Source organism: Strix aluco, chromosome 1 (assembly GCF_031877795.1).
Source record: "Strix aluco isolate bStrAlu1 chromosome 1, bStrAlu1.hap1, whole genome shotgun sequence".
NCBI classification, from domain to species: domain Eukaryota; kingdom Metazoa; phylum Chordata; class Aves; order Strigiformes; family Strigidae; genus Strix; species Strix aluco.
The window spans coordinates 163,170,630-163,242,718 of record NC_133931.1 but is presented as its reverse complement, the minus strand read 5'-3'; the positions used below and the strand labels follow the sequence as shown (position 1 = coordinate 163,242,718).

Genomic DNA, 72,089 nt, shown 5'->3' with positions numbered 1-72,089 from the left:
CTTTTATGTCCAGTTCTGGTGATTCTTTCATTCAAAAATTTGAAAGTAACGCCTTGTGTGAAGAGCAAGTCATTGAAGGTGATGATCTGTGTGTGATTAACCAGGTTGGAGTGTTAGTGTGTTGGTGCATTAGTTCTTCTACATAAGGTCAAGCCAAGCTTTTCAACGTGGCCATCAATATCTATGGGGGAAAAAAGCTGTTTCCGAGCAGCACCACAGGAGTGGCTTGTGGTGGTGATACTGGAATGCCCAACTAATCTTTGTTTCTCTAATGATTTCACAGACTAAGTGTCTTCCAAGTAAACCATTTAGAATTACAACACTGAGTTTAAAATCAGCAGGAGACATTTCCCTCCCCAGATTACAGTGATCCTCACTGACAACTCACTGCAGCATTTCTATTACAAATGTGTGCCAGACTAATATTGTAACCTTCTGGTCAAGCATAGAGGATCCTGTCAGGCATGTTACACAGAATTAATAGTTATTTCTACTTGGTGGGTACCCTGGAGATGTAAAACCATCAAAACAGCAAAAGAGAGTAATGTCTTATGTTAATATTATAGAGTAAGACCAGTTGTTCCCCCAGAGTCTATATCCCAACCGCACTAGCGGAGTCTTATCTTTAATCCAAAAGTCAGTGCAGTCACCTCTTCATTTGAAGAAATAATCCCTTTGAATACCATTTGTCTCTTCTGCCCTTTTCTCATCTAAAAGCAGGATGTCAAGTTTCCTTGTCTTGGAGAGATGGTGACCCCACAGAGAGGGAGTCATCACACGCTAAGATAGGAAGGGTGAACTTTCCTCCAAAGTTCCCTTCCTCTTCCTACTAACTTCAAGAGGGATCTTACAAGATTAATTTAGACTGGATGCCAAAGTGCTAACATTAGATAGAATTAATCCCATTCTTCATGCCCATATCCACACACCTGCGGAAGAAATATAAAAATGAGCATCCCTCAGAAGCACTGAGAGGGTTGCTTAATTTAAGGCAGTGTGCTGTTCTCAATGGCAAAACTCTCACTGATTTCAGTGGAAACAGGAGCAATCCATGAAGTGTTTTTAGCACAGTGGATGCTAAATGTGATGCAGGTTAAAAATGCCTTGGAGGCAATTTGGTCACAGTGTTAACCTACAGCAAAACAGGTTAGATTAGATGTTAGGGAAAAAAACTTTCAGAGGGCAAGGCAGGTGGACAGCTGTGCTTAAGAGCCTACCTAAGCAATCAGGAATGATTTAAATGCCTATGATTCTGTTTCCAAATAAGAACTTGATTTTTACAATTCTGTAGCAGTTTTGATACCCTCTCCTCTTTGTTTTTGGGGGATTCATCTAGGAATTTATCATTGCAGAATATGTGCAGGCATAGAAGGTGTGAGGGGTTTCCAAGTTTCAGTAGCACAAGCTGTCAGATGTTATGAAGGTATAATAACTTTTGGGCTGCAGCTACATTGTGGGTGCACATTTCCAAACATCATCTTATCACTGATTTTATACTCCAGGCTCTTAATTAGTCTGCTTTCCTTTTCTCTAAAGCCATTTCTTCTTTCTCACTCATTTTCATCTCCCATTTCTCTCATCTATATTGCCTGAGCTTCTCTCCCATTTTGTATTTTGGACCCTTTGGGCATCTAGGCTCAACTCAAAGGACCACTGCTACAGGCTGACAATCAACTAATCTTTATGAGCTATTATGTGAATGAAAGGTTGCAGGAATGAGGGGCTTTACCCAAACATTTTCAAGTGCTATTGAAATATTTCTCAGTGGAAAAATCCTAATTTGATACTAATGAGCTAATTTTTTTTTTCTTATGAGAAGGCCACCGTGACTAGGTTGTATATGACAAAAAGGGAAAAAAAGACTGGCATATGCAGTTCTGTGTGTGTGTGTGCATCTCCTGTGGTGATGTGTCAGTAGAGCAGCTCCTCCTATTTTCACTAGTTGTTAGCCAAGCTTCACTCTTAATGGATCTAGGACTTGAGATAAGTTGGCAAATTATTTCAAGAGTGTTGATGGAGCTTGTCCTTCAAAGAAAAATAAAATCGCTCCTGAAAGTATGGAAAAATACTTTGAAATAATGAGTCTAAAATGGCCTTGATTGATTATTTAATTAATAAAGCAAATTCTGTAAATAAAGGCCTTGACTGTGGAGGTCTCCTACACCTACAACATTGAAGTACATACTCTAAAGAACTCTGCACTACCTCATCTTCCTGTACACCCTAAATATTGGTAATGGTTTCTGGCTCATCTTTCAGTCATTCCCATACATGGCCACAGCTATATACTCGTAAGTGTGGTCATCAACCCAAATTTTGTCATGTACAAATACAAAGAAACACTCCAGTGCTTCCACTGTGAACACCTTTTCTTCCTGTTCTCATCCGGATCTCCCATCTCTCCGTAACATAGGAGTAACCTTCCACTAGGACAATTCCTGTCCCTATCACAGCTACAGTAACCACTTACACTCAGTCAGAAATCCAAACTCATCTCCACCAGCCACTATAAGCAGCCCATCCCTCTTCCTCTGCCCATAATCACAGGTTATGTGTCTGCCTCATGCCTGATCATGAACTTTTGAGCTCTCCAGACATCTACATTTGAATATGTGACACACAATGATCTGCTGGATGCCTGAAATTTAGGGGGAAAAAAAAAAAAAAAAAACTTTCCTGATGAATATGTCTAAAAAAACAAAAAAAGGAGGTAAGGTTGGAGTGAGCCTGAAGTCTAGGTATCATTTTATTAAAATGCTATTAAAGATGCAGACATTTCTTTCAAAAGACTGAAAATAGACCTTGAAGCCAATGATTAACAGAAGAGCAAAAACCCTGTTAAAGCCAGAAAATTGACTGTACAGTACAATCAAGTTTCTTTGTGAAGTTCTAAATGCTTTCTTAGAAAAATCCCTATAAATTAGTGACTCTACAAGAAAATCTAAAGGAAGGTGAACTCTTGGCATAGCTTCCAATCACAGTTTGCACATATAGTTCATAACAGTTAATGACATTTTTCTTCTCTTCAATTTCACATAAAAAGATAAAAAGGAAAACTGTGAGAATTTGTCTATAGCATGATGACTGTGGTCAATATCTTGCTATTTGCTCTGTCAATGCCATCAAAATATTGTTTAATAATTTAGAAGCAACCATGTAATTTTCTTCCCCAGTAGTAGCAAATTAGGCACTTACTAAATAATTGACAAAAATACTTAATTCTAGGGATGTCTTGAGAACATACTATTAGCTGACAGTTTTTAAAACTTTTCCTTTGCATTAGTGATTATATTTTTAAATTATTTTCATGCTAGTTCATACCAGTGTAGGAAACTGCACAGCTTGATACTTCAACCTTCTCATTTTCAATAAGTAACCACCTTCTCTCACAAAAATAGAGGGGGAATCATGCAGAGGATTCATGAAATAGTAGATATATGGGGGGAAGAATTCACATAGGCAGGGGTATACACTTTTAGGCTCCATATCATAATGTATTAAGTTTACATGCCTATTTCTGTGCAGATATTGCAAAAATTAGAATTTCAAGGAGATACATCAACAGTTCAAAAGAACTATGAATAAAATTTTACAAACAACTTTAAAACTGTCTTTTTCAATAACACAGCAAACTGTACTCTTAAAATCTTTATAAGAAAAGCAGGCCTATAGTTTTATGCAGTTGCCTTCTTCAGACAGAGAAACGGAAATACTGATATCAAAATGCTTTAAAAACACCTGTAACCTGGAAATGCAAGTTCCACATTCTCACAAAACCAAAGGAGGAATTCCATCGTGAAGCGATGTCTGATGATGAAGTGACAGTTGTACATGTGGGATTCTTCTTTCAAGAAGGCAAAATATAACATTTAGCTGAATTCAGCTGTGCCCCACCCACAACACTGAGGGATAACCACCTCCTTTGTTTGAGGATTATTTTGGGTGGCTGTGCATTCTGAGCAAACAGAGCCAGGGGAATTGTACGCCACTGTCTGCTTGCACCAGAGGTGTTTCTAGGCATTTCAGAGAAAAGACTTGTATAGGTGAGCTAGGCAGAGTTGCTCAGCAGCAGAAGGCTCAGCAGTTATGTTGGAAGAATGTTTGATATTTTGCCTTCACTTATGTTTGCAAAAACCTCTAGGAATAGAACTGGAGTGGATCCTATGAGCACTTTAACCAAGATGTCTCTGATTTAACTGATGATTTCCAGTAAGTCTACATTTTTTTCTCCAGGGAAAAAGATGCTGCTGAAGTATGTATTATATGGGCTCCAAGAACTGCCAAGGTGAGCAGCTCCAGTGCTGGCATGACCCACAGCAGCAGTGCTTCAGCATGGCACACAGGGGCTTTCCCGAACCAGGGGAACCTCAGGGGAGCCAAGATTGCCACCAGGAGCCCACAGCTCATGCCACAGTGGCTGACAGGACCTGGGCAGGGCCAGCAGCAATGGCAGTCAAGCCCCCCACACGTATAAGAGAAGCCCTTAGGGAGCACTAGCGACCAGGGCATGGCATGGCAATTTGTGCAGCAGTTCGCAGGGCAGGGTGTGCAGGAAGGGCGCTGAGGCTCTGCCAGCTCAATCAGGGAGCAATGGTACCCATGGGGCAGAAAGCCACAGCCTCTCTAAGCTAACATGCTGACTTAAGGGACAGGGGGCAATGGCGACAAGTTCCTGCCCGGCGCAGCAGACACCTCGTCTCTGTGACCGTCCCACCTCCCTGGCTGCCCCTGCACAACGGGTACCAGGCTCTGCGAGTGGAACCAAGCCATGACGAGGACCGTGGTTCCTCTGGCTTGCAGGTGCCATCCAGGTTAAGTTGTCCTGTGCCCTGCACCAAAACTGCTTCCATAAAGAAAAAAAGATGGGTCATTGTCACAGGAGACTCCCTTCCGAAGCAAACAGAAGGCCCAATATGCAGACCTGACCCACTTTTTAGGGAAGTCTGCTGCCTCCCTGGGGCCCAGGTTAAAGATGTGAAGACAAAGCTTCCTACCCTGGTACGGCCCTCAGATTATTACCCATTATTGATTTTTCAGGTAGGCAGCAATGATGTTGCAACAAGAAGTCCAAGGGCAATCAGGAGAGACTTCAGGGCCTTGGGACGACTGGTTAAGGGATCAGGAGCACAAGTAGTGTTCTCCTCTATCCTTTCAGTTGCAGGGAATGACGAGGGAAGAAACAAGAAGAGTCAGCAGATCAATACCTGGCTCCAAGCCCCGTGACATGGGCAGAATTTTGGACTTTTTGGTCATGGGTCGGTTTACACACCACCAGGCCTGCTGGCAACACACGGGGTACCCCTGTCACAAAGGGGGAAAAGGATCTTTGCACAGACATTAGCAGGGCTCACTGAAAGAGCTTTAACTAGATTTGAAGGGGAAAGGGATAAAACCAGGCTCGCTAGAGATAAGCCTGCGGGTGGCACACCAATGATTGAGCAATGGGGTGCTAGCGAGGTCCTTTGGTCTGCCATCTCAGTGGAGGTAGGGGATGGAGATCCACACAGCAGCACAGACACGAGGGTTATTGATGTGTTAGAAACCACGGAAGCACCTGAGAATGGTCACGTAGGAATGGGGGCTTCTCCTCTCAAAAAGGTTGCAGGATCAATAGCCCAACTGAAGAGCATCTACACCAATGCACGCAGCATGGGCAACAAACAGGAGCAGCTGGAAGCCATTGTGCAGCAGGAAAACCATGACATAGACACAGTTGCCATCATGGAAACATGGTGGGATGATTGGCCCCACTGGAGTGCTGCAATGGATGGCTATAAACTCTTCAGAAGGGATGGGCAAGGAAGGAGAGACGCTGGGCTAGCCCTGTATGTTAGGGAGCCTTTTGACTGTCTAGAGCTTAATGATGGTGACAAAGGGGTTGAGTATTTATGGGTGAGAATTAGAGGGAAGGCCAACAAGGCCAATATTATGGTGGGAGTCTCTTATAGACCACCCAACCAGAATGAAGAGACAGACAAAATATTCTATAAGCAGCTGGGAGAAGTCCGACAATCACTAGCCCTTGTTCTCATGGGGGACTTCAACTCACCAGATGTCTGCTGGAAATACAACACAGCAGAGAGGAAACAGTCTAGGAGGTTCCTGGAGTGTGTGGAAGATAACTTCCTGACACAGCTGGTGAGGGAGCCAACTAGGGAAGCCACCCCACTGGACCTGTTTGTGAACAGAGAAGGACTTGTGGGCGATGTGATGGTTGGAGGCCATCTTGGGCACAGCGGTCACAAAATGATAGATTTTTTGATTCTTGGGGAAGTAAGGACCGGGGTCAGCAGAACTGCTACCTTGGACTTCCTGAGGGCAGACTTTGGCCTGATTAGGAGACTGATTGACAGAGTCCCTTGGGAGGCAGTCCTGGAAGGTTGGACATTCTTCAAGAAGGAAATCTTAAAGGCACAGGAGCACGCTGTCCCCATGTGCCAAAAGATGAGCTGGTGGGGAAGAAGACCGGCCCAGCTGAACAGAGAGTTTTGGCTGGAACTTGGGGAAAAAAAGAGAGTTTATGACCCTTGGAAGAACGGGCAGGCAACTCAGGAGGATTACAAAGATGTTATGAGGTTATACAGGCAGAAAATCAGATGGGCCAAAGCCCAGCTAGAACTTAATCTCACTACTGCTGTAAAAGACAATAACAAATGTTTCTAAAAATGCATTAGCAACAAAAGGAAGGCTAAGGAGAATCTCCATCTGTTATTGGATGTGGGAAGAAATATAGTGACAAAGAATGAGGAAAGGGCTGAGGTACTTAATGCCTTCTTTGCCTCAGGCTTTAATAGTAAGGCCAGTTTTCTCGGAGTACCCAGCCCCCTGAGCTGGAAGACAAGGACAGGGAGCAGAATGAAGCCCCCATAATCCAAGGGGAAAGGGTTAGTGACCTGCTACGCCACTTAGACACACACAAGTCTATGGGGATGGATGGGATCCACCCAAAGGTACTGAGGGAGCTGGTGGAAGTGCTCACCAAGCCACTTTCCATCATTTACCAGCAGTCCTGGCTTACTGGGGAGTTCCCAGTTGACTGGAAGTTAGTAAGCGTGCCGCTCATCTGCAAGAAGGGCCGGAAGGAGGATCTGGGGAACTACAGGCCTGTCAGTCTGACCTCAGTGCCAGGGAAGGTTATGGAGTAGATCATCTTGAGTGTCATCACACAGCACCTACAGGGCAACCAGATGATCAGGCCCGGTCAGCATGGGTTTATGAAAGGCAGGTCCTGCTTGACTATCCTGATCTCCTTCTGTGACAAGGTGACCTGCTTAGTGGATGAGGGAAAGGCTGTGGATGTTGTTTACCTGGACTTTAGGAAAGCCTTTGACACCATTTCCCACAGCATCCTCCTGGAGAAACTGGCTGCTCATGACTTGGATGGGGCATGGCGTGTTCCCCAGGGCTCAGCATTTGCGCTGGTTCTGTTTAGTATCTTTATCGATGATCTGGATGAGGGGATCAAATGCACCCTCACTAGATTTGCAGTTGGGTGGGAGTGTTGATCTGCTTGAGGGTAGAGAGACTCTACAGAGGGATCTGGACAGGCTGGATCAATGGGGCAAGGCCAATTGTATGAGCTTCAACAAGGCTCAGTGATGGGCCCTGCACCTGGGTCACAACAACCCCACACAACACTACAGGCTTGGGGCAGAGTGGCTGGAAAGCTGCCTGGCAGAAAGGGACCTGGGGGTGTTGGTTGACAGCCAACTAAATATGAGCCATCAGTGTGCCCAGGTGACCAGGATGGCCAATAGCAGCCTGGCTTGTGTCAGAAATAGTGTGGCCAGCAGGGACAGGGAAGTGACTGTCCCCCTGTACTCAGCACTGGTGAGGCTGCACCTTGAATATTGTGTTCAGTTTTGGGTCCCTCACTACAAGAAAGACATTCAGGTGCTGGAGCGTATCCAAAGAAGAGCAGTGAAGCTGGTGAAGGGTCTAGAGCACTAATTATTTGTCTTAGTGATTATTTCTAAGCAATCTCTGAAAACAACTGGTTATCTACTCTGCAGACACTAACAAGGAATTCAAAGAATTAGCACTTGCTCAGAGGGTGACAGAGAAAGGAACAGAGCAAGAAGTCAGTTCCTTCCTTGTCTCAGTTTCATCAGATTTTTTTTTCCAGTGTAACTCAGTTGATTTTAATTCCACAGTAATGAAATTACTTTTCTACCCATGTCACAGAGCTCAGAGTCCTGCCCCACATACTGTATGAAACCCATGTAACCTATGAGGCCGGCCCTGTTGTTGAAAGCTCAGAGATTTGTATTTCTTCTGTTCACAGCTTTAGCTGTTCTGACCAGCTGTCACAAAAGTGAAGGTGTGTGTTAGCTGTTACTTCATTTTTTTAAAAGAAAGAAATTCCCTATGCTTAAAAACGTTAGTATCTAAGTGGTACAAATTACAAGCCTTGCCATTCACACCTTACTGAGGTAATGAAGTGGAACAGGGGTAAGTTGCCATCTGCTGCTGTTTGGCTGTAGACAGTTTTCTGCAACACTAAGTTAACTGGTCAGCAGCACATCTGTTTTTCCTGTGATCTGTGATGCCTGTAATTGCCCACTGCAAAAATATAAAAGCATTATTTTAAGACAAAAATTGAGAATTTGCAGCAGATTGTCGGAGGCAGTGAAAGTCAGCAGGGCGTCTCTGAGATGGCAGTTTCCAGAGCTTTCTACCTCTGGCTGGTATCTTGGAGGAATTGAGTGTCCACGTTTCAATAAGACATTGTGGTCTCTGCCTGGAGAAAGAAAATCTGTAGTGATTCTACAGGTTCACAAGGAATACGACAGAATCAATATGGCTATGTTTTTGTTTTTCAAATAGGCTAATTAAAGTGCTAACATTTGTCACAGCAGAGTTCAGCTTTAATAGATCACTAATAGCAGCTCATTATCATAAAACGCTTTCAGAAATTAGTCAGAAGTATTACTAAGATTTAGAAATCTAAACAGAAGTAATTTTTCATCTGCTTTTAAGACTTTTTTTTTAAGAAAAGCCTCTACCTCATCAATAAGGCATGTTTTCATCCAAAAGGTTCAAAAGCCGTCCTTGCTGCAGATCTGTCAAAAATCCTGTGGTTATAATAGGGAATCCAATTTGATTTGGGACTGGGTTTGGGGGGGTGTTTGCTTTTGCTTGTTTCGCCAGTATGGGTCCTGGGGTATAAAAAAAAGGTATAAAAATGAGAGTTTTAAAGTAGTGGATTCACAGGGTTTTATGAGATTCCCCTGGAGGGGAGGTATTACCTTTCATACTTATGGAGTTTTTGTTCTAAAGATAAGAAATGAGCTTTCTTTTTAAAGACAAAATATATTTCCAAGAATCTCAGGCAATGCCCTGATTTGAGCAGCTAAAGCTGAATCCACCCAGAAAATTCATCCACATTAACAATACAACTTTGCCCTTGTCATCTACATATGTTATGCATCCACCTTTAGCAACAAAAAAGCTGGACAAGAGCTGAGAATGAATGATTCCAGTATGACTGTGTTCTTAAAGAAAACATCATATGATAAATAAAATACTTGGTCTTAGCCACTGCAAAAAGTATCTGTTATATTACACAGCTGTCTGTGACTAACCTACCTCTCTCAGACAAAGATATAGGCAATATTTGTCTTATTCACTATAACAACTGAGAACCAAGTAAGTTTAAAAACAGAAATAACTATAACCATTCCCTTAGATGTGTTTCTTGTAGGAAAGAAACATGGGTAGCATATAGATTTGACTTTTATGTGTATGCATGAGAATTGCTAAGGGAAGTTAAACTGAAGAGATTAAACCATAGTCATTTTTATGTCTGGTTTAGAGCAGTTTTCACAGGATAGGTCCAGCTAAAGTGTAAATTTTGTGTCTCATACTTATAACTGGTGGAAATCACAAGTGACAAATCATTGTCAGTCTGGGAAGCAGTGGATCTGCAAGGAGGCCTTGCTCGGGACACTGGGTTGAATAAGGAGACAAAGCATGTGCTAAATAACAATTGTCTCAGTCAAATAAATCATTTAAGAAGCTAGTAAAACCCTTTAAAAGGCTTTAAATGAAAATGCCAGTGAAAAGACATTTTTTTAAAAAATAGGTTTCTTTTGGCTTTTTAGAACAATAGCATAACTTTGGAAGGAGGTCATCTAATTCAGCCACCCTGCACACCCTCAAAGCAGGGACGGCTTCAAACTTTAAGTAGTGAAGTGCACAGCTAGTTGGTGAAATTTTTAAAAGTACATACATTTTAGGCAATCATTTTTGTCTGCAATTTATTATTACACTGTCTTGTAATGACTCTTTTTGTCTCCATCCTCCTGACTTCAGTAGTAAAAAGAAGAATAAAGTGGAAAAGGAAAATCTAAGGCTGTTGTCATTATGGTAACTGTGAAATGTCACTTTTATGATTCTAGCACATATTTTCTATATCATAACCATGTCTAGGTTTTTTTGTTTTTCTCTGACTTTCTCTGTCCCGAGGTTTCCTGGATAACTGAGCTAGTGGTGGTTTCAGCTGTTAAAATGCATAGGCTGCGGGTCCAATTATATTGACTGTCTTGTCACTCCTTGTTTCCCCCACCACATTCATTCTTTCACCTCCAAAAATGAAAAGAAACGAGGTAGAAAAATTAAGCCTCTAACCTTTTGGAAATATAAGCATGCAGCCTGCTAACTGCAGTGAAGTTATTTCAGAACAGAAGGCTGGAAGCTCTCAGAAGTTCTTCTTGTGAATAGATTCAGGGAGAGATGAGACCAGTGGTAAAGCCACTGAGAGGGATGTAGCAGACAGTGAGGGACACCTTACAAATATGGTGGCAATAGCTACAGGAAATCAGGAGAGGCCGGAAAGGAAACAGATTATGAGAGGGGAGAGATCAGTATGGCCAAAAGCAGCCAGAAGATTAAAGAGGAAAAAATAGAGAAGAAGTTCTGGGATTTGCCCATGAGGAAGACTTGGGTGACATTTAGCAAGAGCAAACTCCTATCAAATGCTGGGTTCACAATTAAAAAGACATAGATCTGGAAAGCAGGAAACGTATCAAGAAGTTACATGAGCAGCTAAAGAGGAAGGGTTGTCTGAACAAGGCTCGTAAAAGCACTGTATATACTTAGGAAGGTAAAAACATGCATTTGCGAGATAGTTGCTAGCCCAGAGTTGGTAGCTGTCTTATTTTCCAGATCTAGTCTCTATGGCTCAGTGAAAGAATAGCTACCAGGACAGGAATTGGATAGGAAACACTAGTTATGGCAGATGCTAAATGACAAGGAAACAAAAAACTTCTGAGGATCATTTAAAACATGTATGCAGAACATACACTGTATCATATATTTTGCAAATGAGCTTGCATGAATACCACAGCTGAATTTGTGTTTGGCCATGAAAAGGAGAAATAGCACACCTGATTTCCAGCAGACAATGGTAGCGTTAGAAACCATAGAGAGTACATCATCTCATTACAATATAAATCTTTGCCCCCCACCCACTGATGCTCCTTGTTCCAGTAATCATTTCTAGTGAAATTCCAAGGAGAACAACTAATAGAGTCACAGCAGTACACCTGCATTATAACAGGAGGGGACTGTGATTACCAGAGGAGAATTTAAACAACTCAGGATTAAGTGATGCCCTAGCTGTTCTAGTCCACACAAAGACCTCAATGGACTTAGGCAATTCTGGTTTCAAAATCGCCCACCACCCACAGAATTTTTGCAGTTCTCTGTGTAAAATAATGCACTACTGGCTCATGAAAAACAGGAAAATGACTGGTACTGTCCCAATTAGAGGGTCTCACTGTCAGTTTTGCCGTCCACTGATACTCAGAATGACAGGGATATCAACATGACCTCCATCGAACTATCATACTGTGTATCTGGGCAGATTAAGCAGTAATAAGCAACACACTGGCTAGCATGAGGTAGGGTTTGTTCTGCCTGTGCATTGGAGTATCGGAAAGTTGCATCCGTTCAATCAATACTTGTTTTTTGCAGAATACATTGATGGGGGAAGTTGCAAGGGTCATTTTTATAGATGTAATACGTAGGGGTAGAAGGGTCTATGCTTGCTACTCTAAATGCCCTGTTACCTACAGTTAAAGTTGAACTACTATCGCTGTATATAAATGGATGTTTCCACCTCTTCTCGTGAATGTAAACACTGGCTATCTCAGTAAGCTACAACTAAAAATTCCCATTTTCACCTCTCACCAAAACAGACTCATTGGAATAGAAGATGATGAGTAGACTAATGTACCTGACAACATTCTTAGTACACTTCCCACAAGATGTGGTGAAATTTTTGTGAAAAACAGAAAAATAAAACTATATTGCAGATATTCTTTTGAACTAAAACACTATCACTTCTAATGTGAGGTAAAATTCTCATATTTATACTCTTGGCTGATTCTATACTTCAACTTTATCTTTGAGTTCTTGAGTGTATATTCATGGAAAGACCATGACCTAATGCTGATCAACATATATAAAAATTGATTCATGTCTACTGTAACTCTAGGGCAGTTGATGGCCTACGTCCATTTGTGGTGTAACTACAGTGACATCAGTACAGATATTTCCAGGATCAGTCTCGCCTTGTTTCGATACAAAGCCTGGGGAAATGTGGAAGAGCGTTATTAGAGGAATTCATCACTTATCAATGTTTCCTGGCCACACCACAGAAGTTAGCACTTGCACTTTTTAATTTCTTTAGACAATCAGGAAGTTCAGCTACCATGTAAATGTTCTAAAACTCAGAGCTGGAGGGCAAAGAGGTTTGTTTTAGGGGCAGTATGCAGAACTTTAAATTTGTTGTAGATAGAGGAGAGTTGTTTGAAAATGCATCAATAATGCAATGAGCAGAACATGGCAATGAGAAGTAGAATTCAGAACAGTAAGACAATACAAGTATACCTTTATTTTCCTTTTAAATTTGATATTGAAATTAATGTACAGCATAATATGTAAATTCTCATCATGTCTAACAAGATATACAGCTGTGTCATGCAAATTTTCCTACCAAGTTCTTATCATGAGTAAGGCAGAACTGGATTTCTGATTGCTCATTTGGTAGCCATGAAAGGCCTTGACAGATTCCACTTCCTTCTGATGCAGTTTTCTGTCAGTACAAAGAAAACTGAAAAAGAAAACAAAAGCCGACTGATCCTTGGCCATGGCTTGTGGGGATTCAGAAGGAGTCCCTGCAAGAAAATGGACGTGTGAGCAATCCTGTGTATGAGCAAGGATGTGACGAGGGACTGACCCTAGAAGAATGAGGAAGAACCCAGGAAGGTAAACAACTTCAGGGTGTTGGTCTTGGCAGAAAAGAAGTTTGTAGAATGTCGATGTGGCAGTCCTCATCCAACCAGAAGAGAGCCTAAGGAGCATGTGCAAAGCTACCTGTCAAATCAGAAAGAATTGTACCATGTGATTGTATCTTGTGATTCTCACCTTCATTATAAAAGGCTTGTCCACCATATTAAAGTAGGCATTGCTTAATCACTGTGTGATGGTTTGCATGCGTTTATCTCCTGCACCACTCTTCTGCAATGCCTGATAATTTCTCCATACATGTAAGACTTTCCAACTCAATGGCTTTACAGTTTCTACCATGTCAAGAGAAAAGACTTATCAGAATGCTGTCTATACCCTGGCAATTTCTCCCTCCCCAGTAGCCTATCAAGAGCTACTGAAAGACCATGAAGCATTTCTGTACTGAGCTAGGAACAACATATGTATATAGAGGTGCTATGGCTTTCCAAATTCTCCGATCTTTCTGTCAGGCTGTCAGATGAAAGGGGATTTGAAAGCATGCACATTTAAACCCTTTTCAAAACATATTTACTATTATTACTGAACTCTTTGAGCTTTCCTGCCATTCCCACAATTGAACATTGTAATTCCTTAAGCAAAACTGACTGCCTTCAGCAGAGATTTGGACACAAAGACAATCAGAAACTAAAATAATACCAGTGGTTTCTCCAGATCAGCCTCCTCCCAGATGATCAAAGGAAATTATTATGTGGTAAACATAGTAGGCAAGCCACCATGCAAGCAGAGACTATTTGGCAGCTCAGGACTGAACTGTATGTTTATGGTTTAAAACGGAGGTTGACAAAAACCATCTTGGAGCTGGTCTCTACCCATTTTTCTACCCTTTCTTCCTCTACTGTTTCTGTTTATAAAGTTACATGATAGCAATACACATCCTGAATGTGCTTTAGTCTGCCTCCAACATGATGACAACTGAGAGCGCTTCTCTGATTAGCAAACTGGGTCAGGAGGGCACTCACGTGGCTGGTCCGTGCTGAAAGTCATAATCTCATTTTGCAGGACCTATTTCTGAGCTGCTGGTGACTTCATTTTTCCAAGCCCTTATTAGGGCTTTATGTGTATCTTGCAGATTAGAGGCAATTCTCTCTCATAATTGAGCACTTCAAGGAATCTTTGTATCTTCTTATTTATCTGTCAGAACTACATTAGTGATACCTTCAGCTTTATTGTCATCCACATGTATATCTCTTCCAGGTATGTTACTTCTATCATACAGGATTTAAGTTTTCTTTGGTTTAGTTCTGGTTCTCTGCATAGTTGCTCTGTGCCCCCAGCCATGCTCAGCTAGCAGTTCTTCCCAGATCAAAATATCATTCCATTAAACCTTCATGCCTTCCATCCCATCAAAATATTGATGAATTTCCCCATAAAACACCCTGGGAGCTGAATACATGCCAGTTCCACTTGCTGTTTTTACCGGGCTGAAACTTTGAGCTCTGCATGACTTTCAGCCTCAGGTGGCTCATAGTGGTTTGGATTTTCTTATGTCTTCAAGTTCAGAGCACTGACCATCCTCCATAGTATTACTGTGGACTGGTTGATTTTCTTTGCCTGGTGAACTCAAAATGTTTCATGAGGGTTTAATTCTGATTTTTTCTGTAGTAGCCCCCAGAATTTTTTGATTCTGCTCACAGACTCACCTCCTGCTGGGAACACATCTAGCCCTTAAAAATTGGTCTTCAACCTCAGTTCTGTCACAGACTGTTCTCTAGTTTCACCTTCAGTTTGCATTTTTCACTGTTTGTAGTTGTGTGGTGCCATACTCTTCAAATTGCCTTATAACAGTCCTAGCATTACTTTCCTCTAGAAATAGGGCAACCTTCTAACTGATTTCCTCCATTGCTGGTATCCTGATACAGATGCTTGCAAGCACTGCATGACATGCTATTTAAAACTTCCTGTGAGTTTTCCAAATCTCCAGAGAGTTTTGGCTCCAATGGAGCTTTTAGCTTCTCCATTCTTTCACTCCAGCTCTTCTCTTGTTCCATTTTAGAGACCAGGAGGTGATCAGCAATCATTCAGAGCTTAGCATTCCCACCGGAGTTCTGCTTTATTTGATTGTTTTTGCCAGCTGCTTTGTGCGCAGTCAGAGGGAGCAAAGCAGCAAGGATTCTTGCCATATGCCAGGAAGGAACGTACAACTGCTGGCATGAAGGACGAGGTGACTAAAGTGACTGGGAGCTCTGAAACAAAGCAAGTAGGGAATGGCAGCTCCCAGTGGGTGATGGAGAGTGTAGATGATCAGCCCCTAGCTCTGACACATGCCCTTAAATCAGTAAAGCATGCAGCCCTTGGTGCCTGTTGTTTCATGTACATCAGCTCATTTCTTAGATGAAGAACACATGCTTTGGAGCTCATGCTGTTGTTAATCACAAACGAGCCAGGCATCCAGCTGCTATCATCAGGGCTCTGGGGGGCCCTAATAACCCTGACTGGTCTCACCTGGAGGCTCCCCACACCCTCTGGCCATTGGCCCAGGAGCCCTGTTTCAGCCCAGCCCAGCACACCCACTTCTTGCCTAGGTTGGGTCACAGGAGTGCCCATCTCTACTCTTGAGTCTGACCTTGTTTCTTGGATGCGTGTTAGAGGTAACAAGTCTCCAGTCCTGCCTCCTAGATGGACCTGGGACCCACAGTGCAGCCTTGTTTCCAGCCCTGTCTCTGGCCTGACCCTCGACATGGCCTATTTCCTCACCATGTCAGAGGTCAGATGGACCCTATTTCAAACCTCCAGCTCTGCTCACCCAGCTTGGGCCCTGTGGGTTGGTACCCCATCAGTGAGGGACTGGTCTGCTCTGGGCTCACCTGTCATGGTGTAGCCCTGCTCACACTGCTTCTTAACAGCTACAACCTCTTCTCTCCCCACAAAGAAGAGCAACCTTACACCATGGCAGCTCCTGGTAAAAGACAGACATAAGTTGTACAGGTAAGTTAATGCAAGGAGTTTGATCTCCTGTTATGTGACCTTTACTTACCCTGGATCTATGCAGGGGCCGTAAAATACAAATTTTCAACTGTCCTTTTTTGACAAAAAGAATTATACTTGCCATGTTAGATGACCCAGAGTCAGACTGGCTGGTCTGTACTTTCCCAACCTTATATCAGATGGGGAATATGGACAGAACACGTTCAGCTCAAGCACTTCCCAGCTGACATATGTTGAGCTGAGACAGAACAAGATTAAAACTAGCAGAGGGTATAGCCAAGGGAATCAGGAAAGCAGGAGAAGTTCTGTGACAACTTTCTCAAATGCAAAACTTCAGTCTGAAGTCCCCAGGGAAAGACTGTCAAATCTCACTGCACAAGCACAGAAAGGAAGGGAAGAAAGCAAGCTGCTGTCCTTAATGTAATAGTATCTGGAGAAGCCATACAACAACTGAGAATAGTTGAGAGGAAAGGCACATAATATGCAACAAGTTTTTCTAAATGTAGTTGGGAATGATGTTGCAGTATACAGACTTCACATATAATAGAGTTCTAAATGAGGCTCCTGCTGGGATGGGTGTTTGCCCAGCAGGGAGAACTCACAAGCAGTTAAACAGCCATGCGAGAAAGGAAGAAAATCACACTTCCCATTTCAAATATTATATCTGAACATTCAGTTACAGAGCTAACAGAAATAACAGCACAGATAGTAGCAGTAGAATCCTGCATTTAAACACATAATTTTCTGCTAATAGGGGTCTACAAGTAAGTTTCCTCTGACATGTAATTAAAGGCAGTCAGCCAGATAGGCTGCTATTCCAGTTAAGAAATTTTACATGAGGTTTACTCCGAAGCCATGTGAAACATTTCAATGAATGCCAAAGGAATTCATAAAATTTTCCAGTATGTTTCTGATGTAGCAATGTATTTGACTCATTACCTATAATATTGTTACATCAAAATAGGACACAGGAATTTCTATCTCATGATAAAGCCTGTTAATAATTCTCTAAAGGATTTGTTGATTCAGACCTTCATCATGAGCAACAAAACTTGTGAGGAAGGAGTGATATTGGTAGTTTTTATTTGTGAGCTTTCCCTCTGTGTTTGTTCTCAAATTGAAAAGTATGTGTTATTCAAACTTCTGTTTTCTCTCTAAATTAATTCTCATCTGGAAGCAATTTTTAATTCAGAGTTTCTAAAATACACATTTACATTTCTATGAGTGATTTTGTTTAAAAACAGAATTATAAAGAGTTCTGTCCTTGAGCAAAAACAGTGAAAAGGTTTTTGTACTTCTATCTGTGTTGAAAAAGTAAAAAAACCCAAAAAACCAAAACTGAAACAAAATACAAAACTAACAAACAAACAAAAAAAGCCAACAAAAAAACCCCACTAAAACACCCTGTGAATTACTTTTCCTGATGTCTACAGATATTAAAATAACTGTCATCTATTAATACTGGGTCTGTGTTTTATAGTTTTTCCCCTACAGGGAAATAACTGGAAGATAAAGCAGTATAACTGTTGTACTAACTGAATGCATCAGTTATGAAACTTAAACCCAAGTTTTCATGGCTTTCCTTGTCACTTCCTATGTCAAGTTTGCTATAGGATCTACTGGGTGCTCATAACAAAACAGGAAAACTAAACTGACTTTTATTCATTAAAAGTTACCGTGAAATGGCATTAGCGTATTGCATGGTTTCTCCCCCTCCTTCTTGTCTTTGTAAAGATTCCCATCCTAATGCTTTGGGTGTAGATACACCAATTTTGGTATAAGCTATTTTTATACATGTCTACGTGGCATTAGATCTTTAATAGCAGTTACTGAAATCTGTGTTTCTTCTTACTGAGGTTTTTCTACGTTGTAGTCCACAGAAGCAATCTGTGCAAAAGGCACAAGCCTCTTAAAATGTAACACGACATTATTCCACCCCCATGTAAAGGTTGAGGGCTAGTTTCATTCCATGGGAACTTGGTGAGGAGCTTGACACAGGCTCCTCTGAGGAGCTAGTTAAAACTTTATTTTTTATGTGGTGGCACAAATTAAAAATCAAACTTTTTTGTTGTTTTGTGAAACTGAGTGAAGTGTTAAAACTACATTTTGTATTACACTGGGTGCCTGAAGAGACAGCAGATAAGCACTGGGCTAATAGTGGTGAAACTGAAAAATTTTTTATGATGGCTTCGTTATTCTCCTATCTGCCATGGATATAAACAGAAAGAGAATGCAAGAGTTGGGGCAGGGGACGTGGAAATAAAAATTCCCGTTTATTCTTCATCGGAGTTCAAGGCAAGAATCCTCTACTACTTGTTCACTTCTTCAACTTTAAATTTCCTAAGTAGAGTTCAAGTGATTTTTTGGGGTTTTTGCAGGCAAAATTCCCCTTGAGACCGAGGTTCCTACCAGCTCTAGAATATCTCCCAGATGAAGTTTTAACAGAAGGCCAAAAGCAGGGAACAAAGGGGCCTTCTCTGAATTGGGCTGACCTTGTTTCAATGTTTTTCTCAGATATTAAATAGCCACATAAATTACTGGTAAAAAGCAGCTTAATATTTATTTTTGTTTTTGCGTGCAACCATCCTAGTCATGGTATCTGCATAATCTCTAATTATAGACCTCTCTTACACAGATAAGAGGAAAAACTCAGCATGTTCTCCTCACTCTTCACTGACAACTGTGTAGAGTTGGAGTCAGGAGAGTGCTTAATCCCAAGTCTTACAGCACCACCTGCTGTTCACTGCTGTGGTTGTCTACCTTTTAAACATCTGTACAGGAACTAGTTAAAAATATGTAAACAAAAAAAAATAAATTCTCCTTGGGAAAGATGGCAAAAGTCCATACCCAAGTCCATACTTGTATGAACAGGAGTCTGCATTATTGAGAGGCTGGAGCGCAGAAAGTATTACACTTGCAATAACCCAGGGTTTTATTCCCTTGGCCAGTCTGCCAGCCATGGCTTTGGGAAACATAAAGCACTGTGTAAACAGAAATTCTTCTCCCTGAGCTGAAGGAACAGTAGCACCTGCTCAGCTCTCTGCCTCTGCGCTATTGCGAGGTAAATTCAGTCTGGGGTCTTTCTGTCCATAAAGAAGAAGTATTCAGTGAGATAAGTGTGAGCCTAAGTAGAAATCTTGAGATGGGTTCTACTTGCTGCGGCTGACTGTCCTGATGACCTGGACAAAAATCTTTGTTTGTCTTAATTCCCTTCTCTGTAAAATGTAAACTAGGCAGTGCCTAATCAATGTTTTCACTGGGTTAGGACTTGGAAGATCTGCGGTTCCTTGTTCTGTCATTCACCAGCTGGTTAATTCTGGGCACTATCTGGTTCCCCAGTTTCCCTGCCTGTAAGACATGGCCAACAGTTCCTAGTTTGCTAAGAATAATGCAGCCATGTATTAGTCCTTTGCTAACTCTCTGGAAGACATGAGAGTATATGTCAAAAAGACTGAGATCCTCAGGTAGTCAGGTTCTGGAGAAATCTACCTGCCTTTGATAGAAGAATCTATAGAGTTGGACACATTTCAGCTTTGTCACTGCAGAGAGCCCTTCCTATAACCGGGATACATGAAAGGCCTCAGACTCCATTATGCTCAGTGGCAGTCAAGGACAATAGACCCACGAGATGGGTGAGAAAGATCTGACTTAGTGAACACAGTTATATGTCACTATAGAGTTTCTGTGAAAAATGTTAAATGCAATGGTTCTTATAACATAATGAGTTCACGTATGTACTTCAGTGAATTTTCTGTTTTTAAAAGATAAATGCAGGCTAGATTTAAAGAAACAAATGTTATTTTTCTGCTTACATAGGTTTTCTTTGCACCATGTTACATGGATAGTTCTATTCCATTAGCTTTCATTTCTTCATGGCATATCGATGAGACCTTCCCATTAGTATCCCCTGCTCAGTGTTTTATATAAAGAAGTTTTGTATTTTCTGCTGCTGTTATGCCACTAACTAGTGGTTAAACTACAAACTGAAATATTCTTGCTGGATCCTGCAAGTTAGTATCAAAAAGCCTTAATGTTTTCAGTCTGTAGGTGTTACCTGATGTCAGCACTCTATAGTCAATGCTCTTGAACACTAAATATTTTATACAGAACCAAAGTGATTATGTGATCCATTTCCTTATGATGTCAGCAGTCTCACTATTAACTGCAGAAAAGGCTGCTGGAAGGGTCTTTATGTAACACAGAAACTGTGAGGTCACTGTCAATGTACCGTATACTTTCATGCCATGACCGCGATGAAGGTCGGGTAAATTGTGGCAGAGCAATATGCTGCATTACCAATTTGAGGAGGTGAGACCAAGACACAGTTGACCTAAGCAACCAAACATCAGGCCTCTGTGGGGTATTAGTACAAAGAAAAGAAAACAATGATGGAATCAAGCATCTTAGTTATCTTGGCAATCTTCTGTATTTCTGAAGCAGTGTTCTGCTTCCCTAAACACTGAAGGAGTCAAACAAGACTATTTCTGTAGTCATGGCTTCTTTAGTCAAAGGGAATTCACCTGAAAAGCTTCCTCACATTGTTTTTTCTTAGGGCCAGCTTACCACATCCTATTGCTGGGTTGTTTTGGGTTTTTTTTCCTGATCCTTTAAATTCTCACATTAATACTGCAGTCACAACCACCCAAATACAGTTACGCATATTTTTTCTTGAGTCTCTAAGTCTTGTACAGCACACTTGCATTGTCAAAGCTTAGCTCTCTATCATTGTCCCGAGTCCTCATTTCTTGATTATCATTAGTGCACTTGCATTATGTCGTTGCAACATAGTGCTGTCATTGCTTCAGATCTGTTGAAGAGGTGGGAAAAAAGGAAAACTTTTTTTTTTTTAAATTATCTTATGGCCACTATATTGGGTCTCAGCTCAGACACTATATATTGTGCCCCTTGAGCAATGCGGGTTCAGGCCACTCTCCCCTGCATGGCTGATGGGCCAGGGATAGCCTCCTGAGGCCTGTGCCCTCGGCAGTGCAAAGCTGCAGAGTTGGAGGTCCCTCTAGGCTACACAGATGAGCCTCATTTAGATCCTGTGGAGTGGTAGAACTCCTGCCATTTTGGTGACCTGCAACCAGAGGGCAGCCATTGCCTCAATATTAATCCAAGTCCATTTTGGTGGGATTTAACCCTTCATTTCTTGCAGCTTTAGAGGCTCCTGTGTCCATGGCCCTATTACTATTTTGTCAGTCATTAAGATGATCTTTGTTTCCTAAATGACAGCAGAAGACTTTTGATTCTCTCCTTCCATCTGTGCACATAAGAGGACACAAAAGAGGCATGATTCTCCTCCTCCACAAAATCATTCTCTACAGAGAATCACTCTTCAGTCATTTCCCCACTCTTAATACAGCACTTGCCTTTAGACAGTTCGGCACCTGATCCCCAGCAGTACAGGATGCAATTTCATATTCCACACAGCTCTCTTCCGCTCTGCATGCACATACGTAGCACACACACACAGCTCACTGATGTTTTCACATCAGGAGTCTTCTCTCCTTTCAGCAGTAATGAGTCCAACCAAATTCCTCGATACAAATAACACAAGGTACTCCTTTCCCCTTCACGAATTTCAACTAGTGAGTTGTTGCTTTGAACTTGAATAAACCAGTAGGAAAAACAGAGCCCTACACCACCATACTTAAAACAGGCGTGTCCTTTTGCACCTAAAGCAACCGAACTTTATTAGGAAGCTGTCAGATATAGACAGACAGATTCAGGAGATTACAGCCGCATAGGTCAGCGGGAGAGAGCAGCAGCAATAAAGAAGACAGATGATCCGCGGTACTCCCGATTGTTGCAACTGTGGCACAAGTGCTTCTACTGTATCTGGAGAGAGTAATGTCTTTGTCCTGGAGGTATTGACTGAATGTGGAGTTACACCACCCTAGACAATGCACTGTGGGGCATAAGTGGGGACAAATGTGCTCCCTAAAGTCTCTCTAACATACAGTGCTTCCTTATCCTTTGTGGTGCAGCAAGAATCTTTTTGCTGCTATAACCCTACATGTAAAAAAAAGTGTTATAGCCAACATTATGCAGTCACTTACTGCTAAGATTGACCTCTTTCATGCTCGGTTAGAACATTTTTGCTATCCCAAGAGTTCTGAGACACACACACTGAAATCAAAGACTATTGCAGGAAACTTCGCCTTTAATAATGATCTTCCTTCCTTTTTTCTGCTCCCCTAACATGAGAGAAGTGACATTTTTCCTTAATAAGAAGGATTGGAAGGGCTGAACCAAACCAGTCCCCAGCACCATAGCATGCTGCTGCTGCTGCTGTTTCAGTGGAAGCTTTGTCTCATTGACAGCTGCTGTCACTAGCATCAATAATTTAAAGTCACAGACACTGTGAAGTTGTAAATAATTTAAAAAATATAATTCATGTCCGTTGTTATTGCTGCAGCTCAGTCAGGATACAAACTTTTTTATACTTGTATTTATACTAAGGAGCATACACAGTAGCCAGCCTGCAGCAGCTCCTTCAAAACAGCTCTTATTATTTTTATTGAGTTAACATTTCAATATTATGTTCTTGAGAGCTCTGGCATACTGTAGCACATTGGAACAGCAGATTCTGAAATTCTTTCTGTTAAAAGGTTCCCTAGAAGAATGGGAGCATCATTAAGTCATAGAAAACCCTTAAATAAATAATAATTTGACAAAAAAACAGATTTCTCGCTGCTTGCCAGAGTGTTATACAAAAATATATTGAGTCAAAGTATGATTGAGATGTCCTGCACCCAAAAATTGTTCCTCTAAGAAACATTACAACAAACCAAAACTAAAAAAAAAAAAAAAAAAAAAGAAACTCTTATTCTAAAGTTACCTGGGACTTAAAAGAGCTCTACAGGATTTTTTCCCTCTTCATAGATTAAAAAATAATGCTGGTTGCAAAGAAACCTTGTAAAGTTTTCCATAAGGAAAACTTTCTGACGAGGACCCTTTCCAATAACTTCAGGTTTCTTTCCTGATATGAAGCATTCACAAATCAGATGCTAATTAGTTATCGGAGTTTAAAAGCTATGGGTCTAGGTAAGTCTCCCAAGTGACAGGTGCCTCTGAGCCACAGACATTCCAGTATTATTGAGATATATTGAGGGACTACTTCTTGTTTTGTAAAAGGAAACATCAAGAATCAGTGCAGCTGTTGCTCATGAGAATATTCCTGTCACCAATGTAATTTACATGCATTCATATTTTTTGCGTATACGGGTAAGGTTGCTTTACTGAGTAAGGCTGTTGAACTCAGTTACTGATGGGTTGTTTTTTCTGATGAAGAGCATGGAAGTCTTCTGATATGGGCCTCTTATAGGGCTCAGGAAAGGTTTTTCTTGTTTACTTTTTTTTGTTTATTGTTTTCGTTTTCCTTTGATAAAAGGAAGAAAAAGTTGTGAATTTTTCTAAATGTTGATGCTGTTGCTTTAATAGGCTATCGGGGGTGGGGGGAAAGGGGGGAACTTTGTCTTTGGCAGGAAGTCTTTGTTGCCTCTCTTTTCAGTTGCAACAGTAAGTTTCAGAGCCTGCAAAAGAAAAAGTGGCTTGTGTGCTGACTAAATTTAAAAAAGGTAAACTAAAATAGCTGCATGGGGACAAGAAATCCCTAGATACAGAAAGGAAGAAAAAAAAAAATCTAGGTTTCTAAAGATTCAGTCTTTATTTTCTATAAACTTTTTCCAAACTCTCTTCATTCCACTTGTTTTCCCAGCCACCTATGTAGAAAGCTTTCCCTTTTCACCAGTAACACCTCAATCCTAAAGAAGGTTTGCCGTAGAGTCTACCTAGTGGGATCAGATTAGATGATGGGGGATGGTTTTATTCATCTCGATATAATTTATTGGGTTTGTTAATTTTTTTTTAAACAATTCGTGTTCTTGGATGCTTTTACTGCAATTTAATCCATTGCATGGCCTACTCTAACTAGGCTGTTGTAACTCATGCAGAATTCAGCTATACTTTTAAGTACAGAAACATCCAATAAGATTCACATCATCCAAACTTCCAGCTTATTTTTTTATGCGTTTAGACTTCCCTGAAGTAACTGGAAATCTTCCTAGTTATTTCATTGTATGAGATGAGGTTTTTTTGTTTGGTTTATGTGAGCAAATGCAGGTTTATCTCTGAGCTAATAGTCTTGACCACTTTTAGAGTTAATGGAGGAAAAAGGACACTTCCAGGCAACAATTAGCTGTGTCAAAAATTCTGCCTTTAAATTGTCTATTTCTACCCAATAGCTATAAGGGAAGCCAATTATTCAGATGTGTAAATATCTGTACAGAGGAAACATAAAGTTGTGTGAAGTGAGTCATACTGTGTCCCTGTCATTCTGAAAGACACAACGATCTTCCAAGGGACAGACCAAAAAACATGCTTTACATGCAGCCTTCAAACATAGACAGAGCACAGTACGATTTCTAGTGTCACTCACACTTCTAGTTTAGCTGGAGTGAAACTTTGCATAACAAAGTCAAACACACTTCTACAGCAGATGGACAGGCAGGACCCCTTCATTCAGCCAGTACTAGTCTGATTAGTATGAAAAATAAAGCTCTCTACAAATCTCAGACTTCTGTATATCAGAATAATTAGACAACTTTATGGGTACAGCCAGAACTGACCCCAGATCTTTAAAACTTTATGCTAGTATGCTTTCCATTGGGAACTGCGGGTAGTGTCCTCATGTCTTGCCCTTTTAGAATTAAAAGAGCTGATTCTGAGCACCTCTTACTCCCTTTGTCTTGAACAGCAATTCAAGCATGGCGCCAGCTGCAAGATACAAAATAAGTTTCAGGCACCACTTTCTTACCAGACTATCAACCAACAGGCTGAAATAAGAGACCACAAGGCAATACTCCCCCCAGCTTCTTCTAATAGCACATAATGTCTGGCAGACATACGCTAGTATCTGAGAGTGGGGTGTCTTAGAAAACGGACAAAACTATCGTCATCTAGCACATGTCACTCTGCGTGTAACAGCTGACTAAGAGTTAACAGTCTGGAGTAAATGCAGGGTGGAGTGTTTCACTGTGTAGTGTGATCAGCAATGAGATTGTTATAGAGCATGAACTTCAAAGCTTCATTTAGAAGCTTATTAAATATTTGGATCAGAACAGAAATATCCAGGTATTGAAAATGGATTTGAAAAGCTACTGGAAACACCCATTAGTGCTCCCAAATGCAGCCTGTAGCTCCTTATAGCTATGGAAATCCTAAATCCTTTATTCCAGGTAGTAGGGGTAAATAATAATGTTGAGCTGAAGAAGCCATACAGCTCCAAGAACAACTGAGTGTGATCTCCAGTTGCATCCTAAAATTCTTGCACAAGATTGTATCATTATCTGGAAATACATGACTAAATTAATACATAGATCCACATGTCACAGAAATGTCAAGGTCTAGGGTCCTCAATATATATTTGATGAGTCATTCTTATTCAGAATCACTAAAGCCTGGTTTCATGCTGCAATAATTAGAAATCCTTAGGTTAGATCTTTCTATAAATGAACATCTACAACAATAAGCATGGAAACCTTTTCCTGAGTTATCTAGTAAACTGGAAGAGGGGTTCATGGTTCTAACCAAGGATTCTATTTTTACCACCTTGGGTCCTACATCATAAATCAGATATTTTTCGAATGACGTCAGAGAATTTCTCCTCACCTTTGAGAAGAAGGGTCAAGACAGAAAGTTACCAATTCTAATTAATCAATTCTATTCTAACTAATCCAATTCTAACTAATCAATTCAAATCAATCCAATTCTAATTACAATAAATTGTAATCCTTCTTGCACTGCACATTTATGTAGAGGATATAGAATTTTCTTTTTCTAGTCCCATTTTTCAGGTAGTTATTAAAGGGAAAGCTTTAAACTGACATTCCCAAAACTGTTCCTAAATGTTCAGTCTTTTACATGTTTTACAGATGTCCAAGGCTCCAACACCTCTGTCCTTGAACTGGAATTCCCACTGAAACTTCCACTGGAGAAAATTATGCTCTTTCCACAAACTGTAGTAGCTGAGCGCTGGCCAAGCAGAATAGCTGTTGTACTCTGTTTACAAAGTTGTTTGCATAGCAATGTTAGATTAAATAACATTTATGTAAGCAGTCTATTAATGTTATCAGATCCTACTATATCTTATTGTTAACGTGAAACTGGCCTAGTTGTACCCCATGTGACTTTGTATATTTACCTGGGATGTCATGTTAGGAGTTCATTGTTAGCTTCCACTGCAGCTGGAGAGAACTTGACAGCTTGGGTAGACCAGTGTTCTCCTGGCGATGCTTGAACATCCCATCGATTATACAGTGTGACAAGGTTTTTAATTTAGGTGTTCAGGAAAGGGCTTGAAGTTAGCCTGGGTAAATTTAAGCTTTGGTGTCCTTAACTGCGTAGTAGACAACAAAGTATGAGAATTGGTACTTGATACTACTAGGTTCCTTAGATGTTTCCCTAGTATTCACTGCAGCTTCATCCTGTGGTCTTATTACATTTACAGCCCATCACTCTACTCCCTCAATGGCAGAGGAACATGTTGCTCTTTCAACCTTTTCCATCACTTCTCTGAGTCTTATCTGAGTTAGAGTGATGTTAAGAAGAAGCAAGAATGAGAGGGAGAACAGACAAAGAGTGGGATCAAGACAGGCAAGTTCAGATTTGGAGGCCTCAGGATAAGACTTTTGGGAGAAATGTTTGTTAGCTGAGAAACCTGAGAATTTCACCTTTGGAGGTAGAGAATGTGCAATGAAATCCTTTATATTATATGCTTGTCTATACACTAGAGTAGTTTCTACACTTCCAAAGCTTCAGTAACAGTGCTTACTTACCAAGAGCACTGCTTTTCAAAAAGTTATTTCATGTAAGTAGACTAATATTCATCTATTTCATCCATATTCTGACTATGACACCTACAGGCCAGAGAAGACCTGTGCAAAAGAGTGAAGATTATTTTTAGGAGAAAAAAAAATTTCTTGTCCACTCCATCACAAGAAAAGATATTTATGATACGCCATATATGACTCATGTTACTGAGCTAACAGTACTGAATTCACATGCTTTTTTTTCTTTTAATTGAAAGCGGAGCAAACAACTGCTTTCCTAAATCTCTCCAAGGATATCTTTAACAGCGTAGCTGTAGATTAGTGAGAAAGAACTTTACAAAAGGATTGTGTAATTCCTGAAAAGTCTATTCACTCTGAATAGCTACATTGTTCCATATAAGAACGCACAGATATTAAAATATAGTGCTTTTTACCAATGGCTATTGAATAATTACTGCCTGAAGAGAATTGTGACAGTTTTTATCTTCCTCAAATTGAAAGAGGTCAGGAAAAAAGGAGTGCTTGCAACAGGGCAAGGGATGCTGTAATTTCTGTTTGTCACTGGGTCCCACGAAAACAATGAATTTGAGTAGCCTTGGGCTGGTGAGACATAGTGACCAACCCAGCTGTGATTACAGCTTCTGTCGTGACTCTATGAAATGAAAACTTGTTCAGGAGAACTTGAACACATGGGGAGGAAGGAAAGGTGTCAATACAGAATCGAGAAATAGAAAAGGCATGGCAAAATTTTTATCTGCTGAAGGCCAGATACATCTTTCCAGAAATGTCACCAGTCTTCTTTTCCTGTGAGCTCCTTAAACATGTCACATTACTGGGGTGTACTTTGATAATACAGTACATGTAAAAGCTAGAATAGAAAAGATCGAATTAATACCAACCCCTATCTGCTTTTCAGCTCTTAATAATGTACAGTATAGACATACAGAATCACAGAATCATCTAGGTTGGAAAAGACCTTGAAGATCCTCCAGTCCAACCATTAACCTCACACTGACCGTTCTCAACTCCACCAGATCCCTCAGCGCTGGGTCAACCCGACTCTGAAACCCCTCCAGGGATGGGGACTACCCCCCTGCCCTGGGCAGCCCATTCCAATGCCCAACAACCCCTTCTGGAAAGAAATATACCACAGTCTTAATCAGCCATCAGAGCTGCTGTCCATAGTTCAGATACACCAACACTTTTGCTCTTCTTGCGTGTGGCAAAATATCTGGTGTCTGTTTTCGGGGTTTCCAAATCTTCCAATCTTTGCTTGCTTTGCCCCCCGCTTCTTCCTTTCATAGAATGGTTTCTGATTCTTCCTAGGTACCCCTGAGTACTTCCCAAAGGGAAGAACCATATCTTGGGTGAGAAAATAGGAAGTTTACATTAACCTACTCTGTGAAAGAAGTGGAGAGTCCAGACAAAGCTCTATTTATTTTAGTGAAAGACTTCTAACCATGATTGCCATTAATATTGCCATTACCAACATTCTTGAATATCTTTCACTACCAACTCCATCTACCATCTCCTATGGTCACTCTGCATTTAATTCAGTTTACCAGAAAACAGTTTTCCTCCCATAGTCTATACCAAGCAATTGGTACCACTACCTCCTATTCTTCAGTGTTAAAGTTTTAACGAAGTGCTGTGATGTAACTAATTCTTGTTTGCATTGTCTCTTTTTGGTTCCAAACTCAATTTATTTTAGTTTTCTTTCAGCATCATGTCTCAAGAGTTACTGATTCACAGTTGAAGAAAAATAATTCAGCTTCATAACAAAATAGAAGGACTTCTGGAGTTAGTATTCTTGCCTCCTGGGTTTATCTAAGGCTATTCTTTGTTTTTATTTTCACTATATATATTTATGGATGTGTATTAGTTATAATTTCATTTGACTTTACATGAAGTGCATATCTAATTATTAGTTGAATTTTGCAAGATTAACAGACCCAGGAGTTTTTCATGCCAGTTTCTACATCTGTACATGGAAGGATTATCATGGTATCTCATAGCAAGATGTCCTTTTGACGGACATTTGTCAGAAGTTTTTCTGGTATCTACTGTGGGAAAAATCTTCCTTGAGGATGTGTGACCTAACTCCTGTTCATAAAGCTTCAGCTGTTAAAGACTGAAAAGACTATTCCATTATCTGAAATGATGAAGGATTTCTTATGGGTTCCAAAATCTTTGTGTGCCTTTCCTATTCCAGGAGGGGATAAGGGGGTGCAAGATCAATATTGCCCAGACAAACATTACCATAGATGTCAGTGTCCCTCCCTGGAAATCAGGGGCCAAGGTTTCTTTCTCATACAAGAAGCCAACTTGTAACATTGATCTCTGCAACACTCAACAGTGAGGACTGAACCTCAGCCCAGTGGATCTAACCCAAACCAGTCTACTATTCTGAGGAGGAGGGATTCAAAGGGTTAGGCAGACATTGCTTCTTATACTGCTCCTATATTACACTTATAATACAATGTTAGGCACTCTGGGTTCTCTGCATAAATGTCTCAAGCAATGAGATTTTAATGGCTTGTTTAGAAGAAAGGAAGTCTTGCTACTAAAAAAGTTCTTTAGAAAGTGACTGACTTTTTTCCTAACTCTAAATCCCCAAATTCAAGACTAGGAACACAGCAAGATACACATTTTGGTTGAAGATCTTATCCCTAGAAGCAAAATCCAGATCAGTTCAGGCTTTTCTCAAACTATTATTTGTAACATAATCTGCTTTCTTTACCCTTAGCAATCACTTGTCTTCTGTGATGTTTAATATTGCTCAATTTCTTCTTTCACTTATAGAGCATCTTCATCATACAGACACTCAAATCTGAGATTAAAAAAAAAATTTCCTAAGAAATACTATGACAAATAAAGACCATCTGGTAGGCATAAACATAAATGAGATGCAAACCAAAAATCTCAATAAACACTGAATCACCATCAATCTAGTATACATGCAAAGTCCCAAAACAACAGAATTATTTTGCAGTGAGTAATGTCTTGCCAGTTGGGTACTATGCACAGTCTGATTAATTTTCACAGTCTAATGAGTTCCCCCCACCAAAAAAAGCCAGTCCAAATTTATTTTGCAGTATCAGTCTTAAATTTCATTTATTCATTTACTCTAAAGTACATTTGTTGTGATTTTTATCTATGGCTCTGTACTGGGTAACATGTTTCATATACATACACAAATTCTCATTATTTTAGCTTCAGAATCTGTAAAGTTCCTTGCTTTCTGTTACAGAGGGGGAAAATGTATACAGCAGGAAGACAGCGACATGGTTAAGGTCAGGCCACTACTTCTGATCCAGCAAAGAAGGAGTAACACATCAATTACCCACAAAGATTTGACTGAAGGTTCTTTTTGTCACAGACGTAAAATGCTGATGAACAACCCACACCTTACAATTAAAAACTTTGAGGGCTAGCCTGTGCCATGCACTTGGCTGGGGCACACGGGTTGAAATCCTGCCTACGGAGTCAGTGAATTGTTGAATCAACGTCAGCAAAGCCAAAGTTTCACCCAAGGCCCACGCCTCGCTACCACACCCTGCTGCCCAAAAGCTGGGTATGAGAGCTACTGAAGGGATGACCTGGACTTCTTGCAAATCTAGCTGAAGGGAAAGACATAATATCCTGTTACATCCTGTGTACTCTCTTCTCAGGAGGAAGATTTAGAAGCTAGCAGCTAATCTGCAAAGAAAGGGTTTATTCTCACTTCAAGGAATCTTTCTTTTTTCCATTCCTGATAATAATCTCAAATAAATAATGATTTAGCCACTGCTCTCTTAATGCTAATGACTGCAAAGAAGAATTTCAAAATTGAGAGTTTAAACCAAAGAAAGTCCATGGAACTCCCCTTACGAGTGAATACAGAACGAACAGGGGAATGGATATCATTTCAGGAGCATTTCAGATTACAGATAATTTTAAATTATTTATTGATATTTAATGAATGAATGATACATGCTGTTACATTATTTAGTAGCAGAGTGCTGTTTTGAAAGGCTTTAGATTCTGTAGATTTTTTTACACAGTACCTCTACTTTTTTTTTTTTTTTTTAAGGACTAAATACTTAGGAAATGTCCATTGAATGGAGTAGAAACTGAGCATCTATGACCTACCTCACTTTTTTTGATTGGGTTCAGCTACTTTGAAGCTACTGACTCCTAACCAGGTACCAACGCGGAATCTAAGCCCACAGCAGAAGCTGAGACTGTCCTTCCACTTAGCCAGATGTAATGAAGTGTTAGGACCTTTTCTAAGTTCTCAGCTACAGAAGCAACAACAAACTTGCTCCACCTTACGAATGACTCTGTTCTCGCCAGAAGTAAGTCCCCATGCCAGTATGCTGTATAGCATCGATGTGGCTGTGAAATCCCACTGGCAGATGGCCCTAACACCATACTTTTGACACATTTTGGAAATGTGGTGAGCTCTAAGTACAGAATAAATCAATAGTTTCTTAGTGGTTAACCTAGAGTTCATAATGATCTTACTCCACAATAGCATCCCTACCACAGCTGAGCTCTAAGGCTACGTGATCCCCACAGGTAAAAAGTAGCATCATACAAATGTCAGGGATAGCTCTAGAAGAGGATTGGTCCCATGAACAGGAGAGAGCTACCAGAAAGCCAGGTTTTGGGGGATCTTTTTCCCAGATAATCTGCACTATGCTAACAAGAGCATTAGGGTCACTGTGTATTCAGTATTAAAAAACCTCTTCTGTAGCACGGGACTCCCTAATATGTTACCACATCCTTCCCCCAACACCTTTCCCCAAGAAATTGCATTAACACAGAGGCTGTGCTCCATGTACTGTGCTCCCCTCTATCATCCTTATTCTCTACAGGTAATGGTTGGGTTTATTTCCCCAAGCAAGGCAAGATTTTACCAAATCTGCCTCCTTGCTCTCTTTATTTTCCAGCATGCCAGTTTTTCTACCCTAATTTCAAACACTTTTTGGGCCTCATTCTGGTGGAAGGACTGGTGGACACCAGTGACCCTTCACCATTCTGAGCAATGTATTTTTCCTTTCATCGTTGCCTCCATATTCGCACACTGCATGCTACTCATGCACACGCTCCCCAGTCTCTGATTAGAGCTGGTTGGGTCATTCTTACAAACCATGCATTACAGGAATTCTCATCCTTTAGTATTAAAATAAATTATTCATGTTCTTTACAAAATGAGCAGTTTTATTGCTGCTGATTAAATAATATGCCTAAAATACATTGTTTGCAATATTTTTTGCGCATCAATCATTTCATAAATTATTCAGAAATATTTGTATTACGCTATCTCTGGCAGTGGTTGTTTGGAGTCAGGGAGATAGATAAATATACTCTTAACATATTCTCCCTCAACAGAGACCTGGACTGGGAGATGGAGGAGGTGGTGTGGGTTGCTTGCTGTGGGAAATACCTAAAAGTTAAAAAAAAAAAAAAAGAAAAGAAAATGTAGATAAAAGAAAAATACTAAGATTAGATGCTTGTGATTCTAACTACAGTGTGAGTTCTTTCTGTCCCCTTCCTTTCAGAGAAGGAAGGTGCTGCAGTTCAGTAATGAATTTGCTGTATACTGACTCCAGACTGAATCTCCAGGAGAGGGAGACAATGAATAGACCAGTAGGAAGGATTGAACGCTGATGTCAATTAAACTGAAACCATGAAATAAATGAGAGGTTTCGGTGGTTGTTCTTCATAGCCACTTCAGCTTGGTATGCAAGGGAATGCTTCCGTTTTATTGCGATAGTAAATTTCAGAGCACAGAGAGAGAGAGAATATTGGCATTTCAATCAGGGCGGCTTCACACACACGTGCGCAGCCCACTCAACTCTGTGTTGAAAGCTTTATGAAAGAAAGCCTGTAGGATATCCAAGAGATTACTTACAAGATTCTAAGGGATGGATTTTTACGAAATCCTTATAACACAGCCTGGTGCCCTTGTTGAAGTGAATTTGAAATATGCCCCCAAGCTTCTCAGAGTCTGCAGACAATGCTCATAGGTATCAGGGTATACATGCATACCTACATTTATTACAACAAACAGACATGTGCTTGTTTCAAACACAAAGATAAGGTGTCAATCTTTGAGATTTTAAAAAATCAATGGTGTTTGTAGGGGCTACTATTAATTTTCATTACCTTATCAGTCATTCAGGAAACAAGGTTTGTCTGTGTTGCTTTAGCTTCTGAAAAGAGAAAAGAGCCATGGCACAGGAACATGGGGGTAGGAGTGACAGACAAAACAAGGTTTTACATTTTCAGGTAATCACAGACTACACTATCTTATGCCTTAACGTATTCTGAGAATTTTCTTGAGAAGCTAATATTGCATGAGGATAAAATGTAGCCCTCAGCACATTAGTAAAACATTTATACATTACTTTCTTCCTTGCTACAAAAAAAGGGACCTATTCCACATGTGCTAAGATGATTCTCAGAGGACCTGTAGATTTTCCTTGGCCAAATTATTAACTCACAGTCTCTAACAGAAATGCCTTTGCAAAATACTGAGATAAAGGATGCTCCTCAATAGAATATGATGTTCACAAAAAGAAAAAAAAATTAATTAGTTACATTATTCAGAAAAAGACTCTAAAATGTGATTATTCTATAAGGTTCTGGGAACAGAACTGACAGTTAATTTCAGTTTATACCATGTTTATAAATAACAGGAATAGACCTTGATACTAATATTTCACAGAAGGGTGATACTCTAAAACCTGACAATATGCAATATGATCAGTTTGCAATTGCTACATAATTAAAATTATAACACAGTTCCATTTTGAGATGTATTTTTCACCTCAGTTGAACTATCCAAACAAAGCTATTGCAGTGAGATAGGTTTCCCAGAGGAACTGATATCTGTGTGGGAGTTAGATGGAATCTGGGTTTAGGAAGAAATAAAATTAAGTAGCCCGTTTCTATAGAGAGCTTTTTGACATCTCTGTGCACAAATTGCCTCAAATCAGCTTCCCTTACATTTCATCTTCTATAACTTAGAGTGCCTGTCACATTGCCATGGAATTTGATTCCCAGCCTTCAGGTGGTGCTGAATTCATTCTGATTTTGCTATGTAATTGCTGCATTACTTGTAAAATTGTTTAGTCATAATTAGGTAGCTGATACATTGAGTCAGTGGCAAAACACAATATATAGTTTTGCTGAAGGTGCGACCTCATTTATTTCACAAAATGGAAGGACAGTTTGTAGGTCTTTTTTCCTAGTTCTCTGAAGAATTTTGAAGCTCTTTATTGCTATTTAAAATATGAGCCAAGCCTGCTATCTCACTAAGCCACTCACTGCAGCTTTTGGACAAGCAAAAAAAGGTGTCTTCAGACTTGGAATGTATCATATAATTAATCTAAAATCAGAGCCTGATCCTGGGGCCTGAGCTTGTAACATGACCACTGCTGTTTCAGTTTTCTTAAAGAGCTAGCAAGTCTTCTGCTGCTGAAAATTTGATGAGGAAGTTCACCTCCTCTGTGATCCTGCACGCTGAGAACTGCCTTACCCTGAGTGCAAACCCACAGAAATCAATAACTACCTGAATAACAATGTGCTTCTCAGCATAAGTCAGGGTGACAGATACTGACCACAGTAATTCAATTAAAAAAACGTTCCCACTTTTACTTGTTTAGATGATGGTTTATTGTTGGGTCAGATGAATTGCATTTGTTTGTTCCTGAGCAAAATACATGGCAAAGTATAGGCAGGTGACTACCTGTAAACGTATATAGTTAAGTCCTGTGAAATAAATTTGGAGTAACTATGAGTAACCATGCTCAGTCTTTTCCAGACTAGTGAGTAATATTCAAGTCATGCCACATGCAATGGTTCGTCTTGTTTAAATGTCAAATTCCCCGTTCTGCTAGCTGCATGGCTCCTGCAGCTGCTATCGAAGATAACACCTTCCACTGACACCGATGATAATTGTGAAAGATGAGCATATCTGTACTTGCAGGTCTGAGAAAGTAACCAGGGAAAGTGGTAAGATCCCATTCAAGGGAAGGCAAGAGAATAAAATTCCTGAGCATTAGCTACACGCCATTACCTCCAGGTGGCTGAGCATAACTCGGAGCCAGAGCAGTAAGCAAAGCGGTACTTGCTCTTCCAGCTTTGATTAAGAGGATAGGACTAAGGGTGGGAGAAAGAGGAGCTAGGAGCAAGGAAAGTCACTGCCCAACTGCCCTGCCAGGGGCCGTGCAGTAACATTAACACCCCACCTGGCTGCAGCAGCAGTCGTAAGGTAAAAAGGGGCAAAAGGGGCATAAACATTTTGCCATGCCAAGCAATATGCTGTCCTGGGCAATGACTTTGTCTCACCTAGCAGGGCCCTCCTCAGAGAGCTCTGGTAGTGGTTTATGGGTGACAATGGCTCTGCAGGGGGTTGTAGCTCCCTGTGGGAGGGAGCCAGCCCCAGTGTATGGCTGGGTCCCGAGAGAGAGGCGATGCCAGCTCACTTTCTTCCGCAGCCAAGGATATGAATTGCCCAGCAGCCTTTGTGCTAGCACAGCCAAACAACCAATTATATGCTGCAGATATGGCATACATGCTGTACTGGAATTGTTCACAATCCACATGCAATTCAAAAGCCACCATTTAACCACCCTTGTCATAACCTCAACCTTTCAAAAACTCTGCATTGTCACTGAAACAATTGTTTTCTCATGGTTTCAGGTGCCAAAGAAATCAGTGCACTCCACAAGTTTTATGCCTTCTAGCAGTTCTATTCACTTCAGACAATTGGATCAGCATTGTACAGCTGGTATTCCTGCAGTTTTTCATCATTTGCCTGAGTTTATACAAGGGATAAAACAGAGAGGGCAATTCGTCTCTTAGCTGAAGGAAAAGAACTGGTATTTCTCTCCTGTTGAAGCAACGCAAGTGTGATAAAAAGTCTGTGTGATTTGAAGATGCAATTCACTGGAGAAATTCGTAAGTAGAATACAGCGTTTTCCTTGCACCAGTTGCATTTACAGTAATTATTTGCATATTATGATCAATTACTATACAAACAGAAAAGGTATCTCTGCATCAAAAAATATAACCAATAAGGTAGAAAAACCTTATTGAAGGATATCTGAGTCACAGAGCTACAAGGTCCTGATTTATTGATCATACAAAACCAGTCAGACTCATCACTGATATTACAATTTCAGTAGACAAGTGATTCAGCTACACAACTCAAATGTAGAATTTATTACATTTTCTTGTCCTTATTGACATAACCTTTTTCTGTTCATGTGGAATTTCACACTGTAAAAAGCTCACTGTCAACAGATTGAAGACAATTAGGAATATTCCTTCCTTGCTTCTCTGTTGTATATTCTAAAAACGATAGTGTAGTCCTATATTACCCTCTGTTCTGTCAGCACTAATCTTGAGCTGGAATGTGTATATAGCTCATTTTGATCTCAGCCATGCCAGCTTTTTTGAGATGTTAGAATTGTTATTGAAGTTCCAGAATGAAAATGTGAACTACATCTGGGGACAACAAATTTCACTCATTTGAGGAGCAAACCAAGGAAAATGACAGACAGAGGGGAACTGCGTTGGTGTTAATAAACTGTACCTGCTGCTCTGTTTAGTGCACAACAGTTCAGAGTACAGTTTTTCAGACTGCAAGCCTGGCTTCCCTGGGGATGTTCAAAACAAGCCTGGGGAAAGCAGGAGAAAAAAAAATGTTTCCTTTGCTTAACCACCTCCACTTATAATTCAGTACAAGCCAAACTGCTGGCAGTCCATGGAATATTCAGGGAAGGTTTATTTTTTTTTGCCAGGATCTGAAATGGTAATGACAGTAGGAAAGTAGGAAAAAAATGCCCTGTTGTAACATTTAACTGTCAAAGCTCTGTGCTTTGGTAGTACGGGGGAAGGAAGAGGCAGAAAACTATCCTCTCCCTTGAAAACACTTGTGTGAGAAGTAAAGGCAAAAGGGTTATTAAGATCCCTGTGGTGCTTTGAAGTGAATGTTAGACATTTACCCTTGATGTATTCATAAATTTCTAGCTCTTTTCCATAGTCTTCCATTTTCTTCTGACATTAAATGAGACATTTTGACCTAAAGTGTTGTGTAATATTATCATATGTTATTAAAGAAGAGAGAAGTGATTTCACAAAAGCAGGGAAGTGATTCCTATGTATTACTTACCTTCATCACAAGAGGGTGATAGGGCTTTACTAGTAAATTGCCTTAATATCCTGAATGAGAGATGTTATAGGAAAACACAGAAATGTATGTTTATTACTGTGCCCTGGTAATAATCATTGATCCTAGAGGTTTATTTTAACCCTCTTGTTTAATTTAGGGTCATTATAGTCTCCTGTGCTGTGAGCTGCAATATTTAAAACCTCATTAAGCCTATGACCTTGGAGTTAACCTGTTAGCTCACTGTTTCCTTCTCAGTGGCAGGCCTGGAAGCAAAGGATTTAAGCACTGGAGGTCACTGTATTATTATTGCAACACTCAGCCAGCAGTACACAACCCCACCATCCCTCACATGAAGGAAAAAGGCAGAGAGAGCCCAGATCTGGACAGAGATATAGGCTGCATGTGAGCATGAGTACGGCGCTCTTGTTGTTGTAGGCAGTCGTACAAATGCCCTGTTATTCACCATATTCGAGGAAAACAACTGAGAATCTGACCAGGCAGTAGAGCCACGTACCTGAAAAAGACTACTGACCTGACCATGCATTTTGGGAGGGACTTATGGTTTACGGCTCTTCAGAAACTTTGTGCAATGTTTGGTGACAATGCATATACCATCTTTATTAAATATTGATGGTTTTCATTCTCCTCCCATTTTAATAGCTTACTATTTTCCATTATGTTTTTGTCTTGTTTATTACAGAGAGCAAGTGAACAGTGATGTAAGTGTTCTTGAAATTCATCCAAATACCATTTAAGAGCTGTGATTTCTTAAAAGGATTATATTACTCCCAAAATTAGAGCCAAGGAAACATGGCTCTGTCAGTCCATAACAATAAGCATTGTATGTCTGGAGAATAACTTACAGAGTAAATAGTCCTCTGCGCTGAGCCCTTCACAAGCCTTAGCTCAACTCTGCCAGAGACAGCAGTACACAGCAACAGAAATTGCCCTAGTGAGTATGTGACCATCCTGCCCCACAGAGTAGCCCATACACAGCACAACTCCTGGCTTTGGTAGTCAACCACCCTTCAAAAAAGCTTGAAATCTGGAGGCGTCTGTGCATTATGACAAAATACATTGACAAGTTTGGGTTTGAGGCACTGATGACTGAAAGACAAGAGCATTTAATAACGATCTGAATGGGAGCAATGATTTATCTGAAGCATTATGTATAGTAATAAACATGTAAAGGAGCAGCCCATGCCACTACGTTCATATATTTTACTTTTGGTGATCACTCGTGGCTGATTGCTTAATGGCAAACCTTACCGCTGAGATGAAGCTGACAGAAATCCTTTGTAATGATCTCCCACAACCCCTTGGTAGTCCTAAACTCTGCATGACCGTGTACTGGCCCCTCTGGAACCTCTCACAGTATTTCTGGTGTGCCAAGCATGTTCACGGCTCAGACGTACCTTTGGTATAACGGATACTATAAGACTAAAATTAGCCAGTTTTTAATCTTAGATATGGCAATGACAAACTTTACAATGGGTCACAAATCAACTGCTTTGTTTTTCACATTTTCAGGTAACTTTTCTTTATTCTGCAAAAATGCCAGAACCACTTTGTGGCCTGAGAAATATTGTTCTTGTGTTTTGATCCTTTGGCATGCGTCATTACAAAGTGTCACCATAATACGCAGACACTGCTTTATTTAGAACACACATAGGTGTGGAAAACATCCACACCCTGAGGCACTACACCTCACCCTCAAGCCCTGCCAGCAGCCCTGTCAAGGCCATATAATCAACTTGTCATCAAGTTGCAACTGTACTTCATAACCTTACAATGCTGCTCTACATATACAACATGATTCACCAAATTATCCACCCACAGCTACTAAGAAAAAGGGGTGGGAATATGAGCTTTCTTCATTGTTTCCCATGGTTATAAGGACTTACCTTAAACAAAGATCTGTGTGGAATGATCAACGTTGGTAAATGTAAGACATTTAAACTGAGATAATGTGAATTTGGGAAAATCACAGTGACCTGTGTATCTTTTCCAGAAGAGCAAGAGGCTGAGGGGACAGACTGCAAGATGATAAACAAAGGGTTAACCCAGGTTTAGTAGTGCCATTATGACTGGTCATGAGGGGTCATGAGTTTCTGTTGCTAGAAGGCTTTTCTGTGACTGTGCATTTGTGCATGCAGGCTACATTCAGCATTGTTGCCTGTTTTTAAAAAATGGCAGAGCTAGCTAAAAAAGCCTCTACCAAACAGGAGGTGGAAGTGATAGAACTGGGCTAGGAAATCAGGCATCGTAGATGTGTATAGTAACACTAAGGAACAGATATGCACTGTTCTGGCCATCCAGAGGCACCAGTGTTATTTCATTCCCTGACACACCAGTTTCTAGACAGATTTGGGTTACTTGGTCAGTCATACCTCAGCATGCAACCAGCAGCAAGCATCCAAGAAGGGCCACAAGCAGGAGGACAGGCTGTGTTGCAAAATCAAAGGGACAAGGGGCATGAGAGTGCTGTGGCTGTGTGAGTCACAGCACGCAATCTTTCATCTCTCAGTACCTGCAGTGTGAGGACAGGCTCTGCTGTCATCCGGGGCGGTGTCCCTAGCCTTGCTGTAATCAATCTCGCCAGCCATCCGTGGGACAGGAGCTGGGATACCTGGCGGTCGCTGCGAGGTCACTGTGGTACCGTGGCCAGCCTGGTAAATGGGGAATCAGTCTCTCCAGATGAGGAGCAAACGTGGTCCCTCTCAGGGACCCACAGAAGCGCTCGGTACATGAGAGCACTTACTGTAACGGGAGTTGGCAATTTGGAGAAACATACAACTTGAAGGTTGGTGTATAGTATGAGGATCAACCAACTTTAAACTTATGCTCATAAGTCAAATGCTGCATGCACCAAGGAAAACACATTATTCTGTTGTATTTATGCTGAAATGAAGAAATTCACTCAACAGTCAGAAACCAATATAACTTTAAGCAGGTATTCTTTCTTGGCAGCGCTGGGGTCGCCCTGGGGATTCTCCACCATAAGGGCTCCCAAGAATTAGTATGGGACATCAGTTTACATACACACAAATCATACATATTCATTAGATTTCCTGGAAAGGGGTGTCTTATGATAATGACTTCCCAGAATTCATTTACATAGTCCGAGCATGCATAGTGAAAATAGGGTGAGGGTCTTTGGTGGTTGAGGCAAGAAGTAGTCAACTTCACAGGGTTCACTAGTTGACCTTCTTTCCAGAGCATGCTGATGTGAAGTCCAGGTGTCTTCTTCCCAAATCAGCGAGATCATCCTCCCTAGATTGTATATCTGTGTCCTTTTGTTCAAATTCCCCTTATCTTAATTTACCCAAGTGCCCATTGAAGGCTGCTATCAGTGAGTTATATAGGAAGCATTTTACTTTTGTCTAGACAGACAAAGAGGCCGAGGGAAAACAGTTGAGGAGGCCTTGGGAAACAAACACAAGCAAAACTTTCATGTATCACAGTTTAGCCTTAATCAGAAATTCATTGATTTGAGCCCTTTCAATGCCAAAAGGATGTCACTGTTTTCTGTAATAGAAGCAAGTGATGAAACACTTGACTCCTGCTAGCACCCTTCATATTAAAAAGGATTATTGTAATGCCTAAATCTTCTAGAGGACAGCTTAAGGGCAAGCCTGACACACAAGGACCTTGAGGATTCAGAAGACAAGGCAGATTTTTTTTTTAAATTCCACAATTTATAACTGAAAAGAGGATGAAAGCTCCGTGCCCCGGAGAACACGTTCCCCCCCGGGGTTCGCCTGAGGGCGCTGTGGACGGCCTCGGGCAGCCACACACCCCTCGCTCCGGAAAGCCGGGAGAGGGGTTCACAGTAACGGCTCCTTCCCCCTCCAGCGACTGGCACCCCTCGGCGGGCAGGAGGGTTCGGCCACCCCGTCCCGCCTCCTTGAGCAGGTTGCGAGGCTGCGCCCACACTCAAGATGGCCGCCCGCCTCCAGTCTCTCAGGCGGACTTTGAAGCCACAGGGCTGCTGGTTAAGATGGCGGCTGTTTACCTGCGGCCTCGGCGGAGTTTGCCCTCGGCCAACATGGCTGACGCTCCCCTATTGCTTCCGACAGCAGTGAAGCCAGTTTGCCCTCAGTCAAGATGGCGGCGCCCAGGCAGCGGCGGAGCGTGGTGGCGCGGCGGTTGTGGTAAGAGGCCAGCGCTGGGCTGGTGGCGGGCTCTCAGCGAGTGGCCGAGAGAGGCGAAGCGAGGGTGCGCTTGCCGCCAGGTGGGGGAGAAGGGAGGCTCCCCGCAGCGCGGCCGCCTGTGGGGAGCTCGGGGCCTGCCGGGCTGAGCGGCCGGCCGGGACATGGCGGGTCGGGGCCTGGCCGGTGCCGCGGCGCGGGGCCTGTGGGCTCGGCCGAGGTTTGGGCAGCGTGTGGGAACAGTGGGTGCACCCCTCTGGCCCGCCGCAGGGAGGGAGCCTGCAGACTGCGAGACTCCCGCCAGCTGTGTCCCAGGAAAAGCAGCGTGGCCGAGCGCGGGGTGGATCTTAGGGGCCTCCGGTCCCCGAGACCCGTGGGTGCTTCTGCAAGAAACAGCATTTGTGGGTTGTAAGAATTTCCACCGATGCGATGAATTAGCCGTGAGTGGCCTCTTAAGGTTTTCTTAAGTGAAAAAGATTAAATAATCCAATTATGTTTTCTTCCCTCTGCAGAAGAACTAGCTAATTCTTTATTCAAAAGATAAAGGAGTGTTTCTACTCAAGATTTATAAGATGGTTAAGTATTTAGCATAACCAGAAAACTGAAAATCAAAGGTGAAAGACCTTGCCAGTTATTAACTGCAGGCGGTTACCTATGTGTATGGAGTCTATAGGGGACTATTCATCAGCTGCTATCAGAAGCAAGTCATAAAGTTGTTTCTGCCTGCTGTTCCTATAGTAGCAATATTTAGAAATGCTGATTTGATGTGCATATGCGTGTCACTGCCGTAAGAAGGGAAGAAGCTGCTGCCTGAAGTTGTCCTCACAAATCTCAGAAGTTGCTTTATGAGTGATTAGCTGCCTGTCTTTTCTTGACAGATGCCCCCCGATGGTAAACAGCATCAAGTTTCTATGTGGAAACAAATGTACAGGTTGAATAATCAGCTCCCTACATGACTTCTTTTTGGAACGCACATTTTTTGCCTATACTTCTAATCTGATACTTTGCCAGAGGGACTTTTGAGAGTTTCACAGTATTTTTTTTACCACATAAACAGAGCTCATAATCATCACTACTGTTATGTCCTGGGTACAAGTTGCAGTCAGCCGATCCAGTGAGGATATATTTGATGAAGATGTAGATGAGATGTATCTACTACAGAAAGAATGGAACAGCACCATGAAAAAAAGATTGAAGGTATTTCTATAACAATGATTTAATAGTCTTTTTAACCATTTTAGATTTACTGATACATATCTTGATATACGTTTGGCTGATTTAAAGGGGAAACACTAGGAGAGGCTGCTTAAAAGTTATTGTGGCTTCTGAATGTCAGGAAAATGTAGCAGGGGTCTACAGAAGCTCTATCCTAGTAGTCATCAGAGCAAAGTATTGTTTTACCAAAAGACATCGGCTCCCTCTGTACAACCATGTGCATTTGTAGAAGGCAGTGCTAAATTCTGATGTGAACTATTTGCTTCATACTTGTAGGTATACCACTGGTAAATGTGGGTCAGCACAGCTAAACAGTGCTACTAAAGAAATATGAGATGTTTGGGTTTTTAAGTAGAGCTCTTCATCAGTTGGATTTAAGATGTGTGACTCCATGTGAAACCACAATTGGACATTGCGGTCTGGGTAGTTCTTTGGCTTATTTATTCTCCTAGTGAAAAATATGTTTTATGAAAGCTGGTTTCCACAGCCCTTGCCTCCCTGGAGATCTACAGGAAACAAAACAAGTACATAAACCTAGGTTACTTCAACAGATACATTATCATTCAGAGTGGGGCCAGTAGGGCTCGTCTGCTCACAGGAGAGCAGCATTTGGCTGAAGAACATGAATGGAAGCTGTTGTGTGTAGGCTGTTGATGAGGAAGGGTGCTACAACAGAGCTGTTGTATTATTCTCCAAGGAAAAGTTTCCTGCTTCTGAGTCCCTTGAAAAGACTGGTTTTCTTAAGGGGCTGTTTAGTGCTCTTACACAAATTCCTCTGGTATTTTATGAGTAGATACAGCAAAATCATAAAATGTTATTGAGGTTAGAGGTGTATGTTGGGCAAAATAAAGAAACATTCTTGTTCCTGGCTATTTATCTAGCAGGGCCACCAGTTTTCTTCTCTTATGAGCAAATTAAAGTTTTCTCTCTTAGAACATGCAATTATTCTGTCTTACGGTAATGTGATTAGAATATAAAGAAGTTAATTTGCATTAAAATCATTAGCTCTTTCTTACAGAAAGCAATCACAATGTTATGTGTATTTATATGTGATTCACTCCATCACCATCTTTTTTCTGGTGTAACTCTTTGAGTGAGATCTGGCAAACAGAGAAGCAAGGCTCAATAATTAATTTTGTGAAAACAGGTAGATGGATTACAGACAGGAGAGTACCTCTGCTAAAGGGGAGGCTTTGGAATCTATGTATTTTTAGATGTCTGGAAATCTATGTGTGTATTCTTTAAGAAATTTTTCATAAAGGAGTTGGTCATCATAGAAGTAAGCATGCTTTCCTGTAGATTTGTCTTATTTTTGATGTTTCTAAAAATACTTTCCTTATTTTCTGATCTTCTGGGGATCCTTTTGGAAAAGTACTGGGACTTACAGATCAGTAAATCATAATGCACTTGCAAAAAACATGTTTTGCTTTGGCAGTGGGGGTGCAGCTGGGAGGGATGTTCAAACCTAGAAGCTGTAATTTAAGAGACTGATTACTTGCTTAAACTTTTTTTATTGTTATGAAATTGCCATAGGTCCAATTTTTCATCTTGTGAACAACCTGTTTCACTACTTTTATTATAGGAAGGCTATAGGGATGGAATTGAGGCTGGGAAAGAACTGGCACTCCAGGAGGGCTTTAATCAAGGTTACAGACACGGTGCTGAGCTGATGGTTACATGTGGCCAGTTCAGAGGAACCCTGAAGTAGGTTACAAACTCCTTAAGCTCATGTGCATGTGGGGGGGTGTGTATGGAGGGAGCATGCGTGCAGTTTTTTGTTTGTTTAAATTTTTTTTTTAAAGTGCATTGTAAAGCTGTCCAAAGTGGGCAACCTGAGAATTCTCAGGTCTTGAATACAGGGAACTGCCTACCTGGATGTAGAGCGATCATTCTTAAAAATCCCCCTTCAGTTGCTCTTCCAGAATTATCTGAATCTACATCTTTAAGCTTAATATTCAGTTTTACTGCTTGAATTTCTCAGAGAATGTGAATGAAACATATATACATTTATATAGTATAGATGTCTTGTCACATTGCTATCTCCCTTCAACCAGCCCGAGGTCTGTGTGGATACATGTAATTACGGGTTTTTTTGTCGTTCTTCACTTTTCAGTGCTCTCTTATCCTGGTGTCATTCTAATGGACGTGATTCTGCTTTAAGTAAGATAAATAATCTTCTTGATGTGGTTGGAAAGCATGAAGAAAATGTGCTTAAGTATCTGAACTCTACTGACCAACAGCCACATCTCGGATACATTTTAGATTCTGTTCAGGACATGGACCTTAATGACGCAGCTCCAGCTGGGACAGTGTACAGTGAAGTTAAAGCTGGGAAACACGAAGATGTTGACAGCTCTGGTGGAAACGTTTGTGGAAATAATGGTGAGACTGGTTCCTTGCAGTCTCAGTGCAGCAAGGCAAAACTCTGCACAGATCCTGAAAGGTCAACCCTTGCTTGGGTTAAAAAGCAGACCTTTTGGCTAGTAGAGCAACTGGGCTTATCACTGGATATACTCCATCACATCCAGCAATTGGAACATTAGTTTTTCAGTCTCATGGTATTTAAAATTATCTCAGCTGGATTTGATTCTCAGTTTGTGAACTATGTACAGGCTGATGCATCACTTTATTTTGGGGAAATCTGATTTTGATACTTTCCAGTAGAGGTAACTTCTGTAAATCTTCACCATGCTTTGGCTCCTGGCAAAAAAAACCCTTACTTTCGATCTTAAACTTAACTTTCACAGAAAGGGAAAATGACTTTTAAAGCTCTACAAAGGTTTACTAAACATGTTTCTGTTCTGTGTCAGAAGCTATCACTTCACCCTCACTTTCTCTTTGGGCAGCAGTTTGGAAATGGAGCAGGTCCCTTAAATAGCTCCTCTAAATAGGCCCCCTCTAATATTTAAAAATTAAAAGCCCAGTGCTATGGACAAGCTATTCTTGCAGAATAAGCTGCTGCTATGCTAACTCTATGCAAAATAGAACAGGATTTGCTGCTGATTTCTAGAGTGCTGTGACTCTCTCTAGTCACTATATAAAATACAGGAATTTTTCACCTTTTGTCAAATTCTTCCTCTTATCTTTTGTAACCACTATGCAGTGCACTTTCACAGTTAAAAACTCTTTTTTCCTTCTCATATAGTTCTCTTTATTTCCCTTCTGCTGAAAACACACCGTTCCCTTCAAATGCAGAATTACTGACAATTCCATTGTTTTACTGTTAGACCATCTACTCTTACCTGTTAGACCACACTGAACATGTTTCCAGTCTAATGAACTTTCTTGTGTTATTTATGTATGTATTTTGCCTGTCCCTCTAACCTGAACTGTTTCCCTCATTCCCATAGTGATTTTTCCAAACTCTTCAAGGAAGCCAGGCTTACTCACCTTCCCTTAGAAACACGTTGTCAGCCACACATGCATATTTCTGACAGCTTTGTATTTCTCTGCCAACATTCTATATTTGACTTCTTTTCCTGATGCCTGCCTTAACTGTAGCTGCAAATTACTCTGATCAGGAAGTCTTTTCTTTGTGAATGCCTCTCTATCTGTGTTTTACACTAATTAAACTGATTTACAGTAAGTTGGGAGTTTACTTATTTTAAGTTGCTTGTAACTTTCCTTGTGTCTGAGACAAAGCAGGTCTAGACAGAGACAAACTGAAATTTTGAACAGCCAATTTTAAAGGAAAAAAAAAAAAAAGGTTAAATCACAACACAGTTTTTCACTTTGGGCCCAGAAAAAAGCTACGGTAAAAGTTACTTGATTTTCAGAGACTGAGTTTACAATGTTGTTACTAAAGATTATTACCCTGGCACGGAGTTGGTAGACTGTAAGTTTGGCTGCTATTCAGTACCACTTCTGATTAGGGGAAAACAGCACTGCAGTTAAGAATCTCTTCTTGAACCTGTTTCTGAAATAGTGGACAAATAGGGCTGTCTGCATTAATTAACTATAAAATTGTTCAAACAGCTTCCTTTTTCTCAGTTTATTTAACATAATGTTGACATGGATAGACATTACTTTTCTACAAGTGCATGTGTTATGTTATAGCCTGTATCACATATGTTAGACAGAAATTTCTTCCATACTGTGGTAGAATATGGTGCAGACAAAAATAAAGGTTACTAGAGCACTGTTAGACTTTCCGAATTTGGCAGTTTAAAAATGCAAATTCAAGAGTCTTCTTACGTATTTAATAGTGTGCAAAGAGGAAACTCCATTCACAAATTACTAAGTAGACAGTGAGCTTGCCAATTTGTCTCCAACTACTGCAAAAGCAATCTACGCCAGGGAAAATATATCTTTCTCGTTTGATTATCAAACAACAGATTGTGTGTTTTACTTATCTATCATAACAGCTTCCGTACTAGCTGTGGAATTACTTTCCTCCACTCTGCACAAAGTTTGTGCTTACTGTGGGGTTACTTTTTTCCATATTATCACCCAGAGTTTCCAGTTCGGCTGTGGAGAGAGATTCTTTTGGGCTGCCTATAATACTTGGCTTATCTGTCACTACCAAATCTTGCTGACCAGCCACAGAAGGACTTTCTTCAAGTCTATTAGAATCCATAATTTGCTCACGTGGTGCTTCAGGTTTTTCTTTTGTGTCCGCTTCTGTGTCTTGTGTTTCACTATCAGCTTTCACCTTGGCAGCATTCCTGAAAATAGCTCGCATGACAACGGGGACTGACATGCAGCTGAAGGAGGAAATGAAACATTAGTCAACTACTACAGACTTCATCCATTCTTCAATGTACTTATTTTTTTAAACAGTGTCTGACAGCGGAATGATACCTGTGATGAAAACCAGCACTACCTCCTTGCATCTTTTTGCCTTGAACAACCTAACAGGCATTACATTGTAACTACGGTGTAACTACCTATGTGAAACCGGAAACATGGTGACACAATGAAATCAAGTGTTGGGTGTTTGAGCTTGGCTCGGCAAAGAAGCTTTGATAGAAGGAGTGGGAGGGTTTGGTCTTAAAAAAAAAAAAAAAAGTCACAAGGGTGCTTTTAATGAGAACCTAAACTAATAATATTGAAATATATTAATTCGTGCTTGAGTTTTTTATAATTATAACTTTCACATTTTGTATAAGACAGATACCATATCTTCTCTAAAACACTATCTAAAGGAGGTTTTTTTCCACTCTGACAATAGCATTACCTGGTTCTGGGAATAGTATCTAGTATCCTTGACTTATGACAGCGCAGGCTAATTAAACAGGTTCAGGATCCAGCTTGCATTGATCTTGCTGTCATCAAATAGATAATGGTTGTGTACTAGCTTGTGCCAAATTAATTAGTGCTCTCAGTACTTTCTCAAGCGTATGTTCACGTATCACAGCAACTTGCCTCTCTTGGAATTTGTCTCAGAAAACAAGCCAGAGACAGTGTTGTAGACATGCCATATATACCTCACTTTCTGAAAAGAAGCACTGATCGGTATTAGATAGATGTGGAAAAAGTCTTTTCCGTGCTATTCTAAGTTATACCAGTCATGAGACTTGTCATCAGCCAGAGTCTTCAGAAAAGCATGTTTACAAAAGAAAAAAGCATCTTTATAAAAGATAAAACTCTCTTCATTCAAAAGTGTTTCCCTACCCCACATGCTTTCTACTAGAAACACTTTCCATCACTATTAATGTTTAAAATTTTCAGAAGAGATACTGAAGACTATAAAGTGACTTATTCTCACTATTATAACTTTATACTAGAGTGATGTTTTCTGGTTGCTGAGTTTATGGCATTATGAACGCACATGATATTTCCATGAAATGGAGCATCTGAGGTTCATTCCAACTGTTACGAAGTAAAATAGAATTACTTACCGCTTCACAGCTCTTGCTATAAAGTCATCACTAGAATTTAGAGTTGGATCTTGAGGGTTTAAATGAAGGTGACATTGGACTTCTCTGGAGGTTATCACATCAATTATCACTAAGAACAGAATATAAATATTTCAAAATAAACATAAACATTGAAAACTATCCTATCATTCTGATGCTCCAAGAGAGGTAAGACTGAAGTCAATGGGAAGGGGCTTGCAGCAATGCTCTTGCATAAGACTTGCTTCTTCCTAATATACTTAAATCATAAACAGTAGAAGTTACCATTTATTAATTAACTGCAGGCCAAGATGGAATCCGACTTGAATATTTGCATTTAATTTGTTTTATGCTGAATACAGAACAGTTTTTAATAAGCAGTGTATACACAAGTGCTACTTGGTGTTTTTCATGGGTTACACATCACTGAGAGTAGCCCTTAGAATGTATTTGTAACCAAGAAGCATTGTGCAAGACCCTGTATAGAACCAAGTCCCTTGTCAGCCCAATAAAGAGAACGATATCAGTTATTCCACACATACCACAGGCTAAATTCTCTTTCACAGGATGAAGGAAAAAGACAGAAAAGCTGGTGTTCTTGTGTGGTACCACTTCAAAGTAAAGCAGTTCTGAGTCATCTAGAAATAAAATGACTGTTTAGTGATATCCACCCATTGAACCTCGACTCTTTTTGGCTGAATCACATACCAGAATTCAGAAAAAGACTGATACAGTAGAATCTAATTATTCATTACTTTGGCAACTTAGTTTATGCTTATAGAAGTTTCAGGCCTAGGAGATTTTTTTTTTTTTTTTTAAATTTTCAACAGTGTGCTACCAGAATTAAGGATTTTTTTATCATTTAAGATACTCCATAAGTAATGACAGCTTTGGCAAGGGAGCAGCAAATCTGTTAACACTCAGTTTAGAAGCTAGTTTCTCTCTAGTACTCTGCCATTACTTCCAACCACACAATTTACCTTCATTTATATGCTTCTCAGAGACACAGCTGCTAATAAGAGTGTTATATGCCACTTGATGTCGAAGAATCTCTATTATGCCAGGCACACACTTCGGATGGCTAAATGGGATTTTACTGACCAAGGCTCCTGCTACATCTGATTTTTCTGATCCCTTGTTTATGAAGTAACAGTGCTTGGGGCAATCTGGAAGAGACTGAACAACAAATATGGTGGTATTTCAAGCACTGAAAACAAGAAAGTAAAGCTTGACATTATCAGGCAACTGCACAATCTGACAACAAAAATAATTTTAGAAGACATGCTTCTAGCATGTCCATCATGTCTCTCTGTATTTCAGTAGAAATATAATCCTTAGAGGAAGCTAAACGAGATTCACTCTCCCTCCCAAATGCATCCAAATTAGGCAAATATACCCAGAGCCAAGTAGTCAGGAGTTCAACTGCCACCGATTCTTCCAACTACTCTTAAGAGCCCCATAGAAGAAGAAAGATCTTCTTTCAGAAGAACATCATAGTAGTGGCTGCTTGACAGTTGTACAAATACAACAGCAGTTTTGCCTGAAATCTCTTTGGGGCATCATATGTTTGTCCTCCCTCCATCACTATTGCTTTCTTTGGAGAAGCATGTTTGGCTAGAATATCTCCTGATGATTCATTTGAAGAGGAGGAGAAGAGGAGATAGTAAGAAAAATTTACCACCTGTCCATGTTGACAGTGATTCTATGACAAAATTAGAAGTGCAATACTGTATTCTACTTCAGGATGCCAAATGGGAACTGTCACCTTAAGAACAGGGCAGGGCAGTGCAGTTAATTAGCAGGATCTACATTAAGAAAAGCTGAAGAGTAGAATAAAAGAGCTTTTCCTCCTGTGTTCATGGAGCAAAAAGGTTTCCCCTACATTCCTTTCAAAGTTAGAATTCAATTTAGTAATTTATTTCTCGAAATAAAATCTTTAAACTTGGAAGCAAAATAATCTCTCAGCAAGTACTAATACTTTAGAGAATTGCTGAAGAGTTACAGAGCCTTTTGTGTGTATCTAATGGAAATGAAAAATTCATCCCATCTGATAGGTTTTAAAGGGAAAAGCTTTGCTAAACCTTATTTTAGCATCATGTAAATTTACTACTACCTTCTGTACCATCACCTCAAAGTCCGAGAACTGTGTGGGCAATGAGCTCTGCTAACACTGCTGATAGAAGAGAAAGAAGTGCCCTCTTCTTTTGTTGCCATGAATTGCAAAATTAGTGCTTCCTGGCATAAAAAGTAGATCTTTGAAGCTTGTCTGGCACAAAACATCTTAGCCACCATTTTCTATTCTAAAACTTCTCTTCTACATCTAATGCAGCATAGATTAAATCTTTTTTTAATAGAACAGTGATTAAAAAGGAAGCCATCCACAGTTAAACAATCATGGCTTTAGATAGTAATTGATATCACTGTTGTAACATTTTACACTTTTCTTCCTGCCAGTCCCTTTAAAAGGAGTCAGTATTCTCAGTGTTATCTAATCAAGAAATCTTTGTTAAAACAGCGTGATATGCAGCATGACATGCAGCATGATAAAGACCTTCAAAACTCTAGGTAAGTACCTTCTTGGGATGCGCTTCTCACACTAGCCCAATAAGTTTCCTTCTTTTTAAGGCATTAATGATAAAGTTCGAAGTAATTTTTAGAAGAGTAAATATTTGGGTTACACACAGACAAATTAGTATGATTTCAGTCGCCATGCACACAGTGTTTCACTTTCTTGAAAGAGTCTAATATTGCTTCATAAATATGGAACTATTTTCTAAAGAGCACTTAAATACTGTTGGGATTCTGGGAAGTCTGCATTGCTTGCTTATGGGGAAATATAAATCATTATGTATCTTGCACAAGGGCAGAGTGTGTGTCAAATGCACACTATACTCACCACAAAGAAACAGGATTGATGTGTAGACAAGTCTTCACTGTATTTTTCTTTAAGGGTAGACTGAACAATCAGCTCATATAGAGGAGCTAGTTTCAAGCCAGTAATCTGAATTCCTGAAACCAAGTGATTTTTTTTTTTTATTAGCATTTAGATTATGACTGTACGTGACAGCTAATGTTAAAAACCAAAACCTATGTTTTGAAAAGACAGAAATGTTAATGTCCTTTCTTATTCCCTTTTTTGCTAATGGGAATTTTTGGTAGAGTGTTTAAACAACTTTACCTGTAACTGTCATATCTTTCTTAGAACTTTTGTGTTTTGCACTGGTTGCTAAAATGTTACACTTGGGCTAATAGAACAAAACATGTTCTGCCCTGAAAACCAGTTTTTCCTCTTACAACATTAACACAGGGAAATAAAAGCAAATAAGCAACGCATAGTCACAGAAGTACTTAGTCTTAATTATAACATGCCTGTGAGCCTCTGTATCTCTTCAATACTGGATGAGAACATAGGAATGGGCTGGTGAAACTTCAACACAAAAAAAGCTGGCAAATCCATGCCGAGTTTATCAGTCAGTGGCAAAAAAGCAGGGCTTCTGGGGAAAAAAAAAAAGTCAGAATGAAGTCAGAAATTGACATAACAAGGACTCTTAGTGCAAGGCCACTATCAGGCCCCTAGCAGTTTACTACATTCCACACTTTTTCTGTCTTGAGAAATGTTTTGCTTTAATGCAACTATAGCCTTTAACGTTTTAAAGCAAGGTTAATGTGAAGTCTGGCAGAAAGGAAAAGTGAGCCACCAGAAACTGAGGAGCACTGCACAAGGATGTCTGATATAAGTCATTCTATAGTGCTTTATTTTGGAGAATGACTTCAGACTTTCCCTCCAGCCTAGCACTGGAGTAGAGAGAGATGAGGTGTCAGTATCCATGGTGGGATGACAAACTATTTTGTATAGTTAAGGTGTAATAGCCCTCAATATATGCTTTATTTATTTTGAAACTATGCAGGAGTTGCTTGCTGAATACCTAGGAAGTTAAGTAATATTGTTCCAGTGACTCCTTCTGGCTTCAAATCTATGAATAAATTCATAGTTCAATGCAATTGACACAGTTAAATATGAACACAGTAACTTTAAAGTCCATTTGGGAAAACTAAAAGCCACAGGTTATAGAGGGTGTAGCTATGGAGCATAATGCCATCAATAAAACAGAGCTTCCTGTTTTAGCAGAGGCTAAACATAAGTTATGCTGAGGTTAGTGGCAATGACTGGTAAATCCATTTCTGTATTGAGAAGTGTCCAGAGCCTCACCCGTCCTCTCCAGCTCGAGAATCTACAAGCAGTGGAGAAAGAGGAAGTTTGTGGAGTGTATCTGTGCTTTCAACAGTTACAACTGTTTTTGTTCCACATACCTGGGAACCTGAGGGAGAAAGAGAACTGCATTATTTTCCTCGTCTCAGTGTAGATTAATCCTACACATACAAAACACACAATGGTAAGGTCTTTTAAAGGTCAGGTCCAACTGACAGCCACAACGGCTTGGGCAGCAAGGAGAAGCCTGCACACACCACCACACCCAAAACGCCGAAGTTGCTCCATGGTGATAGCAGCAGCAGCTGCTTTTGGGACATGCCATCAAATAGATCAAGCAACCACCAGTCATTTTCATGCTGGCTAGGCAGTTACTTTGTTTGATATGACTCTCACTTCAGTTTGGGTCAACAGCCAAGAAATGGGCCAGTACTTTCCTGATGTACATTATAATTGTGCTAAACTAGAATTTTAAATCTTATTTCTGAGTTTCATTAATGAACTTTTATTTAATGAAACAGATAGTGCTAAAAAGTTATCTATCACATTAGTTATTTCTGCTTTTCTAGCTTTACCAGGATTTAGTTCTGCTTCCAAAACTTGATAGGGAGAAATGTAAAATTCAATGTTCATAGGAGTTGCTGAGGAATAAAAAAGAAGTGGTTACTACACATGTCAATAGAGGAAATATGTTAGGCATCTTGGCACAAAGGGGAAAAAACCAACAGCAGTGTAGATGGGCAGAAGGGGATTCCTCATAAGATTATATCTCCAATTACAGTATATGTTCAAATCAGAGCACTTAGCATTTAACAGTTAAACCCTCAGTCTATAAAGTCATCAGACATCTTTGAAAAGATTAGATTAAGTTTCTCTCTCTTGCAAAATAACCTGTTGTTCTGCCTTAAAAATACTGGCTGAACTGCTAGCTTTCAGTGTCTAGTCTGAAATAGAAGGGAAAGTTGTAATACTTGCATAAGGGCCACTCACATCAAGCTGTGCAACAGGATAGTGGCATCATGTATTAGAAATACTTTTATGAACTAGAACACATGAATGGTTAAAGCTCACTTCTGACAGTGTAGATGAGCCAAAAAACTTATCAGCTGACTGTATTTGCTTTTTGGGCAACATGAGTAATATCTCAGCTACTACTGCTGTCATCTCACGGTTACTCCCAAACTGTGGTTTCCCACATAACCTCAGAATATTGCTGCCTTTGCTTTTAGGCTGCTGCAAAGTCAGTGTTGCAGTAGCTGCTAAACCACCTGGCCTCTTTGTATTTTCTCCTTCTGTGTGTCTGTACACTGTCTGAGAATACAGGCACAGTAAGTCCCTACAGCATGTTTTATTTATAATAGAGGATCTTAACTGTAAACAAAGGTCAACTCCGTAGGATTTTTTATTACAATTCTTTGAATCCATGAAGAAAGGAAGGAAAAAAAAATTCACCTCCAGTTCTTGGCACCAGGTGTCCTACTTTTCCATGAAGTACTTCAGTAATTCTGTTTACATCCTGTGTTCTAGTTCAAAACACATCTTGATTAGTGTTTCCTGAGTTGCAATACTAGCTAGGCTAATGTAAAGGATAATTTGCACCCTAAATCAAAGGGAGACGATGCTTTCTTGGAAGCAGATTGTGTCTCCATTTGTTATGACAGCTTCCAAAACACCATCATTCCACTCATGCATTACTCCTAGGACTTGGGCTTCCAGTTTCAACCCTGTATCTGAGCTGTTTCATGTTGCAATTTGATATGCTATTTAGCAGAAATGAAGAGGGGAAAAAATACTGGAATGGCAGGTAGAGCAGAGTGAGGAAATAAGCTGGATAAACTAACTCAAAACAGAACCGATCTCCAACCTCAAATGTGATCGTACACCTGAATACGTACAGCCATGCAATTACATAGCTGTGTATTACAACTCTGCAGTGCGTTAACTTATATCATAGATGGGACGAATAATCTATTTCACTCATAAATAATATTTATTGAGATATCAGTGATCAGCAAGGATATAGTATGTCCTGAAGTTAGTATGCTTCATAAAGGAACACTGTACAAAAATAAGCCAAGAGGGTATTTCAAGTTACAGAATGCCATACTTGTTGAGAGTACTTAATAGGCAAGATATCAGAAAAGGTACTTCAAAAATCCAGAAGAAAAGCTCTTGGATTTTCTGAAAAGAATTAAAATCATTGTACAATACCAGAGAGTTTAGGAAAATCTGTCCCCATCTATCTGTAATCCTCCTTTTTAAAAGAAGGAATGAGAAAAGGAAGGACAGGAGGAAAGCTAACATCCACTACTCCTGATCTAAAACCTCGGGAACAAAATGAGACCCAAACAGCAGCACTCCAAAAGGTCTATTTTACTTCTGCCACAGGGAGATCTAAACATGACTGCTGACTTTCAGATGCACTGTTTGCTCCTTGTGGGTGGTCACATGCGCATACACCCAAGCTCTGCAACCAACCAGTTTCCCAGCAAGTCTCTTAGATAAAGCGCAGGAGTTCAGTAGATAGTCTTGTTTGGCATGCCTGGGGTTGGCAAAGTGCAGCGAGGCTTCAAGCTTTCCAGTGGGAGAAAACTCATTAGCCTTCCACATCCTGCTCTATAATTAGATCAGTTAACTTGTTTTTTAGTGAAATGAAGGGGTGGGGGCGGAGGGAAAGGGAGAAAGAGGTAGACTTCAAGTTACCTGTCTAGAAGAGACATTGAATAAAGATCTTTTTCAAGGGCCTGCAAAGCAAAGAATCCCTTAGCTTTCATTTCGCTGGGAAAGAAAGAAGACAAATTATTATTTTTGTTAGTAAACAAAAAGCTAGGCTATGGATTTTAAAAGTTTTTCAAGTGAAAACTAGTTGCAACCTGTTTCCTGGAATTTGATACAAATTTGACAGGTCTTCTAGAATCTTTCCAAAGGCTTCATAGTTCTTCATCCTACCAAAAAGAAACAATTGCTGTCACGCTACTAAACGAGATGGATAATAAGTCTTTCATAACTAACTTGCTGGAAGAAACACAATTTCAGATTGACATAGGCCCCCTCCTTATCAGATCTGGCAAGTAGCTGTACTGCTTTTAAATTTTCTTAGAAGATACCAGGAAATGTGAATCCTTGGCTCTGTTGCAAAAAGCAATGTAATTATAGCTGACACTTGTTAAATATGCACTACTGAAATCAATAACTGTGCATGATACACAAATTTGACAGCTCATCAGCTGCAAAGCACTTTTCCTGATGTTCCAATAAAGCTAGTCATGTAGTAACACTTCCCAATACAATACACCTGTACATTGTTCTTTTCATCAAAATACCAAGGATTGTATTAATATTGCACTTCACAGCACCCTGCGAGAGAGACAGATCTTCAATACAATTGGTAGATACATCAGTCAAAAAAAAGAACAGGGGACAAGTGGCTTGCATAAGTTTGTGAAGAAATGGTTCAGACGGCTCAAAACCCAGAATTCTTGCAGATTCTGACTCACCGTGATAGCCTGGAGCTCTGCTTGGACAAACCCACCAGGTATTTGCTCACCTGCTTAAGTGGACTTTAATTGGATTTTACAAGCCTTACTAACCTTTCTAGTGCTGCAGTCACACAGAGAGCTGTGCTTGGGAAAACATACCTTCTCCTGTGCAGATGGGCTGCAATGTGGATCAGCAGAGAGACAAATAAACCTGCCTGGACTTTCACACTGGGGCACATACTTTCCAAACAGAAACCTAAACGAGTCACTCAGCTCTTCTGTGACTCTTTCCAACTGGACTAGTGGGGAGCAGGGAAAATGGAAGGAAGCAGGCATGCAGGTACAGGCACAGACACAGCACCAGCCTATGCATTAGCTGGCTGGTTCATCATCGTTTTATAGTTGAGACCTACAGGAAACATTACACATATAACAAACTGCCATGACCAAATAAGATACTACACCAAGAGGTGTAGAAGGGATACTTGCACTTCATGCCAAATCCTAACAAAAACAGGAGGGCAGACAAGTAGTACCCACAGTGCCAATGGTAACTATATGCCATCACTCAGAGCCAAACTGATGGCAGTTAACAACACTGGGAGTCAAAAACCTAGGAAAATGCAAGTTAAAACTTTAAGACTTAGCTGCTTACACCCATAAAGCTAATATAACTTCATTTTTGAGGAAAGAGAGGGCTGGAAAAACTGCTGATGCATTACAGGTCCACATAGAAGAGAGATGAAATATGCAAGGTCAATGATTATTTTTTCTGTCTTTACCTTCCCTTTTAACTCTTCTGCCAAGGTATCTAAATAAGAATCCGATTTCCTAAATATATTCATTATTAGTAAAACCTGGAACCTTGATCATATTGGCTGGAGAACTTCTAATGGGATGTTTAAGGTGGTGGCCCGACCTGGAACAGCAAATATTCAGGCAGAAAAAAAATGTGGTAATAAAAAAAAAAAAATATGTATATATATAGTAACCTACATGAGAAAATTAAAGTAACATCTCCTACACATCTGCAAAGAACAGGCCATGTGATATCACCTTGTTTTCAATGTTGGGACAGAAGCCTGAAGGACATGTACTCAAGATATTTGCATAAGGACAATACAAAGACTATTTAGTATTTGATGGAAGGAGAAGGGGAAAAATAATATCTGGTTTGGATTTGTAAATCTGCCAGTTCTGAATTGTCATCATCAGTCCATTTCCAAAATTATGGGTCCAAGTGGTTCTATAATTCTTGCAATCAACACAAATGCCAGTATGAAAGGCTGTGTTCAACTGCCAGCTAGAGCCAATGTATTGGGGATTACTCTTTCCCCTCGCTCCATTGAAGCAGATGCAGTTTAGCTGTTTTCAATGGAATGACTCGAAAAATAAGCAATGCCTGGAGCATCTTTTCAAAATTATATTTGCTACAGTTTTAGCCTTGAATTTACAAATTGGAAGCAGGTAATAACAGTTACAACCACCACCACTCTCCAGTATGGAGCACTGAACCAACTTCCCACGTAAAATAAAATCAAAGAAGGTGTCAGTTCTTCTGTTGTTTTCTGGATTCATATTATTGTTTCTTGATCTTGCTTTTTTCTTTTTTTCTTTAGTTCTTACACTGAAACCATTCTAGCCTTGACTTCTCCACAACATTCAGAGAAACACAAGACTCAGGGATTCCTTTCCCTTCAACAAGAGACTCTATATATCATTCTTTACCTTAGATGCTGCGCCAAGTCATCACAAACCTACAGGAAAAAGAGGGAGGAGTTTCAATTTTCTTACCATCCTTTGTGAAACATCTCTTAAAAGCATTTTATTGGTAACGATAAGATTGTTCCCCATTACTTTTAATTAGTTGTATGGTTAGCTTAAAAAAAAACCCCAACCAACAAAAACTGGACTAACATTACAATAGTTAAAACATAATAGAAGAACAAAGGCTCTGTGGAAGAGGATAAAATTAACAGAAATAGTTTGTTGATAAATTATTTCCAGGAAAAAAAAAAAAAAGTACCTTTGCCAGATTTTCTTTTATTGGCAGTTACTAAAATTCTCTGGATATGCATTTCTATCCTAATAATATTTTCCAGCACTCACTGATCAACAGCCCTGTGCTGGTTAAACAGAACACCTTGAAATTCCTGGGCTGACTGCAACTGAAAAGGAGGGACTAAATTAACTCCAAATTAATGGAACAATTTGGATACTTACTGATAAAAATTAGAGTTTATGCTCCCCGCCCCCCTGCAACAGCTTTGATCTGGGGGATCATCTGTAATACTGAACAACTGCAGAACATGGTATGCGAACTGCAGAGTGATATTTTGCTAATATTTTATGAGAAATTTTGCAAGAAAAACATCCCCATTATTAGGAATGCACATATTCTTAAAGAAGGCAGAAGGAAAAACAGAATCTCTGATAACAGCTCTGAGACATCCATTGGGAATATATATTGCACTACTCCTTGGTAGGAAAATATTTTAAGACCCTGTTATTTACTGTATGTTAATAACATCGAAGTACAGGAATACAAATATTTATGCAGGGTACTACAAAATTCTTGGCAGTTGGGCACATCAGCTGGATTTTACCTTAATATTTATCACTACGGTACTTAACATCTATAACAAAGTTGTAAGTTTAGGTGAGAGATTCAGATGCCTAAAGAGGTAGCTAGTGTCATGAACAGGCTGGCAGGTGTGACGAGATCAAAAGGAAGCCAAAGACTTTCTGACATGGCAGCTGGGGTCCAGGTGAGAGGCTACAGGGAGGTGAGAGAGAAGATTAACTTTACCACAGGGGCTTCTCCAAGGTGAGCCACCTTTACATCTATCACCTTTCCATCCTTCTCCATCTGAACTTCTATATAAAACATGCTTGATGTTATGTAGCAGGCAGTCCCACTGGGGCTAACATGAGCATTAAGCCTGAGGAGAGGGGAAACAGAAAAAGAAAAAAAAAAAAAAGGCTTGTACATCTAAAAATTCTGTCACATGAAGAAAGGAAATGAGTATAGTTTACTTGGTCGTGGGAAGAGACGCCAGAGATGCTTCAAAAATAACTCTTCCTTGGCTTAGCTTCTGAAAACTATCCAACCAGGCAATATATTTGTGCTCTGCTCTTTGCGTTATCATGTTGGTTTGCTGAAAACTATTTACCTCAGTCTGTAGCTTTGGGACCTTGGCATGCATGACCTCTCTTCACCCAACAGCCTCCTTGACAAAAGGCTAATCAAAATAGGCAGTTATGCCCCTTCCAAGTAATATACTCCATTAGAACACCGAGCTAAGAAAAATATTGTTGACAAGCCATCCAGATGATAATCCCCACTGGACTTTGGGCCATGCTTGCTCATTTGTATTTATTCATAAACAAACTTACCCTTTTTGTTTGGATACAGATTCCAATCTGTTCATCACAGAAAACAAAGACTTAGCTGCAAAAAACCAAAAATGTTATTAATGAGGCTGCAATCGCCAGTATTATCCTGCTTTAAAGGGTATGATTTAGGTAATGAGAAAATAGTATTTCTTGCATGACTCCTTCTTATTAATGACAACTATTACCCTATGATTAACGAGTGCTGTGCTGGGTAGAGCTTATTCTCAGACTTTGAGAATAGCTATAGCCTGAAGGCTTAGCCCAAAGATGAGTTACAAGTCTCTTGTGTCATATCCACCTCTGTGTTTGCACATTTGACCCCTTTGTGCAGAACATCACCAGTAGAGAACGATGGGTCATTTCCGTAGAATATTAAAAAACACACTTTGAGTTATCTGACAGCTTGTTACCATTTAACGTCTTCTGTATCTTCTCCATGCAAGAGAGCAATGGGCCATCTGGATCATTACTGACAGGCTGTGGAAGTGGCTTATCCTAGCATATTTGTGAAAACAAAGAGACAGAGAAAGACTCCTTAAATTACTATCCAGAGAGGAATATCACTGCATTCGAGACACAGAACACCAATGCCCAGTACAACAAAACACTACTTACTACTTTTTATCAAACATGGAGGTGACCTATAATCGTAGCTATCTCTAAAGTGTAAATACTGAATGGATTAATGAAGACCCTGTTGTGCAGTAATTATATACCTGAGGCCTTTGGAGCAGGGAGTGGCTTTCCATTCCCTTTATTTTTTTAGCTGAACACAAGGTATGTCTCACTGTGATACTAGAAATCAACTAAGAAAATACGTAGGTTTTTATTTTAGGAGGAATCTGACTGAGTGAAAAGATCATTAAGCACCACAGGTGTACTTGGTTAGACTGAGGTGCAAGTTCAGGCTGAAGATATTAAGTAGCAAGCAAACTTTCACAGCTTCTCTTCTAGCTCTTGTCTGAACATTTCTCATGCTTCACACTTCAATTCACAAAGAACATTCACTGCTGAAAAGTTTTCACTATGTTCAAGCTCAGGACATTGTTTTCAGAGTTAGGCTTTAGTTAAGCATTAATAAAAAGAAGCATGGAAACAAATGGGACTTTTTATACTAAGCTCACAGCAGTTGTGCTAATCTGCTTTTTACAAAGATGATCCTTAAATATAATTAGCTACTGGAAGCGTGGTAAGCGTGGAATGACTTAAGGTGTATCACAGCAGGAGAGAGTCTAGATAGCAGGTTCCAGGCCAGTTTCTGAAAAATGGTCTTTTCTCACAGTCCTATCGGCAAGAAATTTTCTTTACGTACTATGAATATGCTAAGGATAATGAATGGAAAATAACCTAAAGTGTTAAACAACCAGTGCTCACTCCTGAAGAGTTAAAATAATGCAAGAAACAATCACTAAAGTGTTAAAACAATGCGGGGGGGGTGGGTTTTTTTGGTTTTGTTTTTGGTTTTTTGAAGTCAAGCAGTTTTGGAACTATCTTGGTAACCTGCTCTTACACCACATATCCTTCTCTCAGCTAATCTGCAGTTCTTACCATGCAGAAATGGACAAGTTTCAGAGTTTCAGTCCATGGTTTTTGCTGATATTTTAAACGCAACCGTTCCATTAAAGCCTTTGTAGAAATAGCTGTCACAGCACCTGAAAAACGTATCAAAATGTTTTAAATATAATGGCATGTATTTACATTGGCAACCAGAAAAGTTGGAGGAGGAAAAATATAAAAGCTTGCTAAGGTCATAGGTGTTAGGCTTCAAAAGAGGAGGCAGAAAAAATGGTTTTAGTTGAATTTTGCATACAAGTATCTGATTTTTATAAGACTTCTGACAGAAAAAGAGCAGGGGGAGATTTTGTATAGGCAAGTATTCTCAATATTAAAAACAGAGATGCAGCCCAGTCCTTAGCTTGTTAAACAACTAGGCTTTCTTTACCTATGCACAATCTCATACGTGTATTCTTAGTAAATACCAAGGCCTTGCCGTGAGTTTCAGGCATCCTGATTTCCACACCCACCTAGAGCTCATTAGAGCTAATTTAGAGTAGAGATAATTCTTTTACGATGAGGGTGGTGAAACACTGGAACAGGTTGTCTGGAGAGGTGGTAGATGCCCCATCCCTGGAAACATTCCAGGCCAGGTTGGACGGGGCTCTGAGCAACCTGATCTAGTTGAAGCTGACCCTGCTCATTGCAGGGGGGTTGAACTGAATGTACTTCAAAGATCCCTTCCAACCCAAACCATTCTATGGTTCTGTGATTTTGCAGAGGGATAATCTCAATGCAGAGTTACAACTTTTTTTTTTTTTTTTTTTTTTTTTCCTTGGGATGGCAAGGAAGGAGAATGGGGCCAGGAGAAGGAACATTTTGAGCCCATCACGATCTCCTTGTGAGTATTCTTTCTGGCCTTACACAGAATGCAGAGGTTCAAAGAAAATTTTTTGCTGAGACATGGTGCATCCAGAACTACTAATTCCATCAGGAATAAACCTGGCGTGAACTTCCTAATACATCAGCCTGAGACAGGCAGGAGGACTCCAAACTGATAATAAAGGAAATTGAGTCCCTACAACATGCCACCCATTCTGATTTGCCCCTTAGCACCAGAAGAAACATTGCAGAGTGCTTCTTTGACCTAAAGGACACAACAGCCCTGCAGAATTGTCCCCTTTGAGCTAGCAGTGCTGCAGGGGGGGAGGGAGAGAGACTAGGAGAGGAACATCTATACCCTTTGTATACACCAAGCAGGGCTGGTGAGTGGGAGATGCTGCCCTGCTGGGAGGATGAGAGAGCAGAAACTCCAGCCCCTAGAAAGCAAGCCACCTCAACCAGCTGGAGAAGGGGGAAGCAGTGGACCCCAAACAGCTCTTGCAAGCAGTCCTACTAGGGAACATGCTCCCACTAATGTTCCCACTCACCTTGATACCTATAGGAGGGCTGTAGCCCACCCTGTACCTCCATCTCCATCCACACCACAAGAAACCAAGGCTCCAACTTGTAGCACCTGTACCACAGCACCCACAAGTGCTGTGCAAGGCAGAAGGCTTGCTCCCTCACAAAACTGGTCCCCAGGCGTTAGAGTTTGAACTTGAGAAGCTGGATAAGCACAGCAACATCACCTCTCAACTCTGCTAATTTTTAGGTGTGAAGCACCCTGTCAGTCATGCTCTTCCACATCTAAGTTCTAAGGAGAAGGCATAATGTCTGTCCCCATCTTTTCAGAAGGTGTAGCACTCTCAGGAAAGGACTGAATTGAACTGGTGGAGAAAGGCAGGGGGAGGTATGATAGCAACAATCACTCAGCAAACCAGGGAAGCACTTCATAAGGGCGCTTTTAGTCTAGCTCAGGGGTGGAAGGGGGAAAAAAAAGAAAAGGGACTATAGCTGTCTGTAATGTTTGCATTGTATTTGTGCATCCTTTTGTGCCCACCTCATGTTACTAGTCTTCTTGTACATAGGAATCGGTGCACAATGGCAGTGTGAGGTTCAAGGTTTAATCCTGCACCTTGAAACTTGGTCACAGGGGAATGCCAGGTCTACAGCAAGAAGAGAATGTCTCCTACATAAACCCTGCGTGGCAGTTTTTCAACATGTCTTACAGCATACTTTCTGTTTTCAGCTGTCATCAGTCATGCTGCAGTGCCTGAAATAGTCTCATAAGACACAAAGGAGTTGATCTTAGACTTGTATAAAGGTACCTGAGTAGAAAGTAGTCTGGTGGCCTCACTAAGATTACAGAGAAAACTACATATGGACCTAGGAATCCCAGGAGAAGTATGAGGTATGTGCCAAAAAGCGATATTTGTCTCCAAATAGACAGGTGTCAAGCATGTTACTTAGGGAAATTCAATGAAACTGCAAGAGTTAAATATGTTTGCATTTCAGCCTTTACATAGGAGGTGAAAGGTGATCAGGTAAACTGATGATGTAATTCCACACTTGTGGTAGATCACACCAAAAATTATTAGCTTGGCTTATGCTATTAAATTTATTTTTAAAACTGACATTAGAAGTGACTATAAGTATAACCATGAGCTTTAACTGTGACTTGGTGCATCCATTTAAAAACATATTCTCAGCATTTCTAGAGAGGCATTTTAGCTTAGGTTTGCTTGAACAGTGTATTGACATGTTTTCTGCTGGGCAAGAGCATGTACTATGACCCATGTAAAATAAATAGGTTGTCTCAGTCCAGATCATGTGAACAGGTGTGTGCACATCTGACATACCACAACCTGGTAGTGTTTAATATTTTTGTGGTAATTTTTGTAAACGTTTGCCCTGATCCAGAGATCATTGGAGGCTTGAAGTTTAAGTAGTTGCAGTCCAGCGTGGCTGATAAGCCTAAAATTCACTCTAATTTTTAAACACAGAATAACCTTTTCCATTGTACTCAAATGTATGTATTTAGGTAGATGAATCTGTATCATTTTTCCAGGATAGGGATAGTGCCAGATTTTCATAACAAGACAAATATTCCAAGACAAGTTCTAGCCTTCACACCCACATAAAACTGTGACATTGGCTAAGATCATACATAAGAAACAGCAGCTTAAGCAGAAAGCTCCTTGGATCAAGGTGTTGTTCCAGTATTCAGAACTGTCACATTAAATTACCACACTCAAGAGAAGAGTTAAGTGTTGAATAATTAAAAATGTTCTAATTATAGAATCTCAGGCATATTAGATTGTTACTGTAATGTTTTGGCTTACAAGATACACAAATGTTTAACTGGGTCAATTCATTTAAAAAAAAAAAAAAAAAGAAAAAAAGCAACTGGCCAAGGATTATCATCAGTACAAAATATAACAGGAATTACTGCATGAGTCCTTCATGCCCACCTGCTCTAGATTACTCCCTCTATGTGTGTTCAGCAAAACCTGCTGCTGAAAGAAACTTTCATGTGCACAATTACAAAACAAGTTGTCCCCAGGAAAAAATCTTCTCTTACTCTCAAATAATTGGATGTTACCTTATCCCCTTTTAAAGGGTTAAAACTGGTATGCTTCTTCAGGGATCTTTTGAGAAATTCATTATTATTACTATTTTGTTTACTTTTGTCATGATTTTCTGCATCTTGCTAAATTCCTGACTTTGTAGTATGCTTCACAATGCATGGCCTGGGAACACTGTGATTCATATGAAAATAACGTTTTGTAATTTCATAGTTCTTCCATTTCTGATGATTTTTCCATTTCATTGAACGATACTTTGTTTTTCTGAGAAAGGATCAATGTATTTTCATTCATATGCTTGCATGAATTAAAATAAACTATTTGTTCCAGTGAAGATACTCTAGACTTAATACAGAACAAGGGAAAACTGCATACTATTGATACATTTCAATGATAGCAGTTTGGAAAAGATTTCAGGAATTCCATATTTAGTGCAACATTGGTGTATTTTTTTGTTTCTGCTTTCTTTTTGTGGGCTGGGGGGTTGCTTTTTTCTATTACTCTTACATCCAGTCTTGATTTTTTTTTTTTCATCTAAAGAATAAAAAGAAAAATAAATCACAGCAATATCTTCACTGGCCTGCTTCCAGCACTTTCTTGGAATTGCATCCTTCCAGAAGCCCTCAGCTGAACTGTTGATCAGAGAAGACAGCAGCTATGTAAGAGCCCACAGTAAGTCTAAATACAGAACTGGGGCCTGGGGCAGTCAGTGAAAACCAGTGGTTCCAGTTAGAAATGCAGGATGTCTACAGTGTTTCACTGTGATTATCTGAAATGATACCTGGTCAGGAGATCAGAGGTAATATTGTGTTATTTCACAAAGTGCCACGGAATTTTAGAGTGATCAGCAGTGATACAGCTATAAAATGGGCATGTAACTGGAACGTGAATCAGTGTTTATCAGAAATGGTGAGCATTCAGATAATTCCTTTATCTATCCTAGGTGCTCTTTCATCTCAGGTAGGCTAAACCCAGTGTTGTTAGCTTTTATGAACCATAGCTTAGTCTGATAGAGTCTATAGTTTATGGCTTTACAACCCATAAATACTATAGTATGTTCTGTCACCTTTCCTTCACTCTCTACATCATCTCCACAGTTATGGAGCATAAATATTTTGTTCATGAGAGTAACATCAGAATGTTGATGTCCGCATTTTATTTCACTACAGCCACATAGACTGAACCAGTTTTACTTCATGACTTACTGAACAGCACTTCTGGCACTGTAGTCTGAGGCAGTTAACACTGGTGGGTTTTGACTGTTTCCTTCACTAAAAGTGACTAAGATCCTTCAAAGCCAAAAACTGCATAGGCAGAAATCCAAAAAATAGGTGTACAGCGAATGGCCATGGGCGTAGAAATGCACTGACAGGGCATATCTTTTCCTCAGAGTGTAGTCAAGATATGGCTAATGTTTGATTTCTGCTTGACATTAGCATTATAAGCTCCAAGTAGTTCTCATCTAAGTCTTTTCCCAAAGCTACTAGAGACATGCAACCGTGATTTAAATAACCTTGTCAATAAGCATGGCAGGGCTGGCTTAACATGTGCACATTTTCCCCTTAAAAGATTTCGCAGGACACCATAACTGGTGTAAATAATGAAACATTTGTTGTTTGTCTCACATCTTTCTAAGCCTCATTTTTATAACTAAAATCAGGTGTTGCACCATCACTCATGTTCTTTACTGACATCAGCCAGCTGAAATCAATGGAAACCATCACTTAAGAGCTGCAACAGGTCTCTTTCAGGATAGAAAGTGAATGCAGCTGGTACACAGTCTGCAGGATATGGCAGAATTAGTAATAACCATAATACCTTGAAGGTCCATATTGAGAATGCTACTGTTAGAAGAGGGGAGAAGAATGGGAGCTAAGAGTTAGTTGAGGAGCTGAAAATCATGATGATCATTGAGGAGGTAACTGAGGTAGAGAAGAGGTGAAATAGAGAAAGAATAATTGTGCTTGAAGGAGCTTTCCACCAGTATGTCTCAAAGCTAACTACACAGGAGGCCAGCTTAATTATCTTGTTTTTCCAGATTGGGAAACGGAGAGATGGTGAGAGGAAGTGACTCCTGAAGCTGGCTGCAGCCACAGAACTAGAAACCAAACTGCAGTTTACCTGACTCCACTATAGCACATCCCCATCAGAAGTTAGAAGGAAACCTTCAGAAAAAGAAAGAAAGAGATGGGGAAAGAGACTAGAGAAACACAAGAGGAAAGGCTGTAAAAATACATGTAAAAACCATGAAGTATGAAACCATATGAAGTATGAAAAACAGGAGCAATAGAAAAGGAAGGATATGGAAAGCAGAAAAGATACAAAAAGGAAAAGATGAGAGAAATAATTATATAGACAACTCTAAGATTAGAAAAAATATTTTTACAATATTTTTGTGTTATTTGCATGATGGAAAAGGGAAATGAATTTAGGTCTACTTTGAGCTATTTTAAACCAATATTGGTTTGAAGATGATTGTTAGGCTTAAGTGTTCTGATTGAATATATATCAGGATATGGGTTATATAACATGCAGACTAAAAAAAGAAATAGCACTCAGTGGCAAATACTGATTTCAGTAAAACCGTATGTGGGCAGGACACATTTTTCAGGAAAGACAATACCATAAAGGAGCTTAATCCCCACAAATGCCAGTTAAAGATGTTACACCAGTGCCATGTAGACAGGTACTCCATATAAACTACAGATTTTACATCCTTCTATATTGGTTAAGCGATTTGATACTGCTTTTCATCTTATGTTTTCAAACCAAACCTAATTAAACTATGAAGACTTGTTATAAGTACATGCTATCAGCATTGTATTATACATTTTAGTGTCTATGTATTTTTAGACATTTGGTAATTTCTTAACTTTGTTCCTAATAACGTTTTTGTCTATTTTAATATCTCATAAACCAACTTTGCTGTAACCCTCAAATCTCAGATTTCCAGATTCTTAGTCACCTACTAGAAGGATGTAATTTCTCTTAGCTCTGTTGAATGGCAGGATGAATGACTGCAAATTCATCATTACTCTTGGATTCATTGTTATTCAAGTCACTTCACTGCACTTTCTCTATAGGCATAAAGCATTCGGGGATGGATTATCCTTTCAAAATGGTAAAAGGCTATGAGTGCTAAGCACCATGGACTAGTTTAGATGGGGTACTGAGAATAATGTCATTTGGACAGCTAATAGAGCTAAGCAAACGCAAGTATCTCATTACCCAACAGTTTATTACAGTAATCCCACTAGCTTGTTTTTAGAGAGTATGTATCTGTTTGCAAGTGTAGGGGGACATGTGTGACAGGTTTGGAGGCAGTCACAGATGATGGGAAGCTCCTCTGTCAGCTGACAGATTAAGTTGTCCTTGCATTGAGCAAGAGTAGTAGGAGCAACTGCCCACACAACCTTTGTGTGTGTGTTGATTTGTAGTGTTCAGAATCTGGACTGGATTGCTTCATTTTGAGAATAGCTGATGCTTATCTGTGCACATGACACAAATATCCCCTGTGTTGTGTGTGCTGCAAAAGCATAGGGAAAGACTGTTCCTACCTTGTAAAGCTTAACGTCTAAATACAAAAGGCAGATGAAAGTTGGGATGGGAAACGGACAGACAGTGGACTGGCCAAGATCAGAACAGGTTAGTGATACTGTGAGAGTATGTCGTGGTTTAACCCCAGCCGGCAGCTAAGCACCACCCAGCCACTCACTCACTCACTCCCCCCGGTGGGATGGGGGATAGAATTGGAAGGGTAAAAGTGAGAAAACTCATGGGTTGAGATAAAGACAGTTTAACAGGTAAAGCAAAAGCCACGCGCACAAGCAAGGCAAAACAAGGAATTCATTCACCACTTGCCATGGGCAGGCAGGTGTTCAGCCATCTCCAGGAAAGCTGGGCTCCATCACATGTAACGGTTACTCAGGAAGACAAACGCCATCACTCTGAATGTCCCCCCCTTCCTTCTTCTTCCCCCCGCTTTTATTGCTGAGCAGTATGTCATACACTATGGAGCATCCCTTTGGTCGGTTGGGGTCAGCTGTCCCAGCTCTGTCCCCTCCCAACTTTTTGTGCACCCCCAGCCTGCTCGCTGGTGGGGTGAGAAGCAGAGAAGGCCTTGACGCTGTGTAAGCACTGCTCAGCAGTAACTAAAACATCCCTGTATTATCAACACTGTTTTCAGCACAAATCCAAAACATAGCCCTATGCTAGCTACTATGAAGAAAATTAACTCTGTCTGAGCCAAAACCAGCACAGAGCAGAATTAAGATTAGCTGAATCCCGGTGCGGTAGGCTGTCCCCTAAGACCTGGAGCTGTACTGCCTAACAGCAGGCACCAAACCAAGCTTTGTCACATCAGATTTTCCTGTTAGTTTTTGGAGAGAAACAGGCACGTTCAGAGAGAGATTCAACCCTCCAGTACATGCACCACCCTCTCAAGACAGCCATCGCGCTCTGTTGCGTGAAGTGGGAGCTACGTACCGATGGACATGCCCGTTATATGCCTCAAGCATAGTCTGTCCCTAAAACCCAACTATCCCTTACACAAACACACACAAAAGCTCTCAGAGTTACACACTTGGGAAGTATGAGTATTTTGATATTTAGCCAAGCAGTTATTTCCCATATTCTTCACTCATTGTTACATATGATTTCTCACAACTGGTACAAACTGCAGGCGGGTGAAAGCTCCTAGCTCTTTCCTTTTGTTGTGGGGGTGATTCTCCCTGGAACACGTGGAGGATTTGAGCTGGGTGGTTTCCTTCCTTCAGCCCTGCTACTTAGAAACTCCATTAAATCACAAATACATTTAATGCATCTTTATGCACTGGTAATAAAACATGGTCCAATAAATTCTAATGCAGTTGTGCCACCAGCATAAAGGAGAAGAAAGAACCTGTAATACCAAGAAATCCTACCTCCCTGCATTGATTTCAGTTCAGCAATACTTCACAACACAGAAGCCCACACACCCACAGACCTAGCAGATGCCAGGCTAATCAATTCTGGCCTGAAATAGGAGGGTGTCCTCAAAAACCAGTAAGTGGTTTTGTTCCCTTTCTATTTTGTCCCTTAGAAAAATGAAGTCCCTCTCACCCTGGAAGATTTATTGAGAACTCAAAGAAAGAATAGTTGTTTTACGCTTGATAAGGTGGTTTTCCAAAGAACGTGGTTCATTCATTCATGTCAACAAAAATCCAAGATAAAATTACAGTGTTAAATTATGCATACTTTAGATATATATTGTGTGCCACAAAATGTGTGCTCAAGTAAAGGGAACAAGTCTTTTTTGCTCCCTGGGAAAGGAAGTTGCACATCAATGTTTTTCCCAAAGATTCAGACATGTTTTGTCTGACGTCCCCACCATATCTTTACCTTTTTAAAATAAATGAAATTCTTGTCAGTACCGGTTGATTACTTAGTTGTATTATGGTGCATAATGCCAATACTACTAGCACACAATTAATTACATCTCTGCTGAATTACACTTTGTAATTTTTCTCTGCAAATATTTTACGTGCAGAGCTGTACTGGCACATATGCTAATACGTAACAAAGGACAATCATTACATACATCCTTAGGGCCACATTGCAAATGTTTACTACGCTGCCTACATGGTTTTAGGTGCTTGCTGTAGCATTTAAACACCGGAGAGCAGTGAGCAATTCAAACGTGCTGCTGCCTTGGGCTGCCCAGCCCTAAGTTCCTGTGCAGTCAATGGAGTAGAATAGTTGCAATACCCACTCTCCTCTGACCAGTTGCTCTCTTACACCGAGGAGCTGGAGTCATGCCCTAAAACGTCACGGGCGTTACAGATGCCCTCACTATGGTCGCTTGCTAGCAGTTGAATAGGAATTTTTAACATAATGCATTTTCATGGAAGTATTTCTGTTAGTTTTGGGTTAAAGAGATCATTTCTTCCACTTGCTTTAGGCAAGGTGCCAGGGGACATTTCACAAACAGAGGATGAGGGGTATACTATAAACTGGTTTTTATTGCATTATGATATGCAGCTTAGGCCACGGGACAAAAATTCAAAATAAAATGACATTTGTTGTCTGAAACAAGATAGCTCTAAAGGGAGATCAAGAGGACAAAGGCCATGCCCATTAACAAGCAGCACGGTGCAAAAGGGGCATTTCCATAGAGCGAAACAGTTGGCATCAAGGTCCTGGCAACCACACTAGATGTGTTACAGGGGGCAGGTTATTTAGGACTAGCTCTAGCCTGGTCCCGGCAGAATGCCCACTGGTGGGGCGGTGGAAGTGCCTGAGGCACGCTCCTGCGGGCATCTCAGTGTCCCACCCTACACCAATCCAGTTTGCCTGTTCCCAGAGCACTCTACAATGCAAATCAGAGTAAACCAGGACAGGCGAGAGCTTCGTTTCAGAGGTGCGCTCCTGATCTGGCCATGACACTAGTGACCAAAAGAATGTCTTTGTGACCTTTTAGGTGTGATCCAAACTGCTGTTAATACAAAGACTTGGTTGACTTCAGCAACGGAGCTTCCCTTCCACACAATGTGAAGGGGTACGATTACTGGGAAAGAAAAGATGAAGGGAGCAAGAGAGGGGGAATAGGAGTGCATTTTGTCACCACCAGTGACACCTTTCTGCAACCGATGGTTTTTAGAACTGTGTGATTTCAGGGCATGATTGAATGCAGGGGTTGAAGACAGGGAATAATCATTCCTGGCTTCTCTGTGCTCTAGGAAGTACAAAATGGCTGCAGAACACGGTATTGATGATACTTTGACTCAGCCACTCTTCCAGCGGAAGGGTTCTGGAATACATATTAAGAAGTAATATAGTCTATAGATACTCAAAGAGCTGCAGAAGTTGGGCCAGGATTTCTTGAAGACCCCCGAATCACTATGTGCACAGGGTCTCATGCTAAGACTCTTCCAACATTTCCATGGTCTCATGAAAAGGCTAATAATAGCTAGCATGCGATTTTTTTCTCGTCATGAAATATCCGAAACGTTTGTGTCTTATTTTGACTGTTCTGTTGATTCAGTATTACCAGCTTTCCTCCCCCCCCCCCCTCCTTTTTCCCCCTTCCATTTAACAGAATCCAACATTTCTTTGTGTAAATGAACGTATTTTGGTATTTTGATCAGAACGACTTGCATCTGGATTGCTCCTTTATCGCTATCAGTTTCTCAGACTCTGTGGAATCTGCAAAAGTTAGCTCATACTGAAATGTGAGGCCAACAAAACTAAATCCTAGAGGGAGATGAACTAAACACTGGCTAAATGTCCAAGATGTCAGAAATTGCAGAAAACTGAGCACAGAAAACAGCAAAGAAGCTTTTAAAGCGCACCCTCCTGCAAATAGAGCGCAGTGGCTGCATGATGTGAACACTGAAGTCGAAGATTTCCAGCTGAGGTGATAAAAAATGGAATTTCCAAACTTAGAAACGACCTTCGGGCAAGTAATTGTGAGGAGGGGGGGAGGGATCAAAACAATTTGTGTCGTCCCTGAACGGTCACAGCCTGGTAAAGCGAAAGCACATCCTGAGCAATCAGTTTCTGTATTATGCTCAGGTTCCATTACAGCACTTACATGATGAGTTTAAATCATGTTGTGTTTA

The 72,089-nt window shown here is 40.4% G+C and overlaps 2 protein-coding genes and 1 long non-coding RNA gene across 10 annotated transcripts; 2 read left to right on the top strand and 1 right to left on the bottom strand.

Annotated features, from left to right (window-relative positions):
* The first annotated feature begins 40,363 nt into the window (after nt 1–40,363).
* Nucleotides 40,364–49,069, top strand: YAE1 (YAE1 maturation factor of ABCE1). Of its 8 annotated transcripts, XM_074843367.1 has the most exons (6): nt 40,364–41,396; nt 42,451–42,590; nt 44,191–44,312; nt 44,722–44,768; nt 44,871–44,990; nt 47,388–48,984. In XM_074843367.1, exons 1-6 carry the CDS (start codon nt 40,958–40,960, stop codon nt 47,477–47,479), a joined length of 960 nt encoding a protein of 319 aa, XP_074699468.1. In that variant the 5' UTR covers nt 40,364–40,957; the 3' UTR covers nt 47,480–48,984. The 8 variants fall into 8 exon arrangements, with proteins under 8 accessions (XP_074699468.1, XP_074699455.1, XP_074699445.1 ...); XM_074843354.1 differs by lacking the exon at nt 47,388–48,984 and having other exon boundaries at nt 40,378–41,396; nt 44,871–46,194; XM_074843344.1 differs by having other exon boundaries at nt 40,405–41,396; nt 44,722–44,990; nt 47,388–47,669.
* Nucleotides 48,507–61,683, bottom strand: LOC141931372 (mediator of RNA polymerase II transcription subunit 1-like). The gene is made up of 15 exons (XM_074843401.1): nt 61,079–61,683; nt 59,941–60,025; nt 59,531–59,585; nt 58,944–59,076; nt 57,863–57,891; nt 55,529–55,600; nt 55,359–55,433; nt 54,108–54,178; nt 53,231–53,296; nt 52,656–52,764; nt 51,815–51,939; nt 51,342–51,454; nt 49,426–49,621; nt 48,988–49,083; nt 48,507–48,532 (listed from the first exon to the last, which is right to left on the bottom strand). Exons 1-15 carry the CDS (start codon nt 61,148–61,150, stop codon nt 48,507–48,509), a joined length of 1,323 nt encoding a protein of 440 aa, XP_074699502.1. The 5' UTR covers nt 61,151–61,683.
* On the top strand, nt 49,558–67,422 carry LOC141931398 (uncharacterized). The gene is made up of 6 exons (XR_012625566.1): nt 49,558–51,010; nt 56,009–56,190; nt 61,873–61,925; nt 63,156–63,317; nt 65,032–65,163; nt 66,530–67,422. It is a non-coding gene; the product is annotated as an uncharacterized LOC141931398 (long non-coding RNA).
* Nucleotides 67,423–72,089: the final 4,667 nt, after the last annotated feature.

Coding starts and splice junctions, on each gene's coding strand:
- YAE1 (XM_074843336.1), top strand. CDS start 40,958: ATGAAAGCTCCGTGCCCCGGAGAACACGTTCCCCCCCGGGGTTCGCCT. Junction 41,397..42,450: donor GTGGTGGCGCGGCGGTTGTG/GTAAGAGGCCAG, acceptor CCACATAAACAG/AGCTCATAATCATCACTACT. Junction 44,313..44,721: donor CAGTTCAGAGGAACCCTGAA/GTAGGTTACAAA, acceptor TTCACTTTTCAG/TGCTCTCTTATCCTGGTGTC.
- LOC141931372 (XM_074843401.1), bottom strand. CDS start 61,150: ATGGAACGGTTGCGTTTAAAATATCAGCAAAAACCATGGACTGAAACT. Junction 60,026..61,078: donor AACTTGTCCATTTCTGCATG/GTAAGAACTGCA, acceptor CAAATATGCTAG/GATAAGCCACTTCCACAGCC. Junction 52,765..53,230: donor GGAAGCAGAACTAAATCCTG/GTAAAGCTAGAA, acceptor TTTCTCCCTCAG/GTTCCCAGGTATGTGGAACA.